Genomic DNA, 60,149 nt, shown 5'->3' on the forward strand with positions numbered 1-60,149 from the left:
CTGGGCACAGTGCAAGGATCTAAATCAGAAAATCCCTGCGGAATGCCTGGGGCCCCTCAACACACACCACACACATAGGCTGCCCTTACTGTTGTGATTGTTGGCAAATCTCAGCATCCTGGGGCCTAGGAAGTAGTCCAGGAGATCTTGGAGAACTGAGGCCCCATCTCTGTTCTCAATAGTGGAGAAAAAGGAGCTGGAGGAAGTGGGCAAGAGGGCCCAGCCTAGGGACACAGCCAGACACCCAGGGCTGGAGGAATGCAGGCCTGGCCTCTGCTTTCTCAGAGCTCAAGTCCTTGGACCCTCTTTAGCCTTGGGTACGAAACTGAGTCCAGGTCCACCCAGAGCCCCAGCTACCTGCCTTTGGGCCCTTCTAGGGAGAAGAGGCTGTTGTTAGGACAACAGAGCTGAGGGGAGGAGGGACTGTGGCCTACCAATGAACAACAGAGGAGCGGCCAAGATGGCCAATGCCTTTAGATGCTGCCCTTTCCAGCCACCAGTCAGCAGCTCATCTGCCCTGTGGACTGGGGGAGAGCCAGGAGGTGTTAGGGCAGGTGGTGCCTTCTAGCCTCTGAGACTTGGTCAGCAAGCTCAGGCCAGGCCTGTGCAGCCCAGAATACACAAGGGTCCTTGTTCCCCATCTACCCTGTGGCCCCATCTATTAGGGCATAATGACCTGGGGGCTGAGCTGACAAGTGAAAGACCCCCCCCCCACATTCCACTGGTCACAAGTTCTTAGGGGATAGAGAGGAGGCACTTCCAGGTCCTCAGGGGCAGAAAAGTGCTCAGAAGACTTGTGTTCACCGATTACCTAAAAGTGGATGAGTCAGTGACCCCTCTCCCTCACTGGGGTGGCTGTAGCCAAGAGGACAGGCAATACCAGGTGCTGGCGACAGTGTGGAGCTGGGGGGATGTGCAGTGCTGGGAAAAGAGCCAACAGCAACTCACACATATATATATTTTTTGAGACAGTCTCACTATTTTGCCCTCGGTAGAGTGCCGTGGCGTTACAGCTCACAGCAACCTCAAACTCTTGGGTTCGAGTAATTCTCTTGCCTCAGCCTCCCAAATAGCTGGGACTATAGGAGCCTGCCACAATGCCCAGCTATTTTTGTTGTTGTTGTTGTTGCAGTTGTCATTGTTGTTCAACTGGCCCAGGCTGGGTTTGGACCCGTCAGCTCTGGTATTGTGGCTGGTGCCCTAGCTGCTGAGCTACAGGCGCTGAGCCAATTCACACATTTAAACATAGACTCACCAAGCAACCCACCAATTCTACTCCTAGCTTCTATCCCAAAGAATTGAAAATAGGTGTTCAAGCAAACAACTATACACAAATGTTCATAGCAATATCCTTCATAATAGCTAAGTGGTGGAAACAAATGTCCATTAGCTGATGAGTGGATAAAACATGGTACATGGGTATCCATACAATGGAATATTACTCAGCCATAAAAAGGAAGGGAGTGCTGATACATGCTACAATAAGGGTGAGACTTGAAAATAAAATGCAAGAAGAAAGTCACAAAAAGCCACATAGTATATGACTGCCTTTTATTTGAAATGTCCTGGAGAGGCAAATCTATAGAGACAGAAAGTAGTTTAGTGATTGCAGGGGCAGAGGGAGGGAAAATGGAGAGTGATTACTAAAGGTTCAGGGGGGGTGGGGTGCACTTTTAGGTGATGAAAATGTTTTGGAATTCACTAGGGGTGATGGATGCACAACTCTGTGAATATATAAAAACCATTGAATCACATTTATTTTATTTTTTATTTTTTGAGATAGAGTCTCATTCAATTGCTCTGGGGTTGAGTTCCCTGGCATCATAGCTCACAGCAACCTCAATAGTTTGAGGTTGGGCTCAGGTGATTTTCTTGCCTCAACCTCCCTAGTCACTGGGACTACAGGTGCCCACCACAATGCCTGCTATTTTTAGAGACGGAGTCTCACTCTTGCTCAGGTTGGTCTTGAACCCATGAGCTCAGGCAATTCACCCGCCTCAGCCTCTCAGAGTGCTAGGATTATAGGCATGAGCCACCATGCCCAGTCCTGAATCACAAACTTTAAAAGGGTGGACTTAGGCTGCGTGCAGTGGCTCACACCTATAATCATAGCACTCTGGGAGGTTGAAGAGGGTGGATCACTTGAGCTCAGGAGTTCAAGACCAGCCTGAGCAAGAGCAAGGCTCTGTTTCTACTAAAAACAGAAAAATTGGCTAGTCATTGTGGAGATCGCCTGTAGTCCCCACTACTCGGGAGGCTAAGGCAAGAAGATTGCTTGACCCTAGTTATTTGAGGTTGCAGTGAGCTATGATTAGTGAGACTCTGGACTCTGTCTAAAAATAAACAAACATAAAAGGGTGGACTTTATAGTAGGTGAGTTCTATCTCAATAAAGCTGCTATCGAAGGAAAAAGAGTGGATGGGTGATGTGTAGTTTTAAATAATTGCTGCACAATTCTTTTACACTCTCTGACACCTCCCTTTGAGCCTGGTCCCTGTGGTGGCTTGACTAAGAGGACACAGAAGATGTAAGGCTGGCTGTTTCTGGGCTTGGAGCTAGGAAGCTGATAGCTTCCACTTCCCATCCCCTGGGATGCTCCCATGTGGAGCCTAGCCACCATACTGTGAGGAAGGCAAGACATCCTGTGGCAAGGCCCCGTGGGGAGGATCCAAGGCTGACCCATAGTCCCTGAGCTCTCAGAGACAGCCCATGCCTGCCCACTAAAGCTACAGATCCCTGCCCAGATTGCAGACTCATGAGCAAAATAATTGTTGTTATTTTAAGTTACTATAGTTTTATTTTTAAAAACTTTAAATTTTGACATAACTTGAAACTTCATAGAAAATTTGCAAGAATAGTATAAAGAATTCTTGTATGTCCTTCACTGGCATTGCCAAATGTCACCATTCTGTTACCTTTGCTTTATTCTTTTTCTTGCATCATTCCTATTTTTCTTCCTGAACTATCTAAGGGCAGAAGATTCCCCTTTATCCCTACACACTTGAGTGTTTATTTCCTAAAACAAGGAATTCTTTTACATAACAACAGTACAATTATCTATATAGAGAAACTAACTTTGAAACAATACTATTTGCTAATCTAAGGCCTCATCAAGAACTTTGTCCATTGTTCCAAAAATATCTCCAAAGCAGGACATAGTCAAGATCCTATGCAGGGGCTGGGCAGGAACGGTGGCTCACTCCTGTAATCCTACCACTCTGGGAGGCTGAGGTGGGCCAGGTGTCTTGAGCTCAGAAGTTCAAGACCAGTTTGATCAAAGCCATGCCCATCTCTACTAAAAATAGGAAAATTAGCCAGGCATTGTGGTGGGTGTCTGCAGTCCCAGCTACATGGGAGGTGAGGCAAGAGGATCTCTTGAGCCCAAGAGTTTGAGGTTGGCTCAGCACCTATAGCTCAGCGGCTAGGACACCAGCCACATACACCAGAGCTGGCAGGTTAGAATCCAGCCCGGGCCTGCCAAACAACAATGACAACTACAACCAAAAAATAGCTGGGCATTATGGTGGGCACCTGTAGTCCCAGCTACGTGGGAGGCTGAGGCAAGAGAATCACTTAAGCCTAAGAGTTTGAGGTTGCTGTGAGCTGTGATGCCACAGCACTCTACCAGGGCAACATAGTGAGAATCTGTCTCAAAATCCCCCCCAAAATGCGTTTGAGGTTGCTGTGAGCTATAACACCCCAAAACTCTACCCTCTGTCACCAAAAACAAACAAACAAAAAAGATATTGTATTGCATTTTACTGCCATATCTCCTTGGTACCCTTTAGTTTAGCACAATTTCCAAGTCTTCTTTTGTGGTTTGGAAGCGTTTTGTAGACTTTCCCTCCGTTTGGGTTTTTCCTCATAATTAGGTTCAAGTTGTGTACTTCCAGCAGGAAGACCACAGCAGCGCTGAGTTCTTCTCAGTGCATGACATCGGGAGGTACACAGTACACAATTGCGATTTAATTTTCATGTATCCCGTTACTGGCAAAGTGAATTGATTACTTCAGTAAGGTGATGTCTACCAGATGTCTCCATTCTAAGGTCACCATTTCCCCCTTTGGAATTAGTAAGTGTATGAGAAACAAGTGCAGTAGACATTGAGACTAGGTAAATACCCTATCACCCCCACTAGCTCTCGCTTACTAGATTTAGCACCTGAGATCTGCACTGATCAGCAGAAGGGTCTCCTTGCCTCTCTTCTTCTGCATCTATCTGCTGGTCTGCTGACTCCCTCAGTAGGGAAGAGCTGTGCCTCCTTCCCACTAATTCATTCGCTTGTCTCCACTGTATAGGCTCACAGATTCCTACTTTATTCAGTAGGTTATGACCCTGTACGATGGTTTAGTAAGGAGCCTGTAGGAGCCTAAGATTGTCCTAGACTTGGCTAGTGGGAGTGCTTTCAAGCTGGCTTCTAACTTCTGACTTCTTTTGATGAGTCCCCACCACTCTTTCAATATTTGTTCACTCCCCCCCACTTCTTTGCTTTTTTTTTTTTTAAGCCACTAATTGTTGAGATTGTTTGTTACACAATAATGAACATCTTGAACAGGTGGCTGGGTGACCAGATGGATGGGGTGGAGAGGGCACGGCTAGGTGCTACCCCCATTCCCCCATGAGAAGAGGAGATTGGTGAGTTGAGTGAGTGCAAGGGGTGATAGGAGAGGTGGGGGGGGGCTGGAGAAGGGATGGCAGCCTGGGTATGGCTGGGTGGGCCCATAAAGAGTTGCCCTCTCTGTACCAAACTCTTGCTAGCTTCCCCTAGCCCTGCCAGAGGCTGCCCTCGTCCCAAGCCTTCCTGTGGGGTGGGTGAAGCCAGGCTTCCAGCTGCTACAGACAGAAGGTTCTGGAAACACAGTAGGAAGGTAGCCCTCGTGACCAGTGGTAGATTCCAGCAGAAACTATCCCCCCAGGCCTGCCTGCTTTACAGGCTTCTGTGGGGACATTTGGTAAGCCCCACAGAATGTGAGCTGCACCTGACCTCTGACCCAGTCATTCCATTCCTAGGATTCAGTCAGAAATGAAGGTACCACCTTGATCCCTGTCCATCTGTTCCCTGAAGACGGAAACTGGCTCAGTGTCATTCAAAAAATGAGGCCCTTGGGCGGCGCCTGTGGCTCAAAGGGGTAGGGCGCCAGCCCCATATGCCAGAGGTGGTGGGTTCAAACCCAGCCCCAGACAAAAACTGCAAAAAAAATAAAGGAATGATCATGCCTTTAAAAAAAAGAAGAAGAAAGAAAATGAGGCCCCTGTCGTCCAAACCATGAGATTCTCAGAAGCTACTGCAAAAGGGACCCCCCACCCCCATCGCAATGGTAATACCACAGGTGGGTGCCAGGAAAACGGTCATAGACCAGCACATAGGAAAGGTCTGGAGAGGAAGACCCAAGTGGCTACCTCCAGTTCCAGGGGAAGATGCGAGGGCAAGCCATCTGCTGTGTGTGTTGCATTACATTTTGCAATTAGGTCCCAGAAAAAAACCCAAACATTTCCATTAAAAAATGAAGAGTCCATGTGCCCAAGAGTTCAAGACCAGCTTGAGCAAAGCCAGGCCCCATCTCTACTAAAATTAGAAAAATTAGCCAAGCGTGGTGGTGGGCACCTGTAGTCCCAGCTACTCAGGAGGCTGAGGCAAGAGGATCACTTATGCCTAGGAGTTTGAAGTTGCTGTAAGTTAGGATGCCACAGCACTTTTCTCACCTACCAGATTCCCCCTGGGGAGGTCACTGGCACCTCCCCAGCTCTGGCTGGGCCTTGGCAGCTGGCTCTACTGCCCCCTAGGTGGCTCCTATTGGCCAAGACAGAACATGGGTTTCAGCTTCAAGGTCTCTGCCCAGCTATTCCCCTTCCTTGGAATGCTCTTTCTATTCGCTGTTTCCCACTTGATTACCTGCTTTTCTTCCTTCAAAGCCCAGCCTCCCAGCTCTGTCTCTTCCTCCCAAGAAGCTCTCAGGATTCCCCCTCCCCAGGGCAGGCAGTGGATGCTAGGGAGCAACAGCCACCTGTGCCATGACAAATTGACAGGACATTGGCCCTGCAGGTGCCGTGTCCTACCCGGGACAGTGCCTGGCCCTCTGCATGGAGACCAAAGACTGTGCCTGCATAAAACACTCTGGGCACTGCCAACTGGTAAAGCTTGAGATGCTGGGGTCAGGGGTCACAGAGGTCAGAGTGGAAAGAACCTCCCTTTCTTCCCACCTCCACTCCTGTGTAAATGGAGGAGAAAGCAGCCTTGGAAGACTGTCTTCCAGGCCCAGGGATGGAGCCAGGAGTGTGCTGGGACAAAGTCCAAACCACAGCCCCTGCCAGTGGCTCTGCAGCTGTAGACTTCACGGGGGACCCCAGGGCAGTCCTATTCTCAGAACACGGGGGCACCAGGAAGGTGCTGGCATGGCATCTCCATGCCTCCCTTAAGGCCTGTCTTATTCTGCTAGGGCTGCCATATTGAAATCTCACAGATGGGGTAGCTTCAGCAACATCAGCTCATTCCTCAGCCCTGGAGGCTGGAATCCAAGGTCAAGGTCAAGGTGTAGCAGGGTGGTCTGCCTCTAAGGTCTCTCTCCATAGACACATCTTCTCCCAGTGTCTTCCTGCAATGGACCTGTCTGTGCAGCTTGCCCTAATATCATCTTATAAGGATGCCAGTTGCATGGGATTAGGGCCACCCCTATGTGACCTCATTTTAACTTGATGGCCTCTTTAAAGACCCTATCTTCAAATGTCTCATTCTGCAGTCCTGGGGGTCTGGGCTTCAGCATACACATTTGGGAAGACATAGTTCACCCATAGGAAAAAATTAAAAAAAAGAAAAAAAAAAGAAAATTATCACCCATAGGAGTCACCCAAATGTCAGAACTGGGGTTTCAAAGGGTGCACAGTCCCACTTATTGTGCCAGTGGGAGGTGATTGGAGTCTCCCCAGGTGGCAATATCTCCTTCTGGAAGGTTCTGACAGTACTGAAACCCTGATGCATAGTGGGAGCTCTGTCACAGAGTGAGGAATGTCACCCTCAGGGAGCCCAGCTGGTGATGAGATGAAGTGTTGGGGGAGCTTGGGTGGCGTCCCCCTCACAACCCATCTGCTGGGCAGTGGACAGTTGATTGGGGCATCTCAGCACCTGTTTTGTGGCCATCCCACCTTCCAGAGACAAAACCAGACTGTCCTGACTCAGGCAGGGATTTGGAGCCCATGGAGGGAACCGCACCGCTCCCGAATGAGGAAGAAGCTCTATATCCTTCTGTGAAGTCTGCCCACTGCTGGGTACCGCCCCCCAGCAGGCAGCCGGCAGCTAGGCAGCAAAAGGGAGAGATTTGATTATTTTTGCATTATTGATTATTTGGGATCCTCTTCTTTTTGAACAGGTAGAATACATATGGGAGTGAAAATTGAAAGGTACAGAAGTTGGTATAGTCAGAGGTCTCTGTCCCACCTTGCCTTGCCCCAGCATCCTTCTCAGAGTCCACCCCATTTTGGTTTTGTACCTGTCTTCCCAGTATACCAGGCAGGACAATTGAGTTTGAGAACTCATCCTAGTAAAAGTGCTACACACCTCATTGCTAAATATCACTAGAGTCATCTTTGCAATACTCCCCTGGGCCATCCAGTGATCATAGTGATATTCCGCAATGAGGTATGTAGCATTTTTTTAGGATGAGCTCACAAACTTAATTGACCTGTATTCCACACATATTCAGGCCATTACATGTGCGTACTTGCCTTTGCTTTCTCATCCTACAGGCAGCAAGATCTTATTTTTCTGTACCTGGCTTTTCTCATTTGCCCACATCTTAGAGATGTGTCCATAGCAGGGCACTGGATTCCATCCTGCCTCTGCCACCAAGGCAGTCCTGAGCGTTATCAAACTGTAGCCCTGTCATCCACTTCCAGGTAGAGCAGGAGGCCCCTGTGCCCTCTGAAGTAATGCATGGCCATTCACACATGTGACCAACTACAGCGATGTGTGTGTCTCCCAGGCTGTGATGTTGGAACCAGTATGTGACCATCACATTCTCTTCACCAGGGTCAGCCAGAGTCGCTGAGTGGCCCTAAGAACCCAAGTGTTCTGTGACCTGGGGTTCATGGCCAGGCCTCTCCCCTCCCCACAGTGGGAAGATGGGGGGCTCATGTTTCCTCATGGGACAGCAGGCTGCAGCCCTGTTTCTTAATGTGTACTCTCAGCCCCGGGCAAGGCAGTGAGATGCCTCTTGAGGCCACCCTCAGTCCTCCCACCCTTGACCAGAATCACCCAACTGCAGCCACCAGCTCTCAATGGAGTCTCCTGCCCTCTATACATGGGGCCCTCAGCCCACACCCTGGCCAACCTTGACTTCCTCCTCCTCCTTCTCCTTTTAAAAACAGCCTTATGAGACTCTACCCAAGGGCGGTACAGTGAGACTCTGTCTCTACAAAAAAAAAAAAACAAAAAACAGCCTTATGAGTTGTAACAATGTCCAATAAGCTGCAGATACTTGAAAGGTGCTGGCTGATGTGAGTTGATGCAGGCTCATAATGATGACTCCAACCCTCCCACCTCTCCCACAAGCCCCCTTCCCTGTCCCCAGGTGACCACGAATCCATCTTTTGTCCCTGGAGGTGAGTGTTGTATATAAAAGGAATCAACATCTATACAACTTTCTAGAGTTGTATATAAAAGGAATCACACAGGGTATATTTTTTCTTATCTGTCTGGCTTTTTCCATCCATCATAATTATTCTGAGAACTATCCACACTATGTGTGAACTGATGGCTTGTTTCTGTGTGTTGCTGGGTAGGTCATCATTGGAGATGCTGTCCATTCATCTGCTGATAGGCCTGTTCATTCATCCCAGTGGGCATGTAGTGGTGTCTCATTGTTATTGCTGTTCCCTGATGACTAAACAACATTGAGCATTTCTTGATGTGTTTATTTGCCGTCCACGTGTTTTGGTGAAATGTCTGCTCAAATGTTTGCTCCTTTTTTTATTGGATTTTTCCCCTATTCTTGTGTTCTTCACTTTCCCTTCCTTCTCATGTCTAATCAATCAGCAGGTCCTAACAGCTATGACAACAAATTAGTCAAATCAACCACTCCTCACCACCAGCTCTGCTGCCACCTAAACCAAGCCACCCTCCACTCTCGCCGGGGCCTGGCTGGATTCTGGGCTTACTGTATTCTCCCTAACAGAAGCAAGAGAATTTTTTCTTTTCTTTCCTTTCCTTTCCTTCTTCCTTCCTCCCCTCCCCTCTCCCTCACTCCCTACTTCCTTCTTTCCTTCTTTTCTGAGACAGAGTCTTGCTCTCTTGCCCAAGCTAGAGTGCCCTGGCATCATCATAAGTCACTGCAGCCTCGAACTCCTGGGTTTGAACAATCTTCCTGCTTAGCCTCCCAAATAGCTGGAACTATAGTACCTGCCACAACACCTGGCTAAATTTTCTATTCTTAGTAGAGATAGGGGGTCTCACACCTGCTTAAGCTGGTCTTCAACTCCTGAGCTCAAACAATCCTCCTACCTCGGCCTCCCAGAGGGCTAGGATTATAGGCAGGAACCACGGTGCCCGGCCGAGAACTTCTTAAAATGTTCACCAAATGTTCCTCCTCTGCTCGGAACTCTCTAATGGCTGTTCATTGGCCTAAAAGTAAAGTAAACACTCTTGTGGTAGTTTCCTGTGATTGCTGCAACAAATTGCCACAAACTTCACCGTTTAAAACCACAGAAATTTATTCTCGCACAGTTCTGGAGACCAGAAGTCCGACATCAAGGTGTAGGCAGGACCACTCTCCCTCCAAGGGTTCCAGGGAAGGGTACTTCCTCCTCGTCCAGCTCCTGCCAGCTCCAGGTGTCCCTTAGCTTGTGCCCACATTGCTCTAGCCTCTCTGTCTCTCCTTGGCCACCTTCTCTCTGTGTCTCTCTGTGCCTTCTCCTCTTCTTTCACCTGTAAGGACACTTGCCTTTGGATTTAGGGCCCACCCTAATCCTGCATGGTTTCATCTTGAGCACATCTGCAAAGAAATAAGGTTCCATTCTGAGGTTCTGATTTGCCACACTTACCTACACACCCAAGACGGTCCAGTCTGTGGGTCTGGCAGTCCCTCAGCTTCTTATAGTATCTGAAAAGTGCCAGCCTGGCCCCTGCCTCAGGCCTTCCTTTTGCTGATTCCCCACGCATGAGTGGCCTCAGCCCCATGGCTCCCCTTTATCCTCTTCTGGTCTTTGCCTCATTCCTTGGCCAATATAATGAAGGCTCCAGTGCCCCTGGGCCTGGTGATCTCTTTAATGTTTTCAAAACACTTTTCATCCCCTGAGGTCGAGCTGTGTATTGGCTTCATCTTCACCACCTGCCTCTGTCCTAGCCGTAGTTGCCAGCATCACTGCCTGGTCCCTGAAGGATCTTTGGTGGGAAGGGTGAGTGGAGTGTGAACTCCCTGGCACAGAGGAAGGGCTAGTCCTGGATCCATCCCGTAACTGTTACAAGAGCTGGCCCTTTGAAAGGGAAAGAGGGTGCTGTCAGGCTGCCTGGCACTCATTGTCCTGGGGGCCTCTTTGCTATGACCCCGCAATGTGGTGAGGACTGCAGATAGCCCGACCCTGCCAGGCCCTGGCCTGGTGACTGCCTGGTGGGGCTTGACCTTGGAGTACCACTGCGTCAGGGAAGGTCGTTGTGGCAGAGAGCTGATAGGGGTGGACCCCTAGGGGCCACCCGAGCTGAAGCTTGGGCTGGAATGGCTGGAAGCAGAGACTCAAGATCAGACTGCCCAAAAGGAGGTGGGCACAGCAGGCAGGCTCATAGCACCTGTGGTTTAACTGCCTCTGTGCCAGGAAGCAGCTGTGCCATCAACAGTTTGGGCCGGACTGGGCAGAGTCTCCCAGGGGCTTCTGGTCTCCCCCCTTGGGCACTCCCCATCACTCCCAGGCCTTTCGGGGGGGAGGTTGTCACTTTCCTCAGTTTCCCCCACCCTGGGGCCCAGCTCCAGCCCTTCCCTGAAGCACTCCTTTTGACTCCTAGGGCCAGCCCCTCTGGGTACCTGCCAGAGCACCTAGACCTGGCCTGTCCTTGCTGCTTACCTCCAGCATGGTGGCCTCAGGACTCCAGCATCCTCTCCCAGCCCAGCCTCAGAAGTCTTGCTGCATCACCTGAGCTGTACTCTATTGTTGCAAGCAAGTCACAAGCCGGTCCAGAGTGCCCGGAGTCAGGGGAGGGGCAAAGACCCCGGGATAAGTATCTAAACAATTCACACACACATCCTTCTCTTGCTCTCTCGCTCTTTCTGGTCCTTAAACCTTGGTGGTCCTCAGCGGCCTGAGTCCCTCAGAAGCCTGTCCTCACCCCTGCATGGCCTCAACCTGAAGCAACCTCATCTGATGCCCAGTGTCACATCTCAGATTGAGGCTTCTTGGGAGCTCAGACGCACGTGTCCAAATGCTGGCCTGACCTCTATCCAGAAGAGGAAAGCTATGTCACACCTGCTCCTCTCACTACCCTGCTGGCCCTGCGAGCTGTGGGAGGTGGGCGCTGTCCTGTGCATCAGGGGTCTGTCCCGTTCAGCCTCTCCAGGTCAGCCTCCACCCGAGCCAGGGCAGATTGGACTAGTTCCTTGCCTTTGTACTCTGTCCTCATCACCCTGCCCCACCCACCCTCATCCGGCTGTCCCCTCTCTGTGTCACACTGACCCTGACACAACCCAAGTCTTTTTTTACATTTTGTAAGTGAGGAAACTGGGGCAGTGAGGGAAATAGCTGTGCCCCACCAAAGAGTTAACCAGAATAGGGTCTGGCCTTCAGGGGCATGTGTAATGTGGGGGAAGAGGCTTGGGGCATCCGGTTTTAGGTTCTGGGTCACACTTTCTGGGTTGTGTGATCTTAGCCAGGTTTCTTCTCTGAGCCTCAGTTTCCTTACCTGGAAAATGGACACACAAAGGTCCTACCCTGCTGGGGTTGCTGAGGGGCCTCAATGACAGCTGCACATAAGATGTGGCTCCATCTTGTGCACAACTGAGGAAGTGACTGTCATATTGGCTGTGTGTGGGAGCCAGGGATCCAGAGATTAGCTACTTCACAGAGGGACCGCAGGGTGCCCTGGAGAGCTGTCGTTTCCGGAATACCCTGCCCTCTAAATTTAGAAACTGCTTTACCCAACTGGAAGGCCCATCAGCCTGTAACTGGGTCTCAAGGCCATGAAACAGCAGTTAGTAGGACTGGGATACCTGTGCAGAGAGGGCAGCTTAGGACCCCAAGCTGAAGTGGAGGCTTCAAGAATTTCCTCTGAGTAAGGACTAGACTGTGTCAATGTTCCAGAGATGCTGCCAGTGGCTTTGGAGGAGGTGACAAGCAGCCCCCATCTGCCAGTGCCAGCTATGTTGATGCCCCATGGCCTAGGGCCAGAGCAGCATTTTGGGCTGATATTTGAGTCTCCCAGCCCAGGCAAACCCTGGTTAGTGAGCGGAAGCACCAGGGAGGCTGCCTCTGGCTGGAGACAAGGAAGCACTTTCCAACAATTGTCTGAAAATAGAACGGCCAGCTCATAAGGAAATGAGTCCCCCGTTACAGGGAGGGGGCACATAGGAGGGAAGATTGCCCAGCAGGGAGGGGATCCAAGGCCTCTGACCCAGAGAGGCCCTGAGTGCACCAGTCTCCCAGCCACTGGCATCCCAAGTGTCTGGGGAAATTTGGCTGAGAAGGCAGGGCTGGGAGCAGGAGCTTTCTCCCAAGTGAAGTGAAAGTGGGGTGCCTGGTGAGAGGATCTCCTGTCCTGGCCTTGGGTGAGCTGGCTGGGGGTAGATATTCCAGTCTCACCTGGCAATGATGTCCCTCTCCAGGCTTCAGTTTCCCTTTGTGTTATCTGGCTCCTGGAAGGCCTACCATACTCTGCTGTCCCAAGATGAGGATGCTTCTGGCTGGGCCAAGGCTGAGTTTGAGTTGCCCATGTATAGACTTCAGGGAAGAAGGAAAATGCATTCCACCTTGTTCTAACATTTTCGCCACCTTTGAAAAATCACGAAGGTACAGAATGTTCTTACCAACCACCAAATGCAGGGCAGATCAAAACTGTGTGACCCCCAGAATGGCAGGCCTGGATCCTCTGCCTAGCCCACCTCTGCAGAACCCAGGTTCTGGAAAACATACTTGAGAACACAACAGAGTGGGAATGAACTGAGGGGCAGGGACACCTAAGGCTCAATCCCATATGCCCAGTAGCACCCAAAATGCCTCCCTGAAGAGGTTGAGGCTGTAGACAGAGAGGGCTCTTTACTAGTTTGGTGGCAGGGCAAAGCCCTAGGGTACCCTGTGACCAGTCAGTGTTGCTAGAGAGAGGAGGGCAGAGGTCGAGGGTGTGGGCTGGGTGAGCTGTAGGTCATAGCCAGCGTCAGGTACCAGCCAGAGCATTTCTTCTGGCGGCAAAGGGCAAGAGCTTTAGCCCTGCGCACTCAGGGCTAGGGAACTGGGTGGGCAGGGCACCTTGTCCTATCCCGTCCTGAGTTGGAATATTCTCTACATTCTGCATTCTCAGTCTACATTCTCTGTATATGTCCCCCAGACCATCAAAATGTCCCCAACACTATCAAGGGCTTACACGAGATTTTGTGTCCTGGTTTGGGCTTCAAGTTTTCTTTCTTTTTTTTTTTTTCTATTGAGACAAGAGTCTTAGTTTGTCACCCTCTGTAGAGTGCTGTGGGGTCATAACTCACAACAACCCCAAAATCTTGGACTAAAGTGATTCTCTTGCCTCAGCCTCCCTAGCAGCTGAGACTACAACACCTGGTTTTTTGTTTTTTTTTTTTAAGTTTTTGACCTTTATTTCTGATCTGTTCCATTTTACAGGAGAGATAAGTAGCCAAACACTCAGTCGCTGAGCTGACCTGACCTTACCTCCACACCTGGTTATTTTTTATTGTTGTTTAGCAGTCCCAGGCTGGGTTTGAACCCACCAGCCCTGGAGCATGTGGCCGGTGCCCTAAACACTGAGCTATGGGCGCCCAGCTATTTTTCAAGTTTTCTGCAAAGAGTATATCCTACCCTGTTTCCCCGAAAATAAGACAGTGTCTTATTTTAAGGTGTGCTCCCAAAGATGCGCTAGGTCTTATTTTCAGGGGACGTCTTATCTTTCCTGTAAGCAGGTCTTATTTTCGGGGAAACAGGGTATGTATTCGGTCTTTGTCCTGGGTTCCTGGTACAGTGAATTTCCTGAGTGATAGGAATATCTTTTGTTATTCCTTTTTTTTTTTTAAACATAGTCCCATTCTGTGCCCTGGGTGCTGTGGTGCCAACCTAACTCATAGCAACCTTAAATTCTTGGGCTCAAGCAATCCTCTTGCCTCAGCCTACCAAGTAGCTGGGACTACAGGTTGCCTGTCATGATGCCCCAGCTAGTTTTTCTATTTTTACTAGAGAAGGGGTCTCACTCTTGCTTGGGCTGATCTTGAACTCCTGAGCTCAAGGAATCTACCTGCTTTGGCCTCCAAGAGTGCTAGGATTACAGGTGTGAGCCACCAGCCCTGGCCTCTTTTGTTATTCCTAATAAGCCACATAGCTGAGTTTATGCTAAGAAGATGACTCAGGGTGTGACCCTACATGACTTCTGTATGGGGATGGTCACCAGAGGAACCAATCACTTGACTGATTGGAACTTTACCATATCTACTCCTAAGGATAGAGTTCAATCACCAATGGCCAATGGTTTAATCAATCATGCCCATGTAAGGAGACCTTGATCTAGAACTCAGAATGTAGGGCTCAGGGAGCTTCTGGGGCACATTGTTGGGCTGTCAGAGTGGTGCACCCGGAGAGTGCAGGGGTGTGCCCACCATACCTGGCCCATGCAGCTCTTCCATTTGACTGGTCCTGAGTTGTGTCCTTTCTAAAAAACTGTAATCATAAGGTTAGCCTTTTCCTGACTCTGTGACTTGTTCTATTATAGTGAATTGTCAAATCTGAGTGGAAAGGTTATAGGAAGCCCAAATCTACACTCACCTCCCATCCTGAAGCTATCTGGGGGCCACACCTCGAGTACCCTGGAGATGGTATGTGCCTGGCCTCTGCAGTGAGAACAGTCTTGTAGGACTAAGCCCTTAACCCGCCGGTTCTATGCCAACTCCCAGAAGTTAGAGTCAGAATTGAATTGACTCATAGGATATCCAGTTGGTGTCTGAGTCTTGGAGAATAGGTTGCTGTGATAGTCAATTTTATGTTTCAACTTGGCTGGGCTAAGGGATACCAAGATTGATGATAAAATATTGTGTGTGTGTGTGTCCATGAGGGTGTTTTGGGAAGACAGTAACGTGAATTAGTGGACTAAGGGAAGAAGACTGCCCTCCCTATTGTGACAAGGCAGTGTCTCATCCATGGTGGGAGGGAGAGGAAGAGTAAGTCTGAGTCTCCTTGAGGCAGGATGTCCAACTTCTCAGCCCACAGGCCTTTGGGTTCCAGGACTCACACCAGTATCCCCTCCTGCGTCCTCCTAGTCTTCTGCTCTCAGCTCCCCTGCTTCTCTGGCCTCGGACTCAGTGAGCCAGTGTTCCTGGTCTTTAGCCTACAGGTGGTAGAGCTCCTGTTGTGTGATTCAGTTCCTTCTAATAAACCTCTCTATACACCTCTTCGAATATTCTACTGGTTCTGTTTTCCTGGAGCACTCTGACTAACACAGTGGGTATTTGGAAAAAACAAACAATTGCCTTCACACCCTGCTGTGGAAGTTCATGGACTGTTGTGCTCTGTTGGCCAAGGCTGTCATAAAGGTCAGCCAGGTTCACAGGGAGAGGACCCAGACTCCGCCTTGGAGGAGTGGTGAGGTCACACTGCAGTTAGAACATGAGGGATAGGAGAGAGTACAGCCGTCTCTGGAAAATGCAATATGCTACTGTCCCAGTTGGTGATTTGGCTATCAGCCACATTGTGGACCACAAACATCTGGGAACTAGCCCTGTCAACAAGCTGATGGACACACGGGTTGTTTCAGTTTGAGGTAGTTATGCATGAGGCCACAGTAAATATTTGTGTCCAAGTCTTTCATTCTATTCTAACCTGATTCACCTTTGTCTTGGTTCTCTGATCCTCCTTAACTCAGACAATGAAAGCCGCCTTGTTAGGTTCTTCCCAGCCATCTAATGAATGCACGCTAAGCACCGGACCCAGTGACTGGCCCACATAGGCAACTCAATGTCGGCAGCTATTAATGTCCTGGCTGCTGTTGTTTGGGACAAGGGGCAGGATGACTATCACAGCATGACTTGCATTTTCCCAGAGCAGGTGTTTCATCCATAGTTCTTGGTTGGATAGTTCTTTATTGCTGAGGCTGTCCTGTGCATTGCAGGGCGTTTAGTTGCATCTCTGGCCTCTACCTGCTGCATGCCTGTTACAACTCCCTGTAAAGAAAAAAAATATTCCATGACACTTGTTAAAGATGGGAAGGCAGGGGCAGCGCCTGTGGTTCAGTGAGTAGGGCGCCAGCCCCATATATCAAGGGTGGCAGGTTCAAACCCAGCCCCAGCCAAATTGCAACAAAAAAAATAGCTGGGCATTGTGGCGGGCGCCTGTAGTCCCAGCTACTTATGAGGCTGAGACAAGAGAATCAGCTAAGCTCAAGAGCTGGAGGTTGTTATGAGCCACAGCACCCTACCGACGGTGATAAAGTGAGACTCTGTCTCTACAAAAAAAAAAAAAAAAAGATGGGAAGGTAGACTTTACTTCGGGGGGGTCTATCTCAGTAGTTCCATAGGGCACTATGACAGTGATGTTTTAGAGAGAGTAATCAGGCTCAACTATACCCTGAATACAGGCAAGTAGAATTTACAGCCAAGGAACAGGTGAGGGTCAGTGAATGGAAATGACCAAGAGGAAACATCTGGGGCCAGGGGGGGTTCTGGTTAAGCTGGATCTAACAGGACCCTTGCTGAAGGCAGGCCAGGGTAACCAGACTCCAAGTAGAGGGTATCTCACACATACAGGCTGCTGTAGCAAAATATTTTAAACTGCGTAATTTGTAAGTAGCAGTTTATTGCTCACAGTCTGGGAGACTAGGAAGTCCAAGATCAAAGTGCCAGCAGATTTATTGCCCAGTAAGTGCCCATTCTTTTTTTTTTGCAGTTTTGGCTGAGGCTGGGTTTGAACCAGTCACCTCTGGCTTATGGGGCTGGCGCCCTACTCCTTTGAGCCACAGGCACCGCCCAGTGCCCATTCTTCATAGATGGCACTTTCTTGCTGCATCCTTGAATGCTGAGATGGGGAAAGAGGCTCCCTCAAAAACTTTTTTTTTTTTTTTTTTTAAGAGACAGAGTCTTGCCCTGTCACCTAGGCAAGAATGCAGTGGCACAATCACAGTTCACTGCAGCCCTTCAGATTCCTGGGCTCAAACAATCCTCTCACCTCAGCCTCCAGAGTAGCTGGTACTACTAATGTGAGCCACCAGGCCTAGATAATTATTTTCCTACCTTTTTTTTGTGTGTGGGTCTTCCTATGTTATCCCCTTGGTCTTGAACTCCTGGCCTCAAGTGATGCTCCCAGCTCAGGCTTCCAAAGCGCTGGGACTACAGGTATGAACCAAGATGCCAGGGCATACATTTTATTTTTTATTGTGGTAAAATAGACTCGGCGCCCATAGCTCAGCGGTTAGGGCACCAGCCACATGCACCAGGGCTGGTGGGTTTGGATCCAGCCTGAGCCTGGTAAACAAACAAACAAAACAAAAAATAGCCAGGTGTTGTGGTGGGTGTCTGTAGTCCCAGCCACAAGGGAGGCTGAGGCAAGAGAATCGCTTAAGCCCAAGAGTTTGAAGTTGCTGTGAGCTGTGATGCCACGGTACTCTACCAAGGGTGACATAGTGAGACTCTATCTCAAAATAAATAAATAAATAAATAAATAAATAAAAATGATTAAAAAATATTGTAGTAAAATGCACATAATATAAAATTTACCATTTTAAAGTTCAGTGGCATTTAGTACATTCATATTGTTGTACAACCATCACCACTATCCATCTCTAAAACTTTTTCATCATTTAATGGTTTCCTTTTAAAAATTTTAAATTCTGGGGCGGCGCCTGTGGCTCAGCGGGTAGGGCGCCGGCCCCACATGCCAAGGGTGGTGGGTTCAAACCCGGCCCCGGCCAAACTGCAACAAAAAAATAGCCGGGCGTTGTGGCGGGCGCCTGTAATCCCAGCTACTTGGGAGGCTGAGGCAAGAGAATCACCTAAGCCTAGGAGTTGGAGGTTGCTGTGAGCTGTGTGACGCCACGGCACTCTACCAAGGGTGATAAAGTGAGACTCTGTCTCTACAAAAAAAAAAAAAAAAAATTTTAAATTCTGGGGCAGTGCCTGTGGCTTAAAGGAGTAGGGTGCCAGCCCCATATGCTGGAGGTAGCAGGTTCAAACCCAGCCCTGGCCAAAAACTGCAAAAAAAAAAAAAAAAATTTAATTTTGGCTCCATTTTAAATGTATAGCGGTATATGATGTGGATAAAGTATGGACCCAACATTTACTTTTTTCTAAATTGTTTGTTTGTTTTTTGTAGAGACAGAGTCTCACTGTACCGCCCTCGGTAGAGTGCCGTGGCGTCACACGGCTCACAGCAACCTCTAACTCTTGGGCTTACGCGATTCTCTTGCCTCAGCCTCCCGAGCAGCTGGGACTACAGGCGCCCGCCACAACGCCCAGCTATTTCTGTGTTGCAGTTTGGCTGGGGCTGGGTCCGAACCCGCCACCCTCAGCATATTGGGCCGGCGCCCTACTCACTGAGCCACAGGCGCCGCCCTACTTTTTTCTAAATAGTTATCAAGTGGTCCAAAGTCATTTATTAAAAAGCCCATGTTCACCACACTGTATTAAACCCAATTTAAAGTTGAGTTCAGAGGTGTGAAATGAAGAGACCCCTATCCCAACCCCACTGCTGCCTGTTTTCACTTTCTCAATGTCCTCCTTTCAAGGAGCTAAAGAAAAGAATAAGAAATGCTATTAATAACAAAAGTTTAATGTATTGAGTTAGAGAAATGACACTAAGAGAAACTAAAAAGTACCTGACCCCTGAGCCAGAGTCCAACAAAGAGAGCCTCAAACCAGATGTGCTAGCACTGTCTCTGAGGACAGCAGGTGACACCTGGGGGGATATCCTGATGGAAACATCCCAGTAGGTGGGGCCTTTTGGCTATCACCACTGGAGATTGGTTCCACAGCAGCTGTTGCCACCTAGGTCATTACAAGCATCAGTGAGACTGGTTTGGGAGAGCATTTGGGAGCAAGACTGTGCCAGGGGAAGCCCCTGTTCTCCATAGTCAGGGATCACTGGGGCCACTTCCTAAACAACAGGCTATACTGGGGAGGATGTGTGTGCTGGCAATACCAAGATCCACAGTCTTCTCTGTGGAAAACAGGCGGCAATGGGGGTACTACAGCACTTGCTCCTGTAGTTTTCCAGGCTGTCTGTGCCCTGTAAGTCTACGAGCCCCGGAAAAGGAGACTTTCTGAAACTCCTAGGCAGACTCTGCTCCTGTCCAGCCTGGCTGTGTCCTCTTTGTTTTGCACTCAAAGGAGGGTGTAGTTTCATCAGTTCCCTGGAGGGGGGTCTGGATATATAGCCAGGGGCTTGTCATCCAGTCCAAATGACTCTGAATGGGTCACCTCTCCAGCTCATTCTCCACCAGTGACAGGATGAGGAGGAAGTTCCCCAGGGACATTGGCCCCCACCTGAGGATTACTCACAGGACTACTGGGCCAAAGGCACTCTTAACCCTGAAGTGGCCCTTCCTTTGCTGGACCTGAATATTCCCATGCCAACTGTGAACTGAGGCTTTCAGGGGTCCTCAAACTGTGGCCTGCCGGCCACATGAGGCAGCATGATTATATTTGTTCCCGTTTTGTTTTTTTACTTCAAAATAAGATATGTGCAGTGTGCATAGGAATTTGTTCATAGTTTTTTTTTTTAAACTATAGTCCGGCCCTCCAACGGTCTGAGGGACAGTGAACTGGCCCCGTTTAAAAAGTTTGAGGATCCCTGCTAGATGATGGCCTGTGTTCCTGCTCAAGACCAAGGGTGGGCCAATAGCCACTTATCACTATTTTAATTTTTAAAATTTATTATTTTTTCTAACCACCAATGTAAGAACTATTTTCATCTTGTTTTTCATAAAGAGGAGAAATAGTTCTCTTTACCCATTTCTTGGCCAAACATCAGAAATCAGAAGGCAGATAAGGGGTGGGTCAGTGGGGCATGCTGGACGCCCTTCCTCACTGCAGATGGGCAGCATTTCCCCCGTAACAAAACCACAAGCCCTGTGGCCTGGCCAGGATTTCCAAAGCATTGTGACCAGCAATGGTAACCCAATAGGAATGTCTGGGAGTTCGATCTTGGTAGAGAAAGTCAACTTTTATAACTTAAAACTAGACCTTTCACGCCCACTAGTTCTGCTAAGTGCCCCATGAGTTCCTCGGCAGACCGCGCCAGGACCACCCCCACAAGACACGGGCCCAGCTGCGTTTGTGGCCTGGGAGTGTGGGATGCAGGCAAGCAGAGGTGTCCTCCGTCGCTCGTCCAGCATGCCCGGCCCCATCATCGCCCAGGGGCAGCGGGCCCGGCATGCGACCTTTCCGGACACCTGGCTAGACCTAAGCCCAGGTGCAGGCAGCCTCACCTTTACAGGTGCGCACCGCCGGCGCTCGCCCCCACCTCCGGCCGGGAGGAGGGGCGGGGCCGGCATGGTGAGCGCGGCCTCGAAGAGAGGGGCGGGGCCTCGCGTGGTTGGTGGCAGCGGGGAGGGGCGTACGGGGGCGGGGCGTGGGCGGGACGCGATCAGGGGCGGGGTCGGCGTGACGCGCACCGACGCGCGATCCCGGAAGCGGAGTCAGATGCTAGGGAGCCGGGCGGGCGCGCTGGCCGCCGGGGTGTTACTTGTTGTTCTTCTTGAAGTCTAAGCCCGAGTGCCAGGCGGAGGCGGCGGCCTCGGGGCAGCGCGAGAGTGAGCGCGAGCGCGAGGAGAGCGCGTGCCCGCGAGGAGCCGCCGCGCGCGCCCGCGCCACCCCGCTACGCCAGGTGAGCCGCGGCCGGGGCGGGGCGGGCAGAGGTTTCGGGGACGCTGAGTCACGGTTGCCTGGGCGTGGGGCCCGGGTGGGCGAGACCCCTGGCCCTTGCCGCGCACCTGTTCAGATGGACCGGCTGGCGGGGCTGGGGTCATCTTACCCCGCCCCTGCACGTGCCGCCCGGCCTGCCAGGCGCCTATCCCTGACCCGGCGAGATCGGGGAGGGGCGGAGGCGGGGGCGAGGCGCCACGTGCCGGGAGCGCTGGGGGCCCTGGCGCGGCTGAGCCTCCCACTTCCGCCCGCCTGCCCTCTTCCGCGGTGAAGCCGGCCTTCCCACCCGTGACGGGCGTAGCTCCCGCCCAATGGCAGGGTCCACGCCGCGCCCGAGGAAGGGGAGTGGGTTAACCCAGGCTCCTCAGAGGCGAGGGTCACGGGCCTCCTGGTCCCGGGTCCCTGGTGGGGGAGGGGGTGGGCTGCCACGGGTACCGGAAGCTATGGGTGGGGAGAACGGCAGGTAGCCTGTGCCACTTTGCTCACGTGTGGGTTAGTAATAATATCTTTTATAGCTTCTGTCAAGTTCAGGAACAAGTGCTGTCTCTGTCCTCAGAGCCCAGCAGGTGGGACCGGACATCAGGAAGCTATTTGGAAAGTCAGCATCCCTTTACTCTTGGGCTTTTGACTTGTGCTTGCTTTCGGAAAAGCAGGTGGTCCTGCCCTCCGTCTCCATGCCAGTCTCACGCTCTACCCACCTGTCATGGTGTCTCGAGTGGCACCAAGCTCCCTGAGTTCATGGATCAGCCCGCTCTGTGTCTTGTGTTAATGATTCTCCTAGCCAAGGCAGAAATCAGGTCCACTAACCATTCATTCTGCATTGACCCTCCAGGTAGCTCCAGAGACTTGGAAACTACTCCTTGACACAGCATGATAAAAATCTTTGTGCTTTGGCTTGGGCATGGCCCTTCCCTCCCCTTTGATTCACTGGTGGGCTTTGGGAATATCTTGGTTAAGGAGGTTTTGCCGTGAAAGAGCATGGTAGAGGGCATCTTGATAGGGTGCAAGCCTGTGTTGTGATGCCTCTGGAACCTTCTCTCCAAACCTGAGGTTTTCAGGGACACAGAGCTTTAAAAAAGGTGTTAGTCTCAGAAGGTGGGTGGGGCCGGGAAAGGTGCAGGTGGGTGGGCACTGTGGGCATCAGACACTATGAGAACTTCTTCCCTCTTTAGGTAACCCAATAGGAATGTCTGGGAGCTCAACCTTGGAAGAGGGAGTCAACTTTTATACTTAAAACTAGGCCTCTCATTATTTCAGAATAAAACATTTATTAAAGTGAAAAAACAAACCAGGCTTCTCTGTAGCACATTTGCCTTTTGTACTTGAACTTCATCTGGGCTTTGAGCGACTGGTTCCAAGTTCAGTAGTGCTTACTTTCCAGGTGGCTGCTAAAAATGGGTGGTGGAAGAGGGTACTTGTGGAGGGCAGCTCCTACTGAGGGGCCAGCCCTTTCTCTGGCACTTATAGGGCTGCTGTTGGATGACACCGTTTCCTGGGCATTCTTTGTCCACCAATGCACGTGTTTTCACTGTTGGGCTCTGTGATGGATTGAGGGTTTGTTTACAATCTCAAGGCAGAGCTGTTTGTCATGCAGACGTAGAAGTAGTTGTGCCTGTTTCTGTCCTGGCTATTTCTGAATCTAAAGGTTTCAGGAGTGGACTTTCTGGGTTTCGGGTCCAGTCCACACGGGAAATGGAAATCCGGCCAGCTGGGAGAATTCTCTGGCTCCTTGGAGCAGTAAACAGTGACTCACCCTCTCTGCTCCCCACCCTCCCTGTTCTCTGCGAATGGAAGATGAGTTGCTCCAGTATTTACTTTTGCTTTTTATAAGTCACAGACTCGTCATGTTTCCGCTTTCTTACAGTTTCAGGAAATTGAAAGTGTCATCTTAAAATTGTAGAATTTTAGAGCAGGTAGACATGAACCTGAGTGATCACACAGTCCACCCTGAACACCCGTTTTAGGTGGGGAAACTGAGACACTGAGGGTTTGCTCACCTGGCTTAAGGTCACAGTCTGGTCCAGAGCCTGCCAGCTTTTCAGCGCTGCCTGTCTAGGGAGGTGTTAGGGTGGAAGTGGTTCAACCTTCTTGCTCCCTGCCTGGCAGCCTTGGCCCCAGTGCTGGGCTGGCTCATTTGTTCAGTGGCAGGAGCCTGTGTAGGGTGTTGGGGGGACAGGTTCCTTGCCTGCCAGGAGCTGAAACTTGCAGTGAGAAGCCCTCTGTCCATGGAAGGACCTAGAACCAGGTCTTGGTAGAGGGTGCTTGCCTACCATAAGGAGGGTGGCAGGGAGAACTTTCTGGAAGAACCAGGGCTGGAGGACAGGCCCACAAGTAGAAGACTGAAATGGCAACAAGGGCCTGGGGAGGGACCCTGAGACCTCCATCTGCCTATGGGGCCAAGATTGAGGTACCAAGACCAGAGTGAGGGTGTCTGGTTTGGCCAAAGTGGTGGTCTAGAGAGATGAGGGGTTGCGGTGATTCTTTGGGAATGGTGGAGAGGTGGGAGAGATTGTGAATCATCTGAGCTCCAGACTCAGGGAGTAGATGAAGGGAATGTCTAGGCCACTGGGCTTTTCCAGTGGCCATTCTTGGCTGTACATGGAGGCTGGGAGCTGGTTGAAGCCACAGGACAGGTGGGGTAGAACAGAGCCCTGACAGGAAACTGCAGGTAGAGGGGCCACTCAATGAGCTGGGGGTTGGGGGGGAGAGGGCTAGAGTTGGGGGAGCCAGGGCACGGCACTAGGGGCTGAGGGGTGTGGTTTGCAACTTGCTGTGAGCCACAGCAACTGCCTGAGTCACCTCTGGATGTAGCCAAGATGACACAGCTTCTTCAGACTGCAAATGCAAGGTGACCAGACGTCCTCTAAGCGGGCCAGACAGAAGGTGGCCAGCCAGGGCCAGGATGCAGGCTGGTGTGGTCTGACTGGGGGGTGCTGAGCAGGGTGCTACAGGATGCATCCTGCATGCTGAGAGGGCCATGTCCAGAGGAGGGAGGGGTAATGGGGGACTCTTCCTGATCACAAGAGTTTGAGAGTGCCCTTGGGGTACCAGTGCTCCCCGGGCCCCACCTACCCTCAGGCCCCATGGGAGGGGCATCTTCTTTGGGTCCCTTGTCAACAGGTTCCTGGCAGAGGCAGCAGTATCCTCTGTGTTTTCTGGTTTTGTGGATTTGCATCCATCACAGGAGTCACTGCAAAGAGAGCAGCTGCTGCTTCACTGCCTGGATTTTTGAACCTGTTCCTCTTGGGCAGAACTTCTGTCTTCCGTTCCGTCTTCCTCCATTTCCCCGTATCTGACGTCACTGGTGGGGAACAGAAGTGGGAAGGGATGCTCTCAGGAAGGCTGGAGGGAGTAGGGGGTAGCATTGCAGCCCCTACTCACCCTGTGCAGAACATGAGCCAGCTTCTGGAAATGAGATGCCGGGGTCTGGATCAATCACTCGCCTAGAGGAGAATTAGAGCCCTTTGAAACTGTGTGAAATCTCCTTTTCTCCTGCATAATCTGACCCTAGGAATGTCCCTGGTCTCCCCTACACTGTGGTTGCATGAGAGACTCCATCTGAGGCTGCTGGTATGTTGCCTGTTGTTTCTGAGGAAATGGGTTTTCCTGCCGAGCCTTGTTTGGAGGCACATCCCATTGATATTTCTGGCTTTGGGTTGAAAACCTTACCATTTCAATGAGAAAAATAGTCCACTAATGGCTATTCCAGGTTACAGATGTGAGTGAAACTGCTCTGAGCAGCATGTGTTCAGGGATACTGGACATGATGCTATTGCTTCCTACAGAGAGGTGAGCGCATGTAGAGGAGATTCAGACACGCCCTTCCAGGGTCCCAGCCACTAACCTTCTCTGGTGACTTCACTGAAATTCAGAGGTGCTCAGGAGGGCATCAGTTCCCATGCAAGCATTGCTGAGGTTTGTTCGTCAGTGTATGTGAGGCAGCTGGAGAGGGTTCTGTGGAGCTGAGCAGTTGTCAGGCAGCCTGTGCTCCTGCCCACTGTGCCCTGTTAGGGCTGCTGTCTCGAACTTGTGTCTCAGAGACAAGCTGTTCATGTGCTCTGGTGGCTTTGTGGCTGCCTGAGGTTTAAGAATTTACAAAACCCCTCTTTTTTTTTTTTTTTTTGTAGAGACAGAGTCTGACTTTATTGCCCTTGGTAGAGTGCTGTGGCGTCACAGTTCACAGCAACCTCCAACTCCTGGGCTTAGACGATCCTCTTGCCTCAGCCTCCTGAGTAGTTGGGACTATAGGCGCCTGCTACAACACCCGGCTATTTTTTTGTTGCAGTTCAGCCGGAGCCAGGTTTGAAACCGCCACTCTCGGTATATGGGACCAGCGCCCTACTCACTGAGCCACAGGCGCTGCCCTACAAAACCCCTCTAAAAGCAGTTGTTTTTATGAGTTGCTTTAGAAACTTTTTCACACATGCAAAACTTTTCTCTGAATCTTTTTCTAAAAGCAAGCTATTATTTTTCTTGCCTTTGATATTTGAAGTGACTATAGGTCAGTACTATGTGTTTTGGGTAGAGGTAAGTACCAGCATTGACCTCTCCATGTACTTAGTTTATAGAAGAAGCATCACTGTGCCTGGCTTGCTCTCTGTACCTGGTACCGAACTGAAGTACAGGACCCCAGCCTGGGGCCATCTGGGCTCCAAATTGGCTGGAGCCATTCTGCCTCACCTTCTAAGGCTCTGGATCTCTGCAAGTGGTAGTGCGGGGTTCCTGGTAGAAGCAGAGACCTGGTATGCCTAAGGAAAGGGGGTATCGGTGAACACAGTGCCTGGTGCTCCTGCCTAGGACGTCTGCCTTCCCCAGGTCTCAAGAGCCTATAGGTGTCTGTTTCCTCAGAAGGGCCCTGGTGCAGGTGCACCCCAAGGCCTGCGTGGGTGTGGGTATGGTTCCCACAGGTGCCTACGTGACTTTAAGTTCATGGAGGTGGCCAAATGACCCTCATGGGGCCACCTGGGAGGTCTGAGCTCCTGTACTGGCCTCCTGGTTACCTCAGTGTCCCACCTCCTTAATGGAAAGATCCCTGCACTGAACTTTGCTCCTTAGTGTCCAGCCAAGCTCAGCATGTCACCCATGGGTCTGGCCAGAGGGCGCCTTTGCTGGACCTCCTTTTTCCGTGGACCTCCTTTTTCCGCTTGGCTTTGCTAAGGCCTGTGGGCCCCAGGGAGCAGGTCCTTGTAGAGGTGGGAGGGGCCTTCTGTGTGTGGGAATGTGAGCTGCCTGCTCTGTAAACAGCTGGTGACTCACCGCATAGCTATGTCACTGGCCGCTAGGCCCTTTGCACTGACGTGCTCTGAGTGTGAGCTGGGAAACAGCCCAGGCTCCTCCTTCCTCTGATATGGAGATGTTCTCATGGTGCTCCCAGGCCTGACTCCCTCATTGTTGGCTTAACCCCAGTGTGGGCTGGGACCGCTGTGCCCGTCGGGGTTATGTTGCTGTCCACAGCTCTCCCCTCCCAGTTAGGGTCACCCCAGACCACTACCTGTGCCTCTCAGGTCTGTGGCGTGCTCAATCTCTCCTGGTCTAGGAGCTGGCAGTTCACCAGCGGCCTTCTGGGCCGGTTGTGCTCAGCCATCCTGAGTGCCATGAGAGTGGCTGAGACCTTGTCTTGGTTTGCAGCCCTTTGGTTGTCAGACATGGGAACAGGGCCCTGGGGCCTCCAGCAGAGGCAGGGCCAGAGGGTGGAGGGATCTAAGCCCAGGTCCCCAGTGCAGCCCTGGGTCCTGGGTGTACCAGTGGGGTCATCCACCCATAGTGCTCATGCTGGGTGGAGGTGCTTTACCAGCATCTGCCCTCCAGACCTGAGGACCTCTTTCCTCCACATGTTTCTCTGATGTCCCCTCATCTTGCACTTGGGGAGTGGGTAGGAGGGGAGTGTAAAACTCCATACCATAGCCATCATGTGTCCTTCCCTGTGGGTGGGGGTGCATGGAGGTTTGTTTACTGCCTGTTGCCTCATGATGTCTGTGCATAGTCCTGACCTGAAGTCCTCATTGCTTTTGGGCTTCTCTGTTTCCATGACAACCATGGGGGGGGGCTGGCCATGTCCCAAGGTTGCCATGGCAACTATCGGAGGGGAATCATGCCTGGGATGGCTTGGCTGGGTTTTTCATGAATGATTAGAATGTGTGACACAATGCAGACGCGACTGGGAAGGGCAGACGCGGGAGCGGGGGCGGTGCGAGGACAGCTCCCGCCAGACGGCCCATTAGCTGGTGAGACAGTGGTGGCGGCTGCTCCCTACCTCCCCATCTCTGACTACAGTCTCTGGACCTGCTGCCCTTCAGGAGCCCCCACCCACCTCTTGAACCACAGGGTTCTGGTGCGGGGAGCTGCTTTGGTGGAGGTGATGTCACAGCTGTGGCGCCCTTGGCCACAGTAGGTGTCCCTCGGAGCTGCAGTGAGGGCGAGGTCGGGGGTGGCAAGTACCCTGTGTTGGCCCATCTTTGGGGGTAAGGCTCTGTAGAGGACCCCCTCTTGGGAACCAGGCTGGTCTGGAGGTGTGGGCACTCCGTGAGGGTCCAGTGGACCCTCAAGTGCTGGGCACAGCTAGCTGGGATGCTTTGCTGCTGGCTGCTTTGGTCTCCAGGACAGAGCACCTTGTGCCTCTCATCAGAGTTCAGGAGGGGAGTCAGGAGAGGAAGGAGCAATTGCGTCTGGTGTTCACCCCAGGGCACTGGCAACTCCGGCACGGGAGGGCAGCAAGGGACAGCGTGCAGATGCCAGGCACTTGACCAGGAAGAGCTGACCATGGGCCAATGCTAAGTGTGGGGTGCAGCTGGGAGCCCCTCACAAGGCTGGGGTATGACATTGCCCTGTCTTGTTTTGGGAATGGTGTGACTGGACAGCCCGGGATGAGGCGCTGAGACTGGTTGGAGCATCCCTGCTGAGAAAGGAACTGCCCATCCCAAGCCTGCCAAGACCTAACTGTGCTTGCTTCTGTGTGCTCTTTTGTGTTTTTCTAGTTACACTTTCCAAGCAGTTCTGTCCTGGTGACTGTGCCCAGGTTATGACGACTAATCCCAAACCGAACAAGGCATTAAAGGTAAGACACCGGGTGCCTGGCTCTGGGCAGGCCCCACCACTGTCCCTGACACAGGCCTGATAGAGGTTTCTCCCAGCCCCAGAGCTACCCTCAGGGGGCGATGAAGGCCTCCCTTGTCACCAGGACTGGGAAGCACTGTTAGCTGGGAGGGCTGTCAAAGGGAGAGGTCGGTGACAGAAGCAAAGACTCTGGCCCAATGAGACCTGCCCCTGACATCCAGAGTGATGATCCCCAGGCTGAGGTTCCCCATCAGCCAGGGCTGTGTTGGTGAGTCTCCAGGCCCTGCTTCTGCTTGAGCTTGTCACCCAGCACTGGGGCAGCACTGTGGCCTCTGGTGACCAGGGTGCTATGGCTTCAAAAGTCCAACTCCATTTGTACCTGGTACCTGCTGCCCTTCAGCATCTGAAAATAGGGTGTGCTGTCTCACGCAGTAGAACACAGGTGCACTATGTCCTTGTGGACCTTGGAGACCAGCAGTAACAGGGGTGACTGATGTCACTACCTCCCCCACATGGGGACAGCCCTCAGGTCTCCCCTGTGCTGAGGGGGCAATGTGATGGGGCAGCTGTCATGGGGGGCTGCCTGTGTGCAGTGTCCAGCAGCCCCAAGAGCATGCAGAGGGGTCACAGCCAGGGTTTTTTTGCTTCTATGCTGGGATTCTGCCTACTGTGATGGGTGTCCTTGTAGCCACCCAAGGCCACCCAGGCCCAGCCGTCCTGGCAGTGACCCCGCACTTTGGCCCACAGGTTAAGAAGGAGGCGGGTGAGAACGCCCCGGTGCTCAGCGATGATGAGCTGGTGTCCATGTCGGTGCGGGAGCTGAACCAGCACCTGCGGGGCCTCACCAAGGAGGAGGTGACCCGACTGAAGCAGCGCCGGCGTACCCTCAAGAACCGTGGCTACGCAGCTAGCTGCCGCATCAAACGGGTGACACAGAAGGAGGAGCTGGAGCGGCAGCGTGTGGAGCTGCAGCAGGAGGTGGAGAAGCTGGCACGTGAGAATAGCAGCATGCGGCTGGAGCTGGACGCGCTGCGCTCCAAGTACGAGGCCCTGCAGACCTTTGCCCGCACCGTGGCCCGCGGGCCCGTTGCACCCACTAAGGTGGCCACCACCAGCGTCATCACCATTGTCAAATCTGCAGAGCTCTCCTCCTCCGTGCCCTTCTCTGCTGCATCCTAGTGCCTGCTGGGGCCACGTGGGGGGCTGTAGGCAGGGGGCCTCCCGCGTGCCTGTCAAAGGGTCTCTGGGACCCAGACTCTAAACATCCAATTTAAAGTGCACCCTGCCTCCCAGGCCTCGGCAGCAGGCATCAGGACGAGATTGTAGGTGCAGGATGGGACCAGGTTCTGGGGCACCATGCCACATGCCATCCACACACAATGTGCGCACACACACTCACACATCCTGCCCTTTCTCCCCAGCATGTGTATCTGGTTTTGGGAATTGGTATCTCACACCTGTGGGAGTCAGGATGTAGAGCAGGAAGATCCCAGGGAGGTCTTGCTGTCCATTTCTGGGGGTACCACAAGCAACAGCTGCCCCTGCAGCCTGGGGAGTGGGGGTGGGGGCTTGTCTTCCACCTCTTCAGGGGCAGATGCCAGCCACTGCAAGTGGCCCTGGCTGCCCTGACAGAGCTCTGGATGACCTGTGTAGGGAGGTGGATGGAAGGCCATTGACAGCTTGGTCTTCCTGCTTCAGCCCTGAGCACGCAGCCTGTGCCATGTGGCCACAGATGGAGGGAAGGCTGCCTATGTGGGCTGGTGTGTGTGTGCAGGTCTGCCTGACTTCACAGCACTGTGTGCCAGATGCTCACTGGCCTTGGAGGAGCAGCTCATTGGCAGTCACGTGGGGAGGGCCCATCGGTATGTGAGGCAGGGAAAGGCATGTGTATGTTGAGGTTTTGCCATGTTCCCGTGTTGCCCATCAAGGTGCAGTCACCGCCTGCCTGTGGGAACTAACCCACTCAGTCACAATCCCATGGGCCATTCCCAGGTCTCAGTATATATGGGCAGGGTGTCCCATCAGGTCTTGTGCCCCTGGAGCTGCCTCCTGGCAGCTGTATTTGGCACAAAGAGCGTGGAGTTCTTTCTGGAGCCTAGAGGGGAGGGCTGCTGTGGTCCAGGCTGGGGCTGCAGCCTGAGAGGTGTGGTGGAGGTTGGGGGAAGATGTTCTGTGTGGAGGAGGAAGGAGCAGAGCCCAGGACGTGTGGAGGGTCAGAGGCTTGATGGGAGGGGAGGGGCCAGTCAGACACCAGGAAAGCCTGGTGGACATGCCCCCATGTCCAGGCTGTGTGGGAGTACCTATCAGCTACAGCATGAAAGTGGCCTAGTGACCTTGCTCTTGCTTCCCAGAGCTCGGAGCTTCTGTGGTCTTGCCTGTCCTTTTTGGACTTCTTCTTCCTAGAGAGCTGCACAAGGGCTCTTCCTGTGCTGGGCCTCAGCATGGGACTGGGTGCTGGTCCTGAGGCCCCACCTGTTGTGAACTGCCAAGATTCAAGTCCCAGCTGCTGGCCAGCAGCTACCACATAGGAAAAGCAGAAGTGATGCCCAGGGCTCCATCTCCTGGTTCTCTCTGGCTGCCTCTGCCTACCCAGTAAGACCCCCAGCAAGCTGCACAACCCCCTGAGATGTGTGAGCCCAGCAGGAGGAGGGGGAGGACGGGCAGCTCGAGGGCTGTGACATGGTTCTGTCTGCTGTTCTAAGTGACAAGGAAGCTGTAGGCCCAGCCAGGGAATATGACCCTGACGTCACGAAAGGCCCAGGTGTTAGATAAAAGCTGTTGATGCCATAACCATGGTAGGTAATCCATATTGGATATCGATAAGGACCATGGAGAATATTTAAAGAGAGAAAGAGAAAATATATATATATATATAAAATTATATACACATTTTATCATACAGATTTTTCGTAGGAATTTTCCTTTTCCAGTTTGATACTGTAAATGTTTATTAGCGCAGAGCTACGTTGGACAGGTGGGAATGGGAGCGGGTCACCCTCCCTCCTGGCTTCCTGCCGTTTATGGTTCTGAGGAGGAAGGCCCAGGCTGCCTGCTGCCTCCTCCTGTCCTCTGCTGGTTGCACTGGGCCAACTGGGGCTAGGAAGGAGGCCCGGCCCCACCCCGGTAGGTGTCCTTGGAGCTGAGTCCTCCCAGCACAGGCCACAGTGGGTGGCAGGTTCCCTCCAGTCTTGAGGTTCTTGATGTCCCTGTCCTGGATGTGGGCAGGTAGGCAACTATCAGCCATGGGCTAGAAGGGGGACACCCCACCCTCGGTTGCCAGGTAGGGATGTTGCTACTTACGGTGGGGGGAGCCTCTGCCCAGCCCTGCCTGCTGAGAACAGGGCCAGGAAGGATGGTGCATTCTGCTTTTCTTTTCCAGCCATTGAGATTTCATTGTTGTGATTTAATATATGGATCTTTTTTTTTTAATTTAAGAAAGAAGACAAGGATCTCTTTGTCCTATGGGTTTGTTTTTTGTCTCTGTGCCTCAGACTTTCCAAAGAAGGCAGGTCTTTGCTTTTTCCAAAGGCAGTAGGGACCTCCATTCATCACTTCTTCACACCAGTTTATCCTGCCTCTGTGGTTCTCAGCAGTTTCATTTCAATATTTATTTTTGTGCTGCCTTTATGTGATATAAATTATTGAGGAGCGATCACATGTGTGGACCCTCACCTGGCACAGGCCCTCACTTGCAGTCCTACCCTGTCCCTGTACCATGGCTGCCACCTAATCTACTGCTGTATATCTTGCTGCTGTGACTGCTTTTGTATCTTTGCAATAAAGAATTTTCTGGTTTCAGATCCTTTTCTTTGTGTTGCTGGTGCTTTGGGTTGGGACTTTCTTGGGTCAAGAACCCCATTGTGGGGGCTCAAGGTCCTGGACTGCCCATGTGAGTGGGTTTCTGTCACTTGTGAACGTGATGTTGGGACAGCCATGGGAGTAGCAGTTAGCCAGACAGGAAGTCAGTGGCGCTCTCTGCTTACATCGTGGGCTCTGCATGGCAGTGGGTTCTTGAGTGTCCCTATCTGCTCTGCCCAGAAGCCTCCTGTCCCTTGATGCGGCCTCTCCTTTCCAGCTGGGTTTCTCAGGTGTGGGTACTGAACAGCCCCTCACCCATGTAGTCTGGGTGGGGCTGTGAGATGTCCCCGCAGGAAGGAAGAGAGACTAGTGTGTTTGGACTGAACAGAACTTTTGGCCCCCCATTGTGAGCACCCCTGCCCTACTGTCCCTGTCACAGCTGGCTGTTCAGGGCAGGAATGGACTTTGATGCCAGACCATTTGGGCTGAAATCCCAACTTTTTTTTGGAGAAAGCCTCAAGCTGTCACCCTGGGTAGAGTGCTGTAGCATCACAGCTCACAGCAACCTCCAACTCCTGGGCTCAAGCGATTCTCTTGCCTCTACCTCCCAAGTAGTTGGGACTACAGGTGCCTGCCACAACACCCAGGCCCGGGCTGGATTTGAACCCTGGTGACCTTGCTCTTGCTTCCCAGAGCTCGGAGCTTCTGTGGTCTTGCCTGTCATTTTTGGACTTCTTCTTCCTAGAGAGCTGCACAAGGGCTCTTCCTGTGCTGGGCCTCAGCATGGGACTGGGTGCTGGTCCTGAGGCCCCCACCTGTTGTGAACTGCCAAGACTCAAGCCCCAGCTGCTGGCCAGCAGCCACCACGTAGGAAAAGCAGAAGTGATGCCCAGGGCTCCATCTCCTGGTTACCGCTGGCTGCCTCTGCCTACCCAGTAAGACCCCCAGCAAGCTGCACAACCCCCTGAAAGGTGTAAACCCAGCAGGGTGCTGGGCCTGAGGCCTGCTCTCCCTGCTTTGGAGAGGACCACAGCTTTGAGGCTTGAATCACCAGGACAGTATGCACAGCTCAGGTGTATGTGGCTGGCAGGTTAGCTGCTTGAGCCACAGGTGCCGAGCCACAACTCTTTTTTAAGAGACAGAGTCTTACTTTGTCGCCCTCAGTAGAGTGCTATGGCGTCACAGCTCACAGCAACCTCCAGCTCTTGGGCTTAGGCGATTATCTTACCTCAGCCTCCTGAGTAGCTGGGACTAGAGGTGCCCACCACAATGGGCACTATTTTTTTGTTGGAGTTTGGCCAGGGTCAAGTTAGAAACTACCACCCTCGGTATATGGGGACAGCACCCTAAAATCCCAACTCTTAACTTCTGTGTGACCTTGGGCCAGTTCATTCCCTCTCAGGGCTGAGTTTTCTTCTGTAAATGGCGTGTGGGCAGTGACACACACAAGAGGCTCCTTAGCAGAGAAGGTGGGGGAGTCTGTGCTGTGCTCCAAGCTTACAACTCCCAACAGTGGCAATGACAGTTGTTTTCCCAGCTAAGCCAGACATCCCTGCAGCCAGCCCCCTCTGAGGTGAGCTGGGTGCCCAGAGCAGCAGCAGGCCTGGGACTGTGAGCCAGAGGCACAGAACCCCTGCCCAGGCTCGAGCTCTTGGGGGGCTACAGGCAGAGAGGGGCTTATTAAGGAAGACCCTGTCCTGGCCATCTGCCTAGCCTGCTGCAGGTCCCCTTCTGACTCCCCATGGTGTGCTTCTGTCCTTGTGTGTGGATTGCTGGGGATTTTCAGCTAGGCCATGTCAGATGAAGCCAAGAGAGGTTAGATGACTTGGCAACAGCACCTGGCCCAAATCAGCCAACTTCTGGTGCTGTCCCTTCCTCAGCCCAAGGGCCCACAGCCCTTAGAGAAGCTGTATTACTTATTGTACTTGGCACATGGCAGGGGCAGAGGGCATCGTGCTCCGCCTGCATGGCTTTGGCACTATGTTAGAATGGAGGCAGTGGGGCCTTGTCCTGTGGCAGAGAAGAGGCAGTCCTGTGGAGCCACCTCCCAACCCTGTGTCTTAATCCTGGCTCTATGACCTCAGGCAACTTGCTTGACCTTTCGGCTTGGCCACCGTGCATGTCAGGTTCCTCAGTTCACACAGTGGGTGGTTGGTCCATACAAACTTCTCTCTCTACAGAGTGCAGGCCTAAGGCACTGTCCAGCAAACAAGTCTGTCCCATGACATCTTAATCCCTGCAACCTGGAGCCCACATGGGCATCAGGGTTTCCAGAAGGACTCTCGTGCACTTGTCCTCTGCCCTGGTGATTCAAGCCTCAAAGGGGTGGTCCTCTCCAAGGCAGGGGGAGCAGGCCCAGGGCTCAGCCAGCTCCCCACACCCTCCCTGGGCTCTGCAGCACAGCCTGGCCTCCAGCCTCCTGTGGCTTCCAGATCCTCCTCTGTCAGCAGGTCTCTGTGGAGCACCTGCTCCCAAACCTGCTGACTGACTAAGACTTGGGGCCTCACCATTTGGGCCCCTATGGCCCTGCCAACTGCAGAGGGTGTGATAAGGTGGGTAGGAGCCTTTCCAGCAGGCGTGGGGAGAAGCTCAGCCTATCTTATCAGCCAGCCCAGCTGGGCCCTGCAAAAGCCACCAGACTTGAGTCCTCCATGTCCTCTGGCCAGGGAGTAAGAAGGCCAGTGAGTTGGCCCACTCTAGCCTGACACCACAGGCTCCTGACCTGCTGAGTCCCTCAGAGGTACTGGGTATGTCTCCCTCGCTTTCCAGTGACTATAGGAGTAAGTCTCCAAGTGGCAGGGCAGGAGCTACCGGCCCTGTGTGCTGCCTGCTTGGCCTTCCTGCCTGCTGTGCCTGGTTACCAGCAGGCTGGCTCCCGTGCCCAGTCCCTGAGCCCCAGCCCTACCCCCATGCTGTGGCCAGACACACAAGACTGACAGATGCACACTGGGTCGCCATGTGTTCTGACTGCTGCCATGCTCCATCCACAATGTCCCCTGCTCTGACACCCCCTCTTCATTTGTGATGCCCCCTCCCCTCCGTGATGTCACCTGCCTGTGACACCCCAATCCCCTCTCCAACTGTGACACCCTTTCCCTATAACACCCCCTCCCCCTTCTTTACCTGTAATCCCCAGCCCAGGGCCCAGCCACATTCCTCCAGGAAAACCCCACCTCCTGGGTTGCTTTCTTCCCTCCAGCCTCCTGAGGCAGGGCCTGGACCTCTGGCTCAGCCCTCTTAGAACTCAGGCCCACCTGGCACATGGAAGAAGAGGAGGCAGGGGAGAGGACGAGGATCCTTCTACGCCCCCCAGCTCTCTGGGCTGTGCCCACATGGCCTCATCTACCTGCTGTAGTAGGGCTGGCATTAGCCTATTTTACCAGGGACCTGAGGCTCCAAAGACAGAAGTGGCTCCTCAGGTGGCACAGACTCAGGTGTCAGGTCTCAAAGTCTGAGCTCTTTGCCCTGTGCAGCTCAGAGCAACAGCTGGCCGGCTGCCCCAGGCAGGGAGGACTGGGAACCCCCCCCAGCCTGACTGATATCAAAGGCCTCATCTGCTCCTCACTGTGGCCACTGCCCAGGGCACTTACTGGCCCCACAAGATCATAAACAGGGAATCAGTCATTAGAAAATCCAAGGGGTTTATATAAATAAGAGCAGCTCCCTGGTAGACAGTGAGTGGCTGGCAAGCCTGGCATGCCCCCATCCCTGGGCCCATAACCACAGCAAGGCTCAGCTGGCAAAGCTCCATCCTGGCTGGCCGGCCGACATGAGTCCCTAGCCCACAGTACCCAAGCATTGGGCTGTCTCAGGCTGGGCTGCCCTGCCCTGTGTAGCTGGGGCCTGCTTGAACTGCATGAAAGGAGGGCCACTTTGCAGCTCCCCTGAGGCTGGTGTGGCACTGGGAACCAAAGCCAGGTCAGCAGGTCCTCAGGCTTCTGGGACAGCAGGCCCACTGGGGATGGTGTAAGCCCTGGGTATTGGCAGGGCCCCAAGTGCCCTAACCCACATGCTAGAGGTGGGATGGGAACATCTTCTTGGGTTGTGTGGGGGTCTCTTGGGAGAGGCTTGACTTTGGCAGGAGTGGGGAGCATCCTTTCCCAGAGACCCGGGAAGCCTGGGTCCTCAGCTGGGCACCTACAGGTCCTCTGAGGGGATTAGCATCCGCTTCTCTACATTTCGGCTCTTCCTGCCCCCACCAGAGCTGCCAGCCATGCCAGGGTTGGTGCCAGGCGAGGGGCACCCACCCTGGCTGGGGCTGGAGGCCTCGTGTGTGGCCTGTTGTGTGTAGTGCTGGTAGGCTGGTGAGAAGTTGTGGATGGCATCCTGCACGATGTCCTGGGGACTCATGGTCTCCCTGAGGCCGCTGGAGATGCTCTGCATGGGTGCTGCTGGGCCTGGGGCAAGCAGGCAGCACATGAACACTCCCACACACACTGCACACCCCCCTGCAAGGGCACAGCCTCTTGGCCCCACATCTAGTCTGTCGTGCATCTGTCCCTACTGGCCCCAGGCTGCCTAGGGCTATAGTTCCTGTATATCCAAGTCAGGCTGTCATCAGCCAAGGAGGGCTCCCAGCCCAGCTCTTGGACCCCAGCCCTGGGGCCTACTTCTGCCCAGATCCCTACCAGGGACCATGTCCCCTGGAGTTCCTGAGAGGCTAGGGAGGTACCTGGGGCTGGGTGAGCCCTGCAAACTTCTGGTACCTCCAAGCTGACCAGATGGGTGGCCAGTTCCTGGGATGCCAGCTCCTCTGCTTTGAGGCTGGTCCCAGTGAGGGTAGAGCATGCCTGGCTGTGGGCACCGGCTCCCCACCAGCAGAGATGCCCTCAAGTCTCCGTCCCACTGCAGCTCACTCAGAACTCAAGCCTCTGCCTACCCGGCTCCTGCCAGCCAGCCTGAGCCACGCACAGATGAGGCGCCTGTCTGGAGCCAGGACACCCTGGGATGTCTCCTTGACCAGCATGTTGACATTCCTGGGCCTCATATGTAGGATGAACACAGACCCTACCAAGGGCAGGGCTGTGCAGTTCCACGTGCCCCCCCAGCTGGAGGGTCTGGCATACCTGGTGAGTTCTCTTTCTTCTCTGAGTACACTTGGCAGGAGAAGGCATAGCGCAAGGCCACAGAGGCAAAGAGCATCTCAATGCAGATGAAGAAGTTCTGGTACCCAGCAGCCAACGTGCCAGCCCCCACTGTGCTCCCATCCAAAGTCTGGACCTCAGGGATGACCCCACACCTCTCCAGGACAGCCAGCAGCATCCCTGAGGATGGTGTGGACACTCAGACACCAGCCTTAGTGGGAGGCTAGGCTGGACCTCACCTTCCAAGTGCCACCCACCACCACCAAGGCTGGCACCAGGGCTTAGGGGGTCTGCATGGGAGGAAAAGTTGCAGGCCCCATGGCAACTATGCCTATGGAAGCCCTTGGCCCCCTCTAAGCTTCTAGCTTCCCAACGTGTGGAATGGGATCCCATTCTACACATTGGAAAGCTGGAGGCTTAGAGGAGCCAGTGGCTTCCATAGGCAGGGTATGACTGTGGATGCCCAGGAGTGCCTTCCCTGCTGTGCCTAACCCTAGTCCGGGGCTCCCTAGCTCCTGTCTGGAAGTCATCCTCCTCTGCATACTGGGACTGACTGCCCACAGCCTGGCCAGGGCCTGGCAGGGACCAGGACTCAGGAGGTGCTGGTGTGACCTCTATCTGACTCCCTCTCTCCACTGACTATGGGGCCATGCCTGCTGGGGGGGCTGCCCCACTTCCTCTGTGCCCAGACTTTACTGGCCTCGTGCTGAGAAGGCTGTGTTGCTGACCTGTACTTTGGCTGGGGAAACCAATGGTTTACAAGAGATAGAGAATCCAGGGACTCCAGCCCCTGCCTGGGCAGGCCCGCCCACCCAGCTAACCCCACACACCCTGCCAGAAAGACAGGAAGATGACGGCTTTGATGGTGAGGAACTTGAGGACGGGCTCAAACGGCTGCAGGAGCTCCCTGGTGGCGAAGTAGAAAAGGAACAGGGCGTAGAGGGCCAGGCTGACAGAGGCATTATAGATGAGAGTCACGTAGAGGTAGCCACTGTGGATGCTGGGCCAGAGGAAGAGCTGTGGTCAGGTGGTTGGGTGGCCCATGCCTTCTCCCCTGCCCATCCCAGAGCTCCTGTGCCCTAGATGTGGCCCCACCCTAAGCCTGGGCCTTATAGGCTCCACAGCAACTGTTCAGGACCCTCTCCCCGAGGCCTGCAGGGGGGCAGCAAGGAGCTGGGGGTGGGCACAGGTGGCCTTGGGAAACCCTCACTGAACCCCATGTGTAACCCAGCAAGGATGTGAGGCCCTCTCCCAGCAAAGCCCCTGACCCTCCTCCTGCTGGGATCATGTCTACTTTAAGGAGTGACCCCCACAGTCCTGTCAGAAAGCATATCATGTGTGGTCCTGCACTTGTGTGTGTGAGAGCATGTGTGCATCTGACACGGGGCCCCTTCCTGTTTGGGGGTGACTGCCCACCTGCTCAGCTGGCAGGTTAGGGCAGACATTGGCCCCTTGGCTGTGCACCTTGGGTGGGTCTACTGCAGCAGGGTGGGAGCCATCACTGCCTGGGCCGTGCAGCCCTGAGGTCCTCGGCACATTTGCTGGGACAGGGCCATCTGCCCTGGGTATTATCTGCCAGTCTAACCCTGCTTGTTTCCCCTCAAGAGGGGGAACCCTGCGGTCTTGGTCTTCGCTGACACTGGTGTCTTCACGGTAAGGACTTGGTCCTGCTCAGCTGGAGACTGTGCCCTGCCTTGGACAGTTTGCTGGGCCCCTTCTCCTGCGCCTGCCAGCCTTACCTGAAGTCCCCATCTCGGTATTTGCCAAATGCCTGGAGGAAGATGGTGGCCAAGGCCATGACTGGCTTCACAATACAGAACTGCAGCGTGGCCTGGAGGGAAGGGAGCAAGGGTAGGCAAAGCAGGGTAGGGTGGGCACCAGTTGGGTACCAGCTGGGGGGTAGAAGGGCAGGTAGGGTGGCCCCCACTCACCTGTTTGCAGAAGCGCAGAAACCCGATAGAGTAGGACATGCCCTGGAGGCAGCAGGTGCCGTAGAAGCAGCTGGACCTGGGGGTGGGCAGTCCCTGAGGTAGGGTACAGAGGATGTGGTCCCGGTGCCAGCCTAGCCGCCCTATCCTGGGCGTGCAAGGCATTGGTGGGGCCCTGGGGTGAGGGGCTTACTTGACGGGCTTTCCCCGAATCTCAGCCATGATTGCACTCTCGCCCCCCAGGTACTGGAAACAGAGGCTCAGGAAACTGTAAATGACAAAGGCTGCAGGACAGACAGAAGGGTGAGCCCGGTGGCCCATGGGGTCCCTGACCTACACAGAGGCTCCTGCCAGACCCACCCAGGACTCCATGGGGCCCATTTCATGGGGACCAGCTGAGGCTCAGGGGGCTCCATGCACAAGTTCAGCCTCATCACAACTGCATAGGCACCCAGGCTCTGGGCAGGCTTTCTGTAGCCCCTCCCCGAGGCCTGCCAACATTGCTAATCACAGCCATGGTGGGGCAAAGGGCAGGGATCCCAGGGGGTGGCCATGTGTGTTGTGTGCAGGCCCCTGGGGGCCCCACTCAGGGCACCCCCCTCCCTGTCACTCACCTTCATAGCAGTCCCGCACAGAGTCCAAGTAGACGTAGTACGGGTGGCCTCCCAGGAGGAGGAGGCTGAGCCAGGAGTCGAGAGCATAGATGGGTACAATGAGGAGCAGGCGGATGATGTAGCGCTGTTCCTGGGGCATGGTGTAGGAGCGCAGGTGCAGGTAGATCTGGGGGAGGAAGTGGGGGTGGGGCGGAGGACCTTTCATTTTCCTACATTTTCTAGTTTTCTACCATGAGCATGTTTACTATAATCAGAGAAAATAAATACTATTCCATTGCAATCAGATACATATTTATATGTTTAATATATAAATATATATTAAATATACATTTCTGATTACAACACAAAATGATACTTTTTTTTTTTTGCAGTTTTTGGCTAGGGTCAGGTTTGAACCCACCACCTCTGGTATATGGGGCTGGCACCCTACTCCTTTGAGCCACAGGCACCACCTGATACTTTTTTTTTTTTGAGACAGAGTCTATGTGACCCTTGATAGAATGCCATGGTGTCACAGCTCACAGCAACCTCAAACTCTTTTTGGGCTTAAGCGATTCTCTTGCCTCAGCCTTCCAAGGAGCTGAAACTGCAGGCGCCCGCCACAACGCCTGGTTATTTTTTGGTTGTAGTTGTTATTGTTGTTTGGCAGGCCTAGGCTGGATTTGAACCTGCTAGCTCCAGTGTATGTGGCTGGTGTCCTAGCCGCTGAACTACAGGCACCAAGCCAATGATACATATTTTTAACATTTATTTTGTTTTTGTTTTTGTTTTTTTTTCTTTTTTGAGATGAGAATCTCATTCTATCGTCCAGGCTGTCCTTGAACTACTGGCCTCAAGTAAACCTCCCACCTCAGCCTCCTAAAATGCCAGGATTACAGGCACGAGCCACTTGCCGCAGCAAAATTTATTTTTTAATTGATACATATGTGCGTGTGTATATATATACACATATACTCATGGGGAATGACTAAATAAAACTTATTAATGTCTCCATTACCTCACATATTAATCTTTTTTTATGGCAAGAACATTGAAAATCTACTCTTTTAGGGTGGCGCCTGTGGCTCAAGGAGTAGAGCGCCGGTCCCATATGCTGGAGGTGGCGGGTTCAAACCCAGCCCTGGCCAAAAATCACAAAAAAAAAAAAGAAAATCTACTCTTTTAGCAATTGTCAAATGTACATTACATTGTTACTTGTAATGGTCACCATGTTCAATAGACCTTTTTAATTTTTTTTTGGTAAATAACTTCCTTGGGCATGAGATATTCCCATCCCACCCCGTTTGTTCTTCCTGAACGCTTATTCACTCATTCACTCAGCAAGACTCTGAGGCCTACTCAGCTCAGATCCTGGGGTAGAAATGAATGTTATGCCACCTGGGGGGCTCAGACATCTGGGGACATCAGGATGACTAGAAGTTTGTCTCTAGGAGCAAGTCTTCTCAGAGATAAAGAAAAAGGTTTGTGTACAAGGATGTTCAACACAGTGATACATAGTGACTGAATGTAAGGGTGCCGTTCACTGCTGGGCCCAGGCTGGTCACATTGCAGTGTGCAAAGGAATCAGTCAGTGAAAATGATGCTCAAAAAAAATACCCAGGTGGGGAAATTTTCTGAAAGAATGAAGCATCTGAAAATCAGGATGGGGCTCGGCGCCTATAGCTCAGCCAGCCATACATTGGTGCTGGTGGGCTCAAACCAGGCCCAGGGTCTGCCAAACAACGACAACAACAACAACAACAAAATAAAATAAAAAAATAAAAATCAGGATGGCAAACCAAGTTGGAGGCGAACTCTATCAAAAATGCCTGGGCAGGACGGCGCCTGTGGCTCAAAGGAGTAGGGCACTGGCCCCATATGCCGGAGGTGGCGGGTTCAAGCCCAGCCCTGGCCAAAAACTGCAAAAAAAAAAAAATGCCTGGGCAAATCTATATCATCCTCCTGCTCCTCATTGTGCCCATCTATGCTCGTGACTCTATTAAAAATGTCTTACCCCTGGGCAGTGGGAAAATATGGGTGATCATGGTTTTTTAATTGTTTTTTTGAGACAGTTTCATTTTGTTGCCCTTGGTAGAGTGCTATGGTATCATAGCTCACAGCAACCTCAAACTCCTGGGCTCATGCTATTTATTCTCTTGTTTCAGCCTCCCAAGTAGCTGGGAATACAGGTGCCTGCCACAATGCCCGGCTATTTTTAGAGACGGGGTCTCGCTCTTGCTCAGGCTGGTCTCGAACCTGTGAGCTCAGGCAACCCACCTGCCTTGGCCTCCTAAGTGCTATGATTACAGGCATGAGCCACCGCGCTCAGCTGGTGATCATGGATTTTGTCTTTAAATCTTTCTAGATCTCCATGTTTTTTACAAAGAAATGACAAATAGGCAGTGCCTGTACCTCAGTGGGTAGGGTGCCAGCCACATACACTGAGGCTGGTGGGTTTGAATCCGGCCCGGGCCAGCTAAAGCAACAATGACAACTGTAACAGAAAAATAGCCGGAGTTGTGGCGGGTGCCAACTTTGGGAGCCTGAGGCAAGAGAATCACTTAAGCCCAAGAGCTGGAGGTTGCTTATGAGCTGTGACGCCAAGGCACTCCACCCAGGGCGACAGCTTGAGACTGTCTCAAAACAAACAAACAAACAAAAAAAAACCAACCTAAAGACATGACAAAAAATAACAGAGTCTTCAAGGGGAAGGAGAGCCAGGAATCCAGGTGTATGGGTAGTTGACTACTGTCCCGGTCCTAGGATGCTGTGGGCAAGGCTTCTTGGAGGAGATACTGTGAGTGGAGGTGGGCAGAGGGCAGACTATACAGAGGGGACCATGTGTGCAGAGCCTTGTGCACTCAGCTTTTGGGGACTGGGCTGGCTGGTGTCAGAAATGGGCTCTTTATCAGGCACACACTCCCCCCTACCCCAGTGCAGGAGATAGCCCAGCACAACCAGACACCAGGAGACCTTTCCTGGGGCTGGCATTACCAGGCTGGCTGACCTTGGCAAGCCACTGTCCTCTGTAGTCTTGGTTCCCATCTGTAAGGTGAGGGCACTGGGCCCTTCTCTGTCCTATCTTGGACTCCTCATGCAAGGATGGGCCTGGCAGTGGTTTACAGGTAGAAGCTGCAGCCCAAGGAAACTCCGCAAGGCCCCAGGAAGCTGGCTACAGCCACACATACACATAGCTGGTTTCCAGGATTTCAGCTCAAACACTGTCCCCTCCAAGAAGTCTTACCTGACAGCCCAACAGAAGGGGCCTACCTCTGTGGCTGTGCTCTACCTGGCTTGTCCTTGCACGGGTCCACCTTGTGTTCTGGTTACTTGAGACCACATGTAGACAGGTACCACTTAGCAAGTGCCTATTGCTTCTAGCTGCCCACCCCCGGCTGCCAGTCTGCTGATGGCTCCACCCCTGGATCACTTACCAATCTCCCTTCCCCTGCCAATGCCAGGCAAACCATTCTACAGGGCAGCTCTGCTCACAGGTTGCCTCTCTGCAGCTCTCTGTGGCCCCTCAGCGCCTCCCCTGCCCAGGCTACAGGCCAACCTCTGCGCTGGCTTGAGGGCTCTAGACAAACACCGGTTTGTGCACAAGTTCTGTGTCTGTGCACAAGTTCCACGGCCCCACCCCTGCTTAGGCAGTCTCCAAGCCCAGTATGGTGTCTGCCTCTCACGTATCTGAGAGTTCCATAGCCGGCTAGTCTGTCCCTGACCCCGCACTTGGGGACTACTCCAGCTGGGGACTGTGTGTAGCTCAGAGCTTGGGAAAGTTGTTCTGTTCCCTGCTTCCCACGTGGAGCTGAGGGGTGTTGCCCCTTCTGGAACTGAGCTCTGGAGCTGACTGGCTCCCTGCTTCCTGCTGATGGTTCCCTGTAGGACAAAGTGCAAACCCTGCCCCATCCCCAGGCCCCGTCCCTCGGCAGAGAGGCTTTTTCTCCTTCTGGCTCTCTAAGCCTTGGTCTTCCTGTCTGTGAAACGGCTATGTTGCTGACCTCAGTGTGCAGAGTGGGGAGTGATGATGCAGCCTGAGGAGGGGTCTCCCCACCTTTAGGCTTCGCTTCCAAGTGTCATATCCCGGGGAGAGCCTGCACCCTCCCCACTGGGCCCTGGTCTGATGCTACCTCTGAGGCCCAGGCACTGTTCCTCTGGGCCAGTTTGGCCTCCCATGTCTGGACCAAGGGCTACCCCTGGAGGTCCCAAGACCCCAGAAGCACCTATGGGGCTGGGCTGAGCTGTGGCCCTGGGAGTCAGGGATCTAGGAGGCTCAGAGGTGGGGAGGACTTACCTGATGGCAGGTGAGCAGGAGGGCAGCCCACACAAAGACACCCGAGATTCCACGGGCCAGCGTGGAGGTAAGGAAGAGCCTGGGGGCACCCTGGGAGCCATTCCCCATGTGGTCCACCTGCGGCCCAGCTGGCATGGCCAGCGAAGGGCTGAGTTGCAGCCACGTCACTGATGCCAGGAGGACTCCAGCTGTCCCCAGGACCTGGGAGGTGTTATTCATCTGTAGAAGCAAGAAGCACACAGACAGGGGAGGAGTAGAGGGCAAAGGTGTGGGTTCCAGGGGAGGAGCTGGTACAAGAACAGGTAGAGGCCAGGTAGAATGCTGGGAGCCAGCACCGCCAGGCAATGAGGCCTGGCTCCCTCCTGCCTGGGGCACTCCCACCTCACTTCCCCCCTTTGATGTCCTGGGCCTGTGGGCAGCCTGCTTTTTAGGGTTCAGAGACTGTCTTCCAGCTGGATCTGAGAAAGTGGGGAGCCCCTTTTGTCCTGCCTGCTAGGGGTGTGGTCTGGGGAGTGGCCTGGATGGCAGATAGAGTCAGCCCCAACCCATGCCCACCTATCCAGCACTTGCTGGCTCCCAGGCACCTGCCTGGCTGTTGGTGGCCCAGTTCCTGGATCCCTTGGCTGGCCTGTACCTGCTCCCTAGTCCAGGTGCATGCTCTTCCGTCTGCTGCTGACCTGCCGGGCTTTGGGTCCTTCCTTCTCCCACAATGGGAGCCTGTCCAGGTTTCTTCCCCCACTCTGGCCTGTAGTCACAGGACCCAGCACCTACCCCAGGAGGCAGGAAGCTCCTCAGCCCAGCCCTGAAAGGCCCAGCCTCCAGGGACACCTGGCTGGTCATTCTCATAGCCACGTGGCCCTCACTGGCGGCCTCATTGTGGGTGGAGCAAAGCTGCTATCTGAAAGGCTGTGCCAGGTGGAGGGTGGCTGCTTTCCTAGCAGCCCACCTGAGCTCTCAGCCGTGGTGAGGGCACGGGAGAAGAGAAATGGAGGGTAGTCCTTCCTGGTTGATACTCTATCGCTGTCTGCTTAACGGCAGCTGGCTCTCAGAAGCCTGTCGGCCACCAGGTGCCCTCAACTACCTGGGCCAGGTGGCCTAGCAGCTGCTGCTGGTGGGTGGTGCCTGGGCCAGGGAGGGCCATGCAGGGGAGAAGCTATTGTTATAGAATGTCTTCTTGGGAGACAGAGGGGGTGCTTATTGCCACTGAATCATTCACTGCAAGGAGGGTCAATTTATGTTATGTGAATTTCATCTGAATTGAAAAAAAAGCCAAGGCCCCCAAGCTGTGTGTTTTTAGATGGTGTGGGACCTTGGAGGGTGGGAGAGCCCAACCCATCCTGCCCTGTTGTCGCTCCTGTGCCAGGGTCCTCTGCAGAGTGTCTCATTGCACCTTGGCTCCTAGGGAGGGGCAGTGGGGCCCTTAGCCCCTCCCTCTGCTCTGCTCTGGTTACTGGTGGGTTTGTGCCACTGTGGGGACACTGTGGGGACCATTGTGAAGTGCCCTCCCTGTGCCCGTGATGGAACTGTACATTTCTTGTCCTTCCTGTTACCCATCCAACCCTCCTGCCTTGCGGGGCAAGTAGGCTCAAAGCCAGAATGACAAGACGACTCTCCCTTTTAAGAAGAAGGGACTGGGGAACCACACTCTGTTCTCACCCTTCTACAAGCTCAAGAAGCCACGCCCAACTCATCTCACCCCTTGAGTACCGTCTGCTTCCCAGCCCAGGACCTTCTGTACCAACTTTTCCCCCAGGTGACGCTTTGTCCCACCGTCTCAGGTGTCCCCTCCGGAAAGAACATTTCCTCTGTCCCATCACTGTCTTTTTTTTTTTTTTTTGAGACAGTCTCAAGCTGTCGCCCTGGGTAGAGTGCTGTGGCATTACAGCTCACAGCAACCTCCAACTCTTGGGCTTAAGCGATTCTCTTGCCTCAGCCTACCAAGTAGCTGAGACTACAGGCCCTGCCACAATGCCTGGCTATATTTTGGTTATAGTTGTCATTGTTGTTTGGCGGGCCTGGGCTGGAGTCGAACCTGCAAGCTCTGGTGTATGTGGCTGGCGCCCTGGCTGTATGAGCTACAGGTGCAGAGCCTGTCTTAAAATTTCAGCTGTGACTCTCTGTCCACCTGAATGTGTTTGCTGTCTGCCTTCTCCATGTTGGAATTCCAGAACATGGTCTTATGTCCCAGTCTACACTGGGGCTTGGTGAATGCGTGTTCTGCCATGTGGGTAGCTCTTTGGCTATAGACTTCTTGGCTCAGGCAGGGATGTGTCAAGGTGAGTTCCTACTGTGTGCCAAAGGTGCTCAGTCCTAAGCCCCCTGTTCAGCCCCACAGCGCCTGGGACCTGCAGAAGCATTGGCTCAGTGTGTGCAGTCAGCACTGTCTGGCCTTGTTCATCATTAGGAACAATTACGAAGACAGAAGCCATCACTGCACCTGAGTGACAATGGCTCAGGGCTTGGCAAGGTAAAGACTTGATATGGGGGCATGCACAGGGCTAGAAGGACTAGGAATTACCTTGTCCAGCCCACTCATCCTACAGGTGGGGAAATTGAGGCTATGGCCTCTAGTACAACATGAGGCCTGAGCTACCCAGCAACTCCCTGCCCTTAATCCAAGGCCACACGCCACACATCCTATGCACTGAGGTCCTTCCCCAGGTAGATGGCAGGAATGAGTTAATATACAGCAGGAAGCACTGTGGCTAGATGTCAGGACTTCCCTGACTGGAGCCAGCAGGGCCAGCCTTCTGGAAGAGCTCTGAGGGAGGCTGACTTTGGAAGACACTCAAGGCTTGGGCCTTGGATACAAACCAAAAGCTTTGCAAAACTCTGACCTGTCCTCAGAGGTAGAACCCACTGTGGGAAAAACAGCATTTTCTGTCAGTGGCAAGTGTGGGCCAAGGGCCTTTGGCATCAGCCTGAGCTGGTTCATAGCCCTGGAGGGTCCCTAGTTCTTGGAAGCCCTGATGGACAGGGCTATCCATCTGCTCTGCTGGTGGAGGTCAGGCCCAGTGTCATTTTGGGGGTTGTTCTCACAGCTATCCTATCCTGCCATGTTCTTATCAAGCCACTGCCTCTAATAAGCTTCTAGAAAACCTGGGCTCTGGCCCTTTAGCCTACCTACTCCAGAACCTCTTACACACTCTGGAAAATTACTTTGCCTCATGAGACCTCCACCCCATTCTTCCCAGCACTGGGCCCAGTAGGCATTTTATAAACTGGGGCTCTGAGAGCCTCCTGGCATCTCTATCCCCCCCTTTTCTCTGGCTTCCTGATTCAGTCATTTCCAGAGCCAGCCTCAGCCCTTTGTCCTGCCAATGGCCTTGGCCACCTTGCCAGGCTTTTTGCATCTCTGGGTCTCTGTTCTTTTACCTGTAAAATGGGTTTAGTCCAAGGCCTTGCCAAAGCAGGAGTTGGTGAATGTCAGCCTGCCTGCCTGCCCCTCCTCTGGGCCTCTCTCCCCACTGGGCTGCCTCTGCCTCCAGCCCTGCCCTCTCAATTACCAGGCTCTGTCCCACCATACATCTGCTTTGCTCCCACATCCAGGGAGACCCAGGCATTACCAGGCTTTCTGCCAAATCCTTGTCCAATAGGCTCCTGATCCTTCAGCAAGGCAAACCCTTTGGGGTCATGGGTGTTGAATCTCAGCTCTGCCATTTCTCAGTGTATGCTCCTGGGCTTTGATGTCCCCACTTGTAACATGGGAGTTGACACAGTGAGCTATACAACATGTGCAAGCACTAGGTGCTGAGTAAGCATTGGCTTCCCTCTCTCACCTCCCAGGCATGCAAGTTCTCCAGTTCCTGTGTCCCCCAAGATGCGTTCACCTCTCTGGCTTTGAGCTGGTTCTGCCCAGCAGAATCTAAGGCTTTCTGAGGCCCAGACTATGACCCCCACTTTCCTTAGCCTCCTAGGCCTAGCCCATTCTAGGCATAGTGAAGGACACCTCAAGTGGGCCAATGTCCCAGGTAGTGTCCTGTCCCCTGCCTCCCTCTCCCTGGAGGGCCCTGGTCCCAAGTCCCACATAGATTTGTGGGGGCCTGGCTAGAAGCTACTCCTCACCCTCAGCTGCACATCTGCTGGGTATCTGCTGATATCCACTCTGACACATGTGCAGAGTGGATCTGTTAGCCCCATTTCACAGATGAGAAAACTGAGGCTCAAGGCACCGATTCCCTGAAGTGGGTCCCATAGCCCATGGAGGGACTAGGGAAGATGGGGCATTGACTCTAAGGCCAAGACTCTGCCCTTAGCCCAACGTACCCCCACTGAGGTAGGCCCCTAGGTGACCTGAAGAATGGGTGTCGGAGTCAGCACAAAGCCAGGTCGTCATCCTCAAGCCTAATGGCCTCAGAGGCAGGGTAGAGCCACGCCAGGACTCACTGTCCCTGTCCTTCTTGGCCCCACTGTCCACAGCTGCCACCTGCCTAGATTTGGGTGTGGAGTCATGCCTGACCCAGCCCTTTGTGTGCCCTGGAGCACTCCTTTCCCATGGTGAGGGCAGAACCCACATCACTATTCAAGGCACTAAACTCCCCAGAGAGTGGCCTTAGCTGAGAGCCCACTCACTGTGGGCTCCTTGACAGATGTATGGACCCCTTCACCATCCCAGGCAGGGCCTGTGGAGGGTGTGACCAGGTGGTCAGGCCTCTACTGTGTGTACAGCTTCTTGCCATTGTGAGGCCTGGGACACCTACCCTGGTGTGGGGGGAGCCAGGCTGAGCCATGCTTGGGCAGTGGACACAGGGCATTGGCTCTGGGGAAGCTAGGGTGCAGGACCTGGGTCCCCAGGGAGGGGCAGGTTCGAGGCTGCTGGATCATAGGCTGAATGATAACCTTGCTCTCTGCAGCTGGTGCCTCAACCTTCATTCATTCATGAGAGGCAGCAGGGCCGGCCAGGCCTGATTTCGCTGGGGTGGGGCTGGATGGTGACCTAACCTTGGCAGGGCAGACCTGCCTGCCCAGAACCCTCTGACCATGAGACCAGATTCCTGGCAGCACATGGTAAGCCCCAGCACCTGGGAGAGGCCAAGAAGCCACCTGGGCAGTCCCAAACCTCCATGTCCTTATTGCTTATGCTGTGGCCCTGACATAGCCACCTGTCTTCCAACCCCTCCCAGGCTGCCTCCTCTCCTCCACTGCTGTGCCCAGGAACTGCCTCCCCTGGACATGCCTTGGGGCCTGGGAGGTGGTAGACAGAAACACCTGATTTCCCTAGGCCAGCCCCACCAGGTTCCATTGTGGCTCTGCCCTCCTGGGCACCCAGTGTTTGCCAAAGCAACAGCCCTGCCTTACCTAAGGCCCACCAACTAGGGTGTGGATATGTGGAGGTCCTGAGACTTGAGTGTCTGGTAGCCATGGGCACTGGATGCCCAGACCTTGACCCCATGCCCAGGGGTGGAGGGGCTGGGGGGACAGGGAGCAGCCCTCGAGTCAGATATGCTGGTAGGGCCCAGACTCTGGCCTCATGATGTCTGTGACCCTGGGCAAACCCTGCACCAACCTATGCCTGTTTCCACTGGCACCCTGAATCCCCATGTACTGGCTGAGCAGCAGGGAGGGCAGGCCAGTGACTTAGGCTGGCCAAGTCTTTGTGACTTGCCCTTCTTGGGGGGGCTGCATGCTGCTGCAGCATGTTAGTGTCCATCCCCTGGCTGGGCCCCCCAGGACTCAGAGCTTCAGCTGCACCAGTGCTGGAGAGGGGGTTGGCCTTCTCAGCCTCAGGCCCTGTCACCCCATCCCAGGCACATGGCTCTTCTTTCAACAGGTCTTCTGCTCCTGTCCTGCCGGGGCTAGCCTTTGGCACCTCCTGTTTCCTGTGCCTGTGACTATACCCCGGGTCTGCTGCCTCTTTTCCTGGGGAGAGACTGCACACCTGCCACTGCCCCTGCCAGCCCTGAGAACACTCTTCCACCTGAGCTGGGGCAGGTGCCAGGCTGTCCTGAGACCCTTTGTTACCAGGTGTCATCCTGAGGATATCAGGGACCTGGCCTAGGGGTAGAGATAGAGGGGGCTTTCTCCAGAAGCCTCCACCCTACCGAAGTGAACGAGGTCCCAGCCCAGATGCATACCCCTCTGTGCAAATTCCAGGCACATTCATGCATGCAGCTCACCTTTCTGCTGGCTCTTGGTAGGTTTGCTGCAGGCCTCCGGCCCTCTCCTCATGGCTGTTGGGGCAGCCTGTGGCTCCCGAGAAGCCTTGGCCTCTCCCCAAACCTAAAATACTCCTCCCAGCCTGGCGCCTGCCCCACCCTGCACAGCCAGCCCTACCTGCTTGGGTGCAGCCTCCAATAGGCCACACCTTTTGCCATCCTCCTGCCCACTCTGGGACTAGCCATCTGTCTGCCCCATGTGCTACCAGCCTACTCCCCCCAAACCTTGTTTGCCATAGGTGTCAAAGTGTAGGTGGGTCTGGTCGTGGCCACACAGCCCACTTGACGTGGTGCAAAGCATCCACTGATGGGACAGTCTTCCCCACTACCCTCTCTTTACCCTCCACGGGCACCTTCACCTTTAGAGCCACATATCCAGGAACCAGGTGTAAGGGATCTCATAACAAGCATCTCCACCAAGCTCTGATCCCCATTCACTAACATCACTGTGTGGACTGGAAATTAGTTAGTTTATAAAGAGGAAACTGAGGCTGGGAGGTGCAGGGCTCTAGCTAGCAGGTGGGGTTCCTGCGGCTGGGTTTCTTTTTTTTTTGTGACAGTGCCTCAAGCTGTCACTCTGGGTAGGGCCGTGGCATCACAGTTCACAGCAACCTCCAACTCCTGGGCTTAAGCGATTCTCCTGCCTCTGCCTCCCAAGTAACTGGGACTACAGGCGCCCGCCAAAACACCTGGCTATTTTTTTGGTTGCAGCCGTCATTGTTGCTTGGCAGGCCTGGGCTGGATTCGAACCCACCAGCTCAAGTGTATGTGGCTGGCGTCTTAGCCACTTGAGCCACAGGTGCCGAGCCGCTGGTTTTCTGTTCTATTCCACCTTTCTGCAGCTAACCTTGGGGAAGCTACTGCTCAGCACTAAGCCCATCTTCCCACCTGTGAAGTTGCCTCCATGACCCACACCCTCCTGGGTGGTGACAGTGTTGGAGGCCAGGCAGGCAGAGCCGTTTGTATCAGGAGTCCTGGCTGCAGGTTCTATGAAATCCTGCTTGGGGCCAGTGTTGCTGGGTTTCTTACAGATCCTTCTCCCACTCTGTCCTGTCTCATGCCCAGGCAGAGTTGGGGTGGCTTGTACTAGCTATCTTGCCAGGGAGCGATTCTCAGCCAGGTGGGCTTCACATCTTCATAGTGAGGGCTCAGGGCTCTGTATGGCCCATCTTGGGGGGGCTCTTGAGGAATTCACATGTGAGAATAAGCTGCAGAAGACTGCCCAACACTGTCCTCATGCATGGCACCTGGCCATGTGGCCTCACCCTGGGCATTCTGGGACCCACAAAAGCAGTCCTCGTTAAAATGTCCCCAGAGCCGGGCGCAGTGGCTCATGCCTATAATTCTAGCACTCTGGGAGGCCAAGGTAGGTGGATTGCTTGAGTTCACAAGTTTGAGACCAGCCTAAGCAAGAGAGAGACTCCATCTCTAAAAGTAGCAGCTGGATGTTAAGGAGGGCACCTGTAGCCCAGCTACTTGGGAGGCTGAAGCAAGAAAATCACATGAGCCCAAAAGTTGTTGCTTCTACCAAGGGCAATAGTAAGACTCAAAAAAAAAAAAACAAAAACAAAAACTCCCCAGACTTGGGCTTATTTGTGAAAACTTCAACCTCCCCAGGACTCCTGTGCCTTTGATCTTCAGTCTTTCTAGAATTTATGAATCCTCACTTACTGTCTGAACCACCCTTCACCCCACAAGACAGGTCTGCCTTGGACTGTGATGCCAGAGCCCTTCTCTGCAGTTTCTCTGTGCACCTCAGGCTGGTTTCTCTGACTTCATGCCCATTGACTGGGCCCTCATTCTAGTCACTTACCCAGGGTTCCTTGTCCTGATTTCCAATTTCACTCCCAGGCACTAAACAAAATAACCAAGGCTGGCTTACCCCACAGTCCCCTGGCACCGCTATTTCATTCCATAGATTACTGTAATTGATTGAGGCAGGACCAGGGGTCCGTGAAACACCTGGTGAAACTGCTTGAAAATGATGGCCAAGGGCAGCACCTGTGGCTTGAGGAGTAGGGCGCTGGTCCCATATGCTGGAGGTGGCGGGTTCAAACCCAGCCCCGGCCAAAAACCACAAAAAAAAAAAAAAAAAAGAAAAGAAAATGATGGCCAAAAACAACCACACTCACTGGCTTTTCCTGACCTCCAAGGTCTTGACACACCCTTAGCTCTGGCCTGGACACATCCCCATGCTGACTTAGGAAAAGGAGCAAAAGGGGAAGAAACACTTTGGGGGGACTCAAATAGCAGCTCAGCAGAAAATAGTTTTGGAATCACACTGCTATGCAAGGGCACTGCCCTGATCATCTCTACTGCAGGACTTGCCAATTAGCCCAATGTCCATTATTCACATGCAGGTGCAAACTGCTGGAAGTTACAATTACACCTTTCCATCTAAAGGAGTAACATTCTCCACAGAGCAGACAGCCTTGCCTGTGGAAACTGCCAGATCTACAGATCTCTTCACGGGAGCATGGATCTCTACCCCTCAATTACAGTGGTAGGGGATGAAGTGCCACAGAAAACAAAGGGTCAGGTGCCTTCCCACACAAGGCATGTGCCTGATTTATTTAGAGCAGAAAGGCACTAGCTTGGTGATGAAAATATTTAGTCTCAGTCCGTATTTTTTTGTTTTTGGTACAGACAGAGTTTCACTTTATCACCCTCAGTAGAGTGCCATGGCATCACACAGTTCACAGCAACCTCCAACTCCTAGGCTTAGGCGATTCTCTTGCCTCAACCTCCTCAGTAGCTGGGACTACAAGTGCCCGCCACAACACCCGGCTATTTTTTTGTTGCAGTTTGGCCAGGGCCGAGTTTGAACCTGCCACCCTTGGCATATGGGGCTGGTGCCCTACCCACTGAGCCACAGGCACTTCCTATCAGTCCGTATTTTTTTTTTTTTTTCTTGTAGAGACAGAGTCTCACTGTTCCGCCCTTGGGTAGAATGCCGTGGTGTCACACGGCTCACAGCAACCTCTAGCTCTTGGGCTTACACGATTCTCTTGCCTCAGCCTCCCGAGCAGCTGGGACTAAGGCGCCCGCCACAACGCCCGGCTATTTTTTTGTTGCAGTTTGGCTGGGGCTGGGTTTGAACCCGCCACCCTCGGCATATGGGGCCGGCACCCTACTCACTGAGCCACAGGCGCCGCCCCAGTCCGTATTTTTAATAGCCACCACACAGCTTTGGGCAGCTGTGAATAAGTATGACTTAGAAAAAAACACCAAATATAAACAACTATCTAGACCCCAAGGAGAACCATTCATGACTCACAAGACACATTCCACTTCTTCCCTCCATACACAGATATCAGTAACCAAACAGAGTAAAAGTCTGCCTGAGACATGAATATTTTTTCTGGCTTCAAGTGCTAAAGCCATATAAAGTTCTTCCCTCTGCTATAATGGGAGAAGGGTCTTTAAGTCACCAAGTGAGTGTCTGAGTTTCCAATTGGTCTTTCTGGATAGCATGTGGCTGCTGACTCCAGGTCACCACACCTGGCATACCCGGATCACCTCCTTCAAGGCCTTCACACCCTCCATGCTTTTGTCCTTCATGGCCATGGCTAGCAGGACCGCTCTGTTTCCAGCTTCTTGAGACACAAACGCTACCAAGTTCTTTGCAAAGACGTGGATGAGAGGCTGGTGAAGGGAAGGGAAATAAATCATTTTAGCAGCAAGAAACCTATTTTTTTTTTTTTCTTAATGCTTTCATTACATATCCCTTAAGAACCCACACTGGTTTCCCAAACACTATTAAATCATCATCCTATACGTCGATGCAACTGTGATTCAGAGTTCAACGAGACACTCAGAATATTCCAGTCATAAACAACCTGCTAAAGGGGCATTACATTTATTTTCTTCATGCCTTCTACTTCTGCTCTCTCCTGGCTGTCTCTAATCTGAAAGGACTCATGAAAGACAAGCTTAAGGAGGGGAACTTTCAATCTCACAGAAAGAGCCTGGACAGCCACTCATTAACTTAATTTATCATGACAGGGTCAGATGAAGGAGGAGGCCCATATTACAAAACCAATCCCTCCACTTGTCTGCTGAATAGAACGATGATAGGCTGGGAGACATACCTGCCAAGGGCAAGAGGGATGCCCTCAGACATAGAAAGCCCCAGAAAATGCTGTCAGAGGCTCATCCACTAGCTGCTCCCTGTCATTACTAACAAATCACAGCCATGGAAGAGGGTTTTAGGTTCCTCCTCCTCCCTCATACCTCATCCTGCCCAAGAAGGACTTTTGTTGTGAGCACCGGTTTGCTGAAGTCGCTGGCCACGTTGCTGGGCTCCAAGCAGACCAGAGTACCCATCTTCCCAAACTGGGTCACCACCACCAGGATGTGACTGCTGAAGGCTGTGCACACAACCTGGGTGAGGACCCCACATACCACCTCAGTCTTCTGCTTCGATATCACCAATGGTTTGCTTTCCATGTCTGAGTCTCTTTAATGGCAGCTTTAATTTAGGTCAAAAACAGGGGAAAGGTAGGAGTCAATCAGTCGATATGCCCTGGGGCTCCAAAATAAGAATCACTTGGCATAAAACAGAAACACAAGTAGGTCCCTTCTAAAGGGAGAGACTACCACCCCATACAGACTCCGCCTGGAGCTTTTTGGATCAGTTAACTGATTTAGGACGTCCGTACAGACCGGCCGGAAAGAGAGGAGGGGTCCCGGGGCTGCAGTGTGATAGGGCCCAATGTAGGACCCGCCCAAATAGAACCGACCATTTTCGGTCCTTGACTTCTCAGTGTGGCTCTCACCTTCCTTCCCCAGGACTCCCGGTCTCCCGACCCCCTAGACCTGGAAACCCCTAGAATCCCCAATCTCTCGGGTCCCAGGCCCGGAGTTCCCTGATCCCTCAGACCTCTGAGGCTCCAGATTCCCAAACTCTCCGCGCCCCCGATACATCGCCGCTGTCCCGGCCTACCCGGCCCCACGGCACTCGCAGGGCTCTCGTTGCCCTACTCGGAAGCACCGTGGCCCGCATGGACGAGCTGCATCCACTTATGGCAAGAGGTCCCCACACACTGGTTGACGCCGGGCGTGGCGGCCCGTAGAAACACCTGCTCACCCGCGCCCGCGCCGTGTCGCGCCCGGAAGTGGCTGTGCGTCGGAGACGCGGCCCCGCCTCCGCCGCATGCCCCGCCCACCCGGTAGTGACTTCCGAGGGCTTTGGTCCCTGGGGCTGGCGGTGCCCAAGGCTCCTGAGACTTAGAACGTATCAGATTGTCGGGAGCCTTTCTAGATGCTTTAAGGGCAGGCCGCATTTTTTAGGAAAGCGAGCTGGGCCCTAGGCCCTCAGGGACCTTCTGCTTCTCCAGAAGAGAGTCTTCAGACCCCTGACTTCCAGAGACGACAGAGTGAACCCTCAGCCCTGGTGTGTGGTCTAGGGCTGTGGGCAGGTGTAGCAAGAGTAATGGGAGCATTTTCCAAGTGCTTGTGTGTAGCAGTCCATTTAATCTTAACCACACCGTTTTACAGGCAGGTGTTCAGGTTCAGAGTGATAACCCTAAATGAGAGACTAAGGCAAAGGTCTCAGTCAGTGGAGTTTATTAAGCCAACGTTTGAAGCTATGTCCAGGAAAAGTACAACTCACTCGTACAAGCTTTGACTGCTTTTCCAAAGGGATTTGGGAACTCAGATTTTATTTTATTTTATTTTGTTTTATTTTATTTTTGTGGTAAGATAGGACTTTTATTAGAAGTTAGAAAGAAATACAGAAGAAGTAAAAAGCACCAAAGCTTCTGGAAGGGGGAAAGAACAGAACTCCATTGGGAGTCTCCACGTGTGCTCTTTTATCTAGGGATTTTGTGTATATCTAGAGGATTGCACTTGGCTGGCAGTTTGTCCTTTACAGTCTTTGGCCCTGAGAAGGGATTAGGGTGTGTACTCGTGGAAACTCAGATTTTACAGTCTTTTTTTTTGGTTTTTGGCCGGGGCTGGGTTTGAACCTGCCACCTCTGGCATATGGGACCGGCGCCCTACTCCTTGAGCCACAGGTGCCGCCCGAAACTCAGATTTTAAAGGGGATAGGGTATAAGGAAGAAAAGAAAATGGGGCGGGGGGCTCAGTAAGACAAATGGTTACATTTTTGTGAGGCCTAGGAAATCTATATTTTACATAAGTTAAGGCAAATGTTAAAAGAGATAAACAAGTGTAGGAAGCACCAATTATGCAACTATCCTAGGTAGGTGGAAGAAGGATCCTGTCTTGTCTATCTCCTTTCTGCACCTGGGAAGATGAGCTTGTGGTTCATAATTAGTGTGGAACAGCATCCAGGGGTCCTCAAACTGTGGCCCGTGGGCCACATGAGGCCGTGTGATTGTATTTCTTCCCGTTTTGTTTTTTTACTTCAAAATAAGATATGTGCAGTGTGCATAGGAATTTGTTCACAGTTTTTTTTTTAAACTATAGTCCGGTCCTCCAACACTCTGAGGGACCGTGAACTGGCCCCCTGTTTAAAAAGTTTGAGGACCCCTGTTAGCATGTCCTTTGTTATGGGAGGCTAGCCAGGAATTGCCCTAGGAATAATTTGCTGGTGTAGCTCTTCAGGGGTGCCTGAGGCCTTTGCCTCCCTTTTTGCATAAGGAGTTGAAAAGGGGAGTAGTCCTGAGGTTTCTATTTTCCTTTAAAGAGATATTGCTCAAGGCCACACAGTGGCAGGGGTGGGGCTGGGCTTCACATCCCCACCCTTAGTCCCTGCTTCCACTTCAAGCTTGTACTGGGATGCTTTCTGGTCTATCTATCCCCTAACCTAAGGATGCCAGGAAGCTCCTCCTGCTTAACCTCAGTTTCTCCAAGCTGGGAGTTTTATTGGTGGAATGGGGGAATCTTGGGCAGATGTTGAGAGTAATTTGAACCTTGAATTCTGTTAGAGGTAAGCATTCACCTCTGAGCTGTTTGGTGGACCTGTTTTGCTAGTTCTGTTGCTAGTTCTGCTGAGTTAAAGGAAGAGTAAGAAATAGGGGTAATGGAAAAATTAGGTTGTTGAGACTTTAATATAGTAAAGTAAAATTTTTATAGAAGTACAATTTTTATTTTTTATTTATTTTTTGAGACAGAGTCTCATTTTTTCACCCTTGATAGAGTGCTGTGGCATCATAGCTCACAGCAACCTAAAACTCCTGGGCTTAACCAATTCTCCTGTCTCAGCCTCCTGAGTAGCTGGGACTACAGGTGTCGGACACAATGCCTGGCTATTTTTAGAGACGGAGCTCAGACAATCCACCCGCCTTGGCCTCCCAGAGTGCTAGGATTACAGGAGTGAGCCACCATGCCCAGCCTAGAAGTAAAGTTTTTATTTAAGTGAAGAAAAAGAATAAAGGAAAATAGAGATAAGCATAGGTTTTTCTGAAGAGTGGAAAAGGGTTCCTCTTGGGAATGAGAGAAGACTCCATACAAAAGCAATACACCAATATAAGTATTTTCGTGTTTTTTTTGGAGACAGAGTCTCACTGTGTCACCCTCGGTAGAGTGCTATGGTGTTCCAGCTCACAGCAACCTCAAACGCTTGGACTCAAGTGATTCTTTTGCCTCAGCCTCCCAAGTAGCTGGGACTACAGGCACCCGCCACAAACCCGGTTGTTGCAGTTGTCGTCGTTTAGCTGGCCCAGGCTGGATTCAAACCTGCCACCCTCGGTGCATGTGGTTGGCACCGTAACCACTCTGCTACTGGCACCAAGCCAAATATAAGTATTTTCATCCCAAGTTTTTCTATATCTGTAAGAATTTGCATTGGTTTCCCTTAGGCCTTCAGACTGGCCATCCTGGTTTTATTGGTTGTGGATTAACTCAATTGTCCTGTAAATCTGTTTTTTTACTCTGTTTTAATAATTATTAACTGTTATTTTACTGGTGATAGTATGACATCTGTTAGTAACTTGATGTTGGTGGCAATCATGGTGTGCATTGTTCTGTGCCGGGCATCCTTATCTTTGTCTTATATTGGGAGGGGGGCGATTATCCATAGAGTCTAGGACATGGGTCATGGGCTAAAAGTTATATTTTATAAAAATAATACATACTGGCTCAGCACCTATAGCTCAGAGGCTAGGGCTCTGGCCACATATACCAGGGCTGGTGGGTTCGAACCCAGCCTAGGCCTGCCGAACAACGACAACTGCAACAAAAAAAATGCCGGGTGTTATGGTGGGTGTCTGTAGTCCCACCTACTTGGGTGGCTGAGGCAAGAGCATTACTTAAGCCCAAGAGTTTGAGTTGCTGTGATCTGTGACCCACCGCACTGTACTGAGGGTGACATAGTGAGACTCTGTCTCGAAATAAAAAATAAATAAATAAGCAAAAAATAAAAATAATACATACTTAGTTAACTAGGTCACACCCACCCCAAAATTTTTGTTTTGCTTTAGAGCCCTTTCTTGCTTTCTTTTCTAGAAGGCCATAATTCTCTCCCACCTCCCTATAATACCTTTAATCTCCTTCCTTCCCTAAACAAGATTCTTCCTGGTGGTTTAACACCCCTAAAGAACCCTATACTTGGAGGCTCTTTTGTCTAGTTTCCTGACAGCCCCGCAGAAAGCCAAGGTGTTTTTTTCTGTCTGCACCACTGAAGCCCTTAGAACAGGGGTCCTCAAACTACGGCCCGCGGGCCACCTGAGGCGGGCCACATGAGGCAGTGTGATTATATTTGTTCCTGTTTTGTTTTTTACTTCAAAATAAGATATGTGCAGTGTGCATAGGAATTTAGTCATAGTTTTTTTTTTAAAACTATAGTCCAGCCCTTCAACGGTCTGAGGGACAGTGAACTGGCCCCCTGTTTAAAAAGTTTGAGGACCTCTGCCTTAGAAAGTCTTAGCATCCCTAATGTCTACTTTCTCTTCTCATGACTTAGTGACTCCCTTCCAATCCAAATCAAGTCAAATGATGTATGCTCCTCCCAAAATGATTTCTGGTAGTCTAAAGTAAAAGGCATGCATATAAAACATGATGGAAATAGACATAAATCAAGGGGAAATTCATTTTTGAGCATTTTTGCAGCCAGTACACAAACGGAAAGATTATGCGTTTCATGGTTCTATTATATTATAATACTCAAAAAGCAGGAAGCATATCAATTTCTCAGAAGTCTTAAGTATTTGTTGGTTCTAAATTTAAACACACATCTGCCCACACATAGCCCAAAAGCAAATTGCCAGTGTGTTGGTTTGCCTTGTGAAATATTCATTTTTTGCATCTATTTGTGCATTCTCTTTCTGTAGACAAATAGATACAAGAAATCTGATCCCCTCCCAAAATTCTTGAAATAAATGTATCACCTTTATAAAAGGTATGTTGGATTCGGTGCCTGTGGCTCAAGTGGCTAGGGTGCCAGCCACATACACCTGACCTGGTGGGTTTGAATCCAGCCCGGGCCCGCCAAACAACAATGATGGCTGCAACCAAAAAATAGCCGGGCATTGTGGCAGGCATCTGTAATCCCAGCTACTTGGGAGGTGGAGGCAGGAGACTTGCTTGAGTCCTAGGGTTGGAGGTTGCTGTGAGCTGCGATGCCAGGGCACTCTAACCAGGGCAATAGCTTGAGGCTCTGTCTCAAAAAAAAAAAGGTATGTTGAAGAACAAGATGGATGATGTTTTGATGACACTGTTAAACACATATGTAAGGGGCGCCTTTGAGGTGGTTCTGGTCTAGATCTATAATAAACACTGAATATGGGGCGGCACCTGTGGCTCAGTGGGTAGGGCGCCAGTCCCATATACGGAGGGTGGTGGGTTCGAACCCGGCCCTGGCCAAACTGCAACAAAAAATAGTTGGGCGTTGTGGTGGGTGCCTGTAGTCCCAGCTACTTGGGAGGTTGAGGCAAGAGATTGTCTAAGCCCAAGAGTTGGAGGTTGCTCTAAGCTGTGACGGCATAGCACTCTACCGAGGGTGATAAAGTGAGACTGTGTCTCTAAAGAAAATAAATAAAAAATAAAGACTGCATATGAGAGGAACATTGTCCTAGGCTGAGGTGGTATTGGTCCAGAGATAAAATGTCCTAGTGACCTAAATAAATGCACAGGCAGAACTTATATTCCTAAACAAATGGAGGAAGATCTCACTGCATGGAGGTAACTGGGCTGGGAAGAAAGGCCCCTTCAGTTCATTTAAAATGAGAATCAGGCCTGTGCAGTGGTTCATGCCTGTAATCCCAGCACTCTAGGAGGCTGAGGTGGGCAGATTGCTTGAGCTCAGGA

General features: G+C 52.5%; 3 protein-coding genes across 9 annotated transcripts; 1 reads left to right on the top strand and 2 right to left on the bottom strand.

The window, feature by feature from the left end:
- Positions 1 to 20,793: 20,793 nt before the first annotated feature.
- MAFK (MAF bZIP transcription factor K) lies at positions 20,794 to 31,889 on the top strand. 2 transcript variants are annotated; one of them, XM_053557048.1, is made up of 3 exons: positions 20,794 to 20,994; positions 28,007 to 28,086; positions 28,833 to 31,889. In XM_053557048.1, exons 2-3 carry the CDS (start codon positions 28,051 to 28,053, stop codon positions 29,262 to 29,264), a joined length of 468 nt encoding a protein of 155 aa, XP_053413023.1. In that variant the 5' UTR covers positions 20,794 to 20,994; positions 28,007 to 28,050; the 3' UTR covers positions 29,265 to 31,889. The 2 variants fall into 2 exon arrangements, with proteins under 2 accessions (XP_053413023.1, XP_053413024.1); XM_053557049.1 differs by lacking the exon at positions 20,794 to 20,994 and adding an exon at positions 22,177 to 27,843.
- A 2,122-nt stretch (positions 31,890 to 34,011) lies between these two features.
- On the bottom strand, positions 34,012 to 50,022 carry TMEM184A (transmembrane protein 184A). Of its 5 annotated transcripts, XM_053556669.1 has the most exons (10): positions 49,899 to 50,022; positions 44,417 to 44,549; positions 43,783 to 44,001; positions 39,510 to 39,675; positions 39,089 to 39,179; positions 38,899 to 38,974; positions 38,707 to 38,798; positions 37,798 to 37,967; positions 36,950 to 37,147; positions 34,013 to 36,280 (listed from the first exon to the last, which is right to left on the bottom strand). In XM_053556669.1, the coding sequence occupies exons 3-10, from the start codon at positions 43,999 to 44,001 to the stop codon at positions 36,021 to 36,023; spliced, it is 1,272 nt and encodes a 423-aa protein (XP_053412644.1). In that variant the 5' UTR covers positions 44,417 to 44,549; positions 49,899 to 50,022; the 3' UTR covers positions 34,013 to 36,020. The 5 variants fall into 5 exon arrangements, with proteins under 5 accessions (XP_053412648.1, XP_053412649.1, XP_053412644.1 ...); XM_053556673.1 differs by lacking the exon at positions 49,899 to 50,022 and having other exon boundaries at positions 34,012 to 36,271; positions 44,417 to 47,646; XM_053556674.1 differs by lacking the exon at positions 49,899 to 50,022 and having other exon boundaries at positions 34,012 to 36,280; positions 37,798 to 37,874; positions 44,417 to 47,645.
- A 3,076-nt stretch (positions 50,023 to 53,098) lies between these two features.
- Positions 53,099 to 55,060, bottom strand: PSMG3 (proteasome assembly chaperone 3). Of its 2 annotated transcripts, none has more exons than XM_053556676.1 (3): positions 54,820 to 55,060; positions 54,171 to 54,408; positions 53,099 to 53,582 (listed from the first exon to the last, which is right to left on the bottom strand). In XM_053556676.1, exons 2-3 carry the CDS (start codon positions 54,384 to 54,386, stop codon positions 53,430 to 53,432), a joined length of 369 nt encoding a protein of 122 aa, XP_053412651.1. In that variant the 5' UTR covers positions 54,387 to 54,408; positions 54,820 to 55,060; the 3' UTR covers positions 53,099 to 53,429. The 2 variants fall into 2 exon arrangements, with proteins under 2 accessions (XP_053412651.1, XP_053412650.1); XM_053556675.1 differs by having other exon boundaries at positions 54,883 to 55,059.
- Positions 55,061 to 60,149: the final 5,089 nt, after the last annotated feature.

The sequence above is a fragment of the Nycticebus coucang genome, chromosome 12, assembly GCF_027406575.1.
Source record: "Nycticebus coucang isolate mNycCou1 chromosome 12, mNycCou1.pri, whole genome shotgun sequence".
Lineage (NCBI taxonomy): Eukaryota > Metazoa > Chordata > Mammalia > Primates > Lorisidae > Nycticebus > Nycticebus coucang.

What these genes read in the sequence shown, in the direction of transcription:
- TMEM184A (XM_053556669.1), bottom strand. Translation starts at nt 44,001, where the DNA reads ATGAATAACACCTCCCAGGTCCTGGGGACAGCTGGAGTCCTCCTGGCA. An exon ending in TGTGCGGGACTGCTATGAAG is followed by an intron (nt 39,180 to 39,509) that starts GTGAGTGACAGG and finishes TCTGTCCTGCAG; the next exon opens with CCTTTGTCATTTACAGTTTC. An exon ending in ATTCGGGGAAAGCCCGTCAA is followed by an intron (nt 38,975 to 39,088) that starts GTAAGCCCCTCA and finishes GCCCACCCCCAG; the next exon opens with GTCCAGCTGCTTCTACGGCA.
- MAFK (XM_053557048.1), top strand. Translation starts at nt 28,051, where the DNA reads ATGACGACTAATCCCAAACCGAACAAGGCATTAAAG. An exon ending in AACCGAACAAGGCATTAAAG is followed by an intron (nt 28,087 to 28,832) that starts GTAAGACACCGG and finishes TTTGGCCCACAG; the next exon opens with GTTAAGAAGGAGGCGGGTGA.
- PSMG3 (XM_053556676.1), bottom strand. Translation starts at nt 54,386, where the DNA reads ATGGAAAGCAAACCATTGGTGATATCGAAGCAGAAGACTGAGGTGGTA. An exon ending in TCCTTCTTGGGCAGGATGAG is followed by an intron (nt 53,583 to 54,170) that starts GTATGAGGGAGG and finishes TCCCTTCACCAG; the next exon opens with CCTCTCATCCACGTCTTTGC.